This window comes from Metarhizium acridum, assembly GCF_019434415.1.
Source record: "Metarhizium acridum strain ARSEF 324 chromosome Unknown scaffold_276, whole genome shotgun sequence".
In the NCBI taxonomy this organism is placed as follows: domain Eukaryota; kingdom Fungi; phylum Ascomycota; class Sordariomycetes; order Hypocreales; family Clavicipitaceae; genus Metarhizium; species Metarhizium acridum.
In genome coordinates, this window is record NW_027094025.1 from 1,159,238 (window position 1) to 1,223,938 (window position 64,701).

The following is a 64,701-nucleotide window of genomic DNA, read 5'->3' on the forward strand; positions in this document are numbered from 1 at the left end:
TAGCAAAAAAGGGCAAAGTTCTATCGCTAGGTGTCAGGGCCAAGAGAGCAAACTTTTAAGTTGGGTATCGAGGGTGTTCGACCAGGGGCCGCTATTGCTCGACGATTTTGCTCCATAGCGCAGTGGTCAAGCCTGATAATCATCGTGACACCAGGCAGGTCGCTTGAACAGCATGACCGATCAATATTTTCGGCAATTAGTCAAAGAAGACAAGCTGGTTTCAGCGCCAGCGCCGAAGGGATGTGATGGATTTTGTCCCGGGAATCGTTGGAGAAAGGGGGATAAGGATGGTGGCTACTTGCTGATCCGGCCTGACGGGGCCGTATCAACTGCCTACTGGAATAGGTTACTTACATGTAGTTACACAAAATATTTAGCTTTGGGATGAGAAGTTTTTAGTACGACATTGTCGCCAATAGTTTTAGTCGCGGTTTACAGTATTTACGGCTCAAACTTCTCTACAGGTAAACCACGTGACATTAGTATTTGTTAACTATCTCCACTTAAACAAATATTCTGCCAAAAGTTTCTCGTTTGGAGTCTTCCTCGGGAACTTGTCTCTGCCTTGTCAACAATTCGCTTCATGCAAATCGCAGTCGATAATAGTAACCCGTGCCTTTATCCCGTCACGAACTCCTAACCCCCCCTGTCCCCTATATATCGGTTACTGAGCCCTATTACTCGCAAGCAGGTTGACCGTGTTAGCCGGGACGTTGGTAACTTTATTCTTGGTGGCAAGAGCCAAGATCCTGGCCCTTAGTTCCGCGGCCGTCTTAATATTCTCGGCAGTTATTAGGTACAACGCCAGCCCCGCAACGTGAGGAGCTGCGAGCGAAGTACCCGACTGTGTTACTGTAGCCGTGTCAGAGCCTATAGTAGTCGTCACAACATTAGCACCGGGAGCCAGGATATCAACGCTGGGACCGTAGTTGGAGAAGCTCGCATGGCCCCATTTTTCGTCGACGGCGCCAACCACTAAAGCGCTAGTAGAGTTCCCTTGATAAGGCGCGTCGGATTGTTCAACTACCACCCCTTGGTTGCCGGAAGCAATGACACACAGAATTCCCTGGTTAAACGCCGTCTCCATGATTCGGGCCATTGAAATTCCGGGACTCTCGGTCACGAAAGGATTAGAATCAGCAAATTTCTGAATCCCTACTTCTAGTTAGAGCGCAAAGAATACTAAGAGCGAGAAACAAAAATCTCGCCTACTTACCTCCCGAGTAGTTAATGACGGCCCGACCGACGCGGCCTTGCTTCTGGATATCCTGCACAGCCCAAGACATGGAGTCTAGCAAAGCTGATGCCGAGTTCTGACTCTGGACAGCAATAATATTTGCCTTCTTAGCCACACCGTAGGTGTTAGAGGCAATAAGACCGGCAACCATAGTTCCGTGGCCACTTCTATCGGCTACACCCTTGTTGGGGTTATTGTTGCTGTAGCCACTGTAGCCGATGGTAGCACGGCCGCCAAATTCCACATGGTTAGCGTTGACGCCTGAATCTAGAACGTATGCAAAAGTATCCTTGCCAGCGCTATCGTCATACTGATAGGGCTGGGGTCCTGGCGTTCGACTAGATATAGCGCTTAGAGCCCATGGAGGGTTCTGCTGCGTTGTCAACGCCATTGGGATTGTCTCTGCATCGCGTTCGACGCCTAATACCTATACGGAGGTCAGTTTCGTGGGATTTCATGTAAAAGATAGCAACTATCCATGCTGTATGTAGACTTACATCTGGGCTCTCCATGATTTTCCGAAGAGTCTCTTTATCAAATGACCCCAAGTACGCGTGGAAATCAGCGACGTCATATCGCTTCTCAATACCCGGTAAATCCAGGGCACGACGGCCCAGGCTAGCATCGTGGATGCCTCGGGCCCAGTTCATATGGGACTCGACGTCGCGAGAGGAAATACCACTCTTAAGAGTGATGATATATTTATCATTTTGAGCGTTGTCTCGCGCAGGAGCGGCAGCCACGCTTAAAGAGAGAGCGGCTATAATAGCAGTAGCAAAGGCTTTGACAATAGCCATAATAATGAGTTTGTGTTAAAAGAGTGCTTAAACTGTATCTGTCTGATGAATGAAAGTAGTGTATGCTGAGAGGAACTAAATGACGACGGGACATGGTGTTTATATGGCTGCCAGTTTGAACTTTGTCTAATGAATTCTCAACCTACATGTCTGCTCGAGTGCCGTCGGAAGATGGCCATTCAATTGCGTGCCCCAAATGCCGAAAGCCCAAGGTATACACAAGATCCAATCCTGGTCTTGGCCCACAACGGGATGAATATCATGTGTTTCACCAGAACGCTCTTGGTGTTCCTAATCATCTTAATAACTAGTGCCAGGCGAAGCTCGGAAAAGATGGGAAATAGAGCAGTCATTTCCCGTGTTACAGAGAAGGTTATTGAAGCGACAAGGGTATATAGGTGTTTTTGCATGCACATCAGTGTCACTGCGGCTATTGACATGGGACGACGGCTACGACTTGACTCTTATGATATTCTTTTGCTCCAACATCCTGCGCCGAGAGCATTATGATTCAGGCTCAATAATCAAAATCCTCAAGGCTATCGAAGTACAGCAAAAATGCGAACCAAAAATTGATACAATCAACTGAAACGAGGGGGGAGTTTTCTAATATTACAGCTCAAGTCACATGGTCGAGATTGAAATAAGCGCAATGAGAATGTATTCTACTGAGTTATATGCCTTGGCTTCCGGCCCTTTTTCTTGTAGCCGTTGCTTTCGTGCCTGTCTTGATAGCGTCAAGGGTAAGCCATGGGCTTACAAGGCAGACTTCCATCTTTTACCTATACTTGATGCCATGTGTGCTTGTCCGTTAGAAAAGATGGTATCATTTAAAACGGCGCTAGATAGTGGCAGTGAAAAACTGAAAACTCAAATATGCGTTGGGAACGAGAATGCATTGATCATTGCAAGCTGGGTGTGCCCATCCGCATGGAAGCTCGTGATAGCAACACTGTCTATGCGCGCCGCTGTCTTCCCATACAACCTCAACAGATTGTGTATTTATAAGCTACCTCTTTCCTAAAATGAAAAGGTTATAGATGAGGTGGATATCAGCAGCTTCCTGATTCGGCTAGACATGGCTTGTTTCGAGTCGTCCTGCAAAGGTTCTCACTAGTCAAGTGCCTCGGCCCTATGTGAACCAATGCTGTTCTGAGATGGTCATTTGAGGGATTACACACAGTCAGATATACCGGAAGAGATGGCCCCGCCTGCGGCCGAGCATATTGTCATGCGGATCGGCAGTGCTTTTTCCAAGCACTGTCTACGGTCTCGTACCCTGACGACCACTAGTTTTCCTCCTCTAATGCTCCAATGCTTGATGTGGCCGATCGGTAGTGCGACACTTGAAACCTCACTCTGACAGCGCAGGGATTCCGTCTGAAATGCTGTTGTAAGTGCGAAGGCAGTTTTATGCGGGTGGAGCCCCCAGAAGAGAATTGTTCTTTCTTCGCGGCATAAAATCACTAATTATGCGGCGCAAGATTTCCACTACATGAGATTTTATTTCCGCAGCACTAAACTATGTTGAGAACTGAGTTAGTTAACCATACATCTTTTCTCACAAGCATATGGTTGCGCTTCGCTGTGATGAATCACCAATTCGGCTAATGTGTCTGACGCATCGCGATGCGTGTACTCATGGTGTCTTGCGTGGTTAGTCACGGTTCCCTGGCCTAGGTACGGCCAAAATTTCCCTTTGTAATGGGGCAACAAGACCGTTGGGGAAACCCTACTCCCACTGACCGGAAATGTAGTTCCATTATCGTGTAACAAAGGCTCACGTTTTATGGACAGTGCAAATACTTGCCCATCAATCATGGCCTTATTGTGTTCATGGAAGTTCAGTAGATACTATCGCCAATGATGTCCCAAAGAGGCCCAAAACCCTTTTATGGAAGCAAATCTCTCATTGAAATATATTCCCCTGCGCAAAATTGTCGTGGGTATCTCGGCTTAGCGTCCAACCAACGTCCAAAAAATTATCCTCGCATAGTGCAAAGGCATGAAAAGTTATTGAATCAACATTCTTCAGCACTTACGGCTCTTCTCAGCTTTTTAAAGACTGTCTGTTTGAGAAATTGGAAAGATTTTGTACTTTGATGTAAGGACCTGTTCGGTGCGATTGATCCAATTCTCACCGCTCTTTTCGCCCCCCTTTCTCTCCCTTCAACATTTTCAGACACGCCATGCCGTTGGACTATTGCGGCAATTGATTTCTTTGAGCAGGCTTTTCGGAGATATGGTTGCTGGAGATGGGGAGGCTTCGGGAATAATACTAGAGCGAAGGGACTGAAGCTGGTTTATGAAGCCAAGCATAGAAAAAGCCTCAAAAACTTTATAACCATCATGCTAGGAATAGCGTACAATGGCGAATTGGCTTCCGATGGTGAATAGATGGCAGCAGCAACTGCTTCATCATGTCACTGTTGAGAAAGCTGAGGAATGGCAACATATGCAACATCATATTCAAGGGAAGACTTTGAGGAAAGTTGCTAAACAATTTCAGTATTTGAGGCGGGGAATATGAATAGATCAACGTATGGCGTCGTTGAAGTTACACATTTTCGTTGATCTCACCCTAACTCTGCTCTACGCCTTCTGCATGGCTCGGCCTTCCGTGGCCAAAAAAAGACTGCGCCGACCATGCCATAGAGTCCACGATTTCTGCTGGCCAGTAGTAGTTTGTTGGCATTGGGCCACTGGAGGCGAGAAAATGTTGCCCGTAATCACCAACATGTAGCAAAGCCGGCATTGCACTCAGGTAGGATGCCTGGTTCTGAAAGTCTGGTGAATGGCTGGATGCTTTTCCACCCTCCCTCGCAGTTTTAGGGTGCTGCCGCTGGCATCCTCTGTGAATAGTTAGCAAGTATATCGCGATGGCCAGGTTTCATACGTACTCCATCTCACGCCGATTTCTTGCAGGCCTTCATCATATCCCGGGCGATTCCAGCTCCCGCCGAGTTCTTGCTGACAGCATCGAAAAGCTTGGGACATGTTTCCCCGTCATCGGACAGCCCGACGGTTTCGAGCCCGGATGACAGTTCAAGTGTTTCCTCTGCAAACATGCTTGATACAAGCAAGATGGAGCTGGCGCAGACTAAACATGAATCAACTCAGGCAGAGCATTGACTGTAGTGTAGTTTTGTAGTTTTGTAGTTTTTATAGTTTCTAATATAAAAAATTATATTAAATCTAATAAAATACTTATAGAATTATAAGTTTTACGAATCACTAATATAAATCTAAAATTATAAGCTAATAATAAAAAAGTTAGTCCTTATATACTCTTATAAGCTTAAAACTTAAGAAACTATAAAATATAGTTTTTATAGTATTGTAAGGTGGTTGGGAAACCCCGCCCACCTGCAACGCGATTGACAACGTCACGTGGAACGGGGGCTTTGGGACCATATCCCCTGCATCTCGCACAACTAGAAAATAGGATAAGCTTTAGTTATTACAATACAGCTACCCCTACTTTGGCTACCTGACTTCCAGTCCCTCCTACAATCTTACAAGTATAGTATAGTATAATAAGTTTTTAGAAAACTATATAATCTAGTTTTTAAGCTTATAAAAAGCTAAAGGGACCCCCTTTTTTATATAAGCTAATTTATGTATTTATTATTATAATTTAGTATTTTATTGAAGCTTTTTTAAAAAATGAAAATGTGGTTTTCTTGTCAATGCTCTGAGATTCATCTGCCACCATGGAAAGTCATGAACCAGGTCTTCTTTGCTAGAGATGCCGTGGAGCAGCCGTGTCGTCTCGCGTGCTTCCATGATGCATGTTCTCTCGTTTACGCGTATCAGTGGCCAGTCCACTGGCTGATGGTTGCGCTAGGGTCGCCCAGGTGCATCAAGAGCGGGTGGCATAGGTACGGCCGGTAGATGAGCGCGCGAAGATGGTACTTTATGGGTAATGTATTCCGGTATGAGTAGTCAAATGATGAGGACTGGGCGAGTGTCTGGAAGCCGGTGAAGAGATGTAGGGACAGGCCTGTCTGCTGAATATATGCGACTGCTCAAACGTATGTCCCAGATCAAAGCGGAGAACTCTCGGGAGTGCTACTTTCCACTGCACCAGCTGTTCCGTCAAGGTCTTTCGTATTCAGCAGGTCCTCCGAGGCTAAATGGCTTCGCCGGGGGCAATACAAACCTCCGATAACGCGGCCAACGATTCCTGAGAAAGCAATTACTGCAAGAAAATAGTCACCTGCAGATGGACTATTGTCGGCTCTATCTTCGACAACATCGCCAGTCCAATCAATCTCGGCGTCACTAGCTCGGATTCATGCATTAGATATCGGGGTTACGGATATACCAGCATTTATCGCCTGCAGAGACCTCGCTTGCGGACTGGAACAAGCGATCGCTTCAGTCCCGGTGTCTCTGAGGGCCTACCGAACTTGCACCATGCGATACACCAACAAGAAAGACTACCCGACCATGTCATTTCCCTGCTTCCGTCTGGCCCGGAACAAGAGGCAGTCCTTTAAAAGAGCTCAAGAATCAAAACACAGCTTGACGACGCCATCTCCAGCACAAGGACAAAAATAATAGCACGTGCCGTGCCTAGCGACTCTCGCAGTAAATCACCATCTAGCCACGTCGATCGGTCTCCAGGCTATTTTGGCGAGGTCAGCGACATTCATTTTGTCAATTTCGTGAGACATTTTCTCCAAAAGCAAGACTGGAGAGCAAGGACAGAGGACGATTTTGAGAGCTATGACCAGGGCGAGAGTCTGGTGTCCTCTGACAAGGCCGCTTGGAAGACCATCTTGCTGCCGGTCTTGGGGGGGGGGACTCAACAATACATAATTGCGTACTTTACAACCATTCACATTGCCTTTCCTTTCATTCCCGAATCACAATTTATGCAAGATTATGAGACACTTGGAGACCAAGATAGCCCCTAGGCTTAGAATGGTAGAAGCAACGTCAGGACCGCTCTTTTATGTAGGCCATGTCTTCTCAAAAAGTTTCTTTTGGACCTAGTTCTGATTCTTGCAGACACCATATGAGCTATCAGATACTATGGAGCATTACCAGGCAAAGACGAAGCTGATGATGTGCGTCATGGGAAGTATTTCTTGTGCGCGTTGACCTTAGCGCCAACGTCTAACCTAGAACGCTCGCTTGCCCAGGTCTCACTTCTTTTAGAGCGATGTTTTTATCTCCTGGTCGTGTGCAGGACAGGAAGGTACGTCCCATCTTTTAGAAATTACTATACAAGGATACGTTAACAGTCACAGCTGCTGGACAATACTAGGACAAGCAGTGCGTGTAGCTCAAAGTATCGGGCTGCACGTAGAAAGTGAAGATATAGACCATACACAACACAATCATTCACTAGACATTGAAGAGCGACGCCGTGTCTGGTATTCTATTTATGTATTGGATAGACTTCTCTCACTTCAGCTCGGGCGACCTCCCGCGATCCACGATGATGGCCGGTGGTTGTCCGTCGCACTATGAGCAGATTTACCCTCGCGGCAGTGATGTCCCGTCCTAATTGAGACCATACCTTGGACTTCATGGACCTGCATCTCTGGCAGGCTTTGGCAACCCATTTCCGCCTGTATTCTGTGTCCATGTTTGAATTTGGCCTTATTGGTTTGCTTGACAGTTTTTGGGTTAAATAACACTCGGTCGATGGAGGCGTTTCGGTGGTTATTGATCAGGACTGGACAACTCATTTTGGCTGTGGTTCTACACGACAGTATATCCGCTTGTTCCGCTCTGCATGATGACATCAGAAAGTTGAGAGCCGAGCATCTAACCCCTGGCTGCGTACTACGATTGCTGGGGAAGATTGACAATTAATTCAAGCCAGCTAAAGCCATCTACGTGCCCCATGTTCCAGGGGTTATGGATCTCGGTACATTTGCCGACGAGGGTGGAGCACGTGACTCGCGCACACAACTCAGACGTGGTAGTCCGAAATCCTACAAAGACATCCATCTATTACACACACACACATATCTATATATAGTGTGTGTGCAAGTCTGTGCTAAAAAGAGCGAAGATTACGTTTTAAAGCGATCTGGTCTTTAACTAGGCCCGCGTTGTGAAAAATCCATAGATTTGCATAGAAACACGAACGTGTTTTATTTGAAAGCAAGCGGAACCATATTAAATTATAAAAAAAATGAAAAAAGGGGGACTCAATAGAGGGCATCTAAGTGTCGGAAAAGATTCGGCATAAGGAACGGCGGAAAGGTGAACATTCACCCGCTTTACTCTGCAATTGACACCATGTAGTCCGGTTAAGACGCTGGAGAGAAACGTCGTGAGCTATGCCGTGACTTGCTTTGTTTTTTGACAAACAATACAAGTCCAGAATGGCAATAAAAGGCCATAGATATTCAAGAAACCTCAAGCGGCCCCATTCCGTCTGGTTACACATCGTCTTGCGAGCGAGCGGACAACCTGTAATCGTGTGCTGAACTTGAACTGCAACCGCAAGTTTGATCGGGTAAAGACCGCAAAAGTAGGACAACCCCCTGAGTGTGAGCCTCATTATCGCTATCCCAGGCTTATTTCACCGAGAGTATTCCACTCAGCTCAAACAATATCAGACATCTGATCGACGGCATCATTGGTCATCCCAGAACTCCACGCCTAATCAGTCTTGCTTACGGTGGAATACGTCCTTGACCGTTCATGCTTGCAGGGAGCAAATATCGACAAAAGATTGAGTGGCACTCACATCACAACCTTTCTACCCGATCCAATTACAGTTAAATGCATGATAAGCCAAAATTCTTGTCCTTGTTGGCCAAGAAGAATGAATGACTTCCATCGTCGAAGATTAGGGGCCTACTGACTTTGGCTTATAGAGCTTGAAAGCAATCCAAGACTCTGACTTGTTTCACTCCCCCATGCTCGTAGACAGCGATTTTATAGCTGCAATAGCTGACGGTGCCGACCAGACAGATTCTACCTGTGCCTGTTTTGGTTTCACAGAGGCAATAAATGGACAATATCCTGTCAAGAACACAATCAATCCAGTCGCATTTTGAACAACTGATAGCCAACACATTGGTATTGGAGCTATTAGTGTGGACTGGACTCTCATTCGAGGTCTATGTCGATCTGCTTCTCGAAACATGATCAATGGAAAATCGATTGCGAAGCCGTTGAGCAATACAGGCGCTTGGAGTACACTACTGTTGAAGGGAAAATTCAAGTTAGACAACGCCAGACGGTCTATATGCAGGGGGCCCAACCAGGCTAAACTGAAGAAATTCTCGATGATCTAACTGTGATTGAGTTTGAGAATTGTGGGAAGACAAAAAAAATTACAATCATGGGGGCCAAAGATGAACCCTTGTTTCTTGAAAGAGACTCCGGGTCATGGGTCATAGAAAGGGAAAATAGGCATGGGTATGTAATTGGAGTTAAAATTAGTGGAGGCAGAGGAAAGTGTGAGGATTTGTCCTTCATGACTCCAATGGAGCCTCTGTTAAAGGATGTAGTCTCAATTTTGAATATCAGCGGTAGTCTGCCTTCATCTGTAATGTTTTCGGCCCTCTATGACCAAGAGAACTAGGTGGAAGCCGTGGAAGAATACTGTAGACAATCAACTGCTACACAACTTTGGATCGAACTACCTAAGCTTTAGACGAGAAATTGATGACCTTGACATAATTATAGTTAAATGTGACTGGTAAAAATAACCTTCCATATTAGCGCGAGACTATGTGATTGCCATGAAGCAATGGAGGAATTATACCAATCCTTAAACGTATGTTACGTGTTCTGTCGTGGCTGCCAAGGAGGTTACTTGGGAAAGACGCCCGGATCAAAACGGCCGCATACGAAATAATCGTCTTGATCCTCCCCTTCAGAGTCTCTTTCATCGAGATGTGGAGCATCATCCTCCGTTCATCTTGGCTTAACTATATCTCTATTGTCGTCTTACCAAAATGGCGGCGGGTATATAAAAAACAAACTGTTTCCATCTTAACGGGGAAAACACACTCTGGTTACCGGCGGAATTTCGTCCTACTTGCTCAACTGTATCAGAACCATTGCCGCTATTGAATTCAGCTCGGGGAGGGTTTTAGTGCCTCAGGATTTAGAGAAGTGGAATCTCGAGGCATATGCGACAGCACTTGGGTTTGCATTCTATCGAGGCCGCAAGGTTCCTCTGGACAGTCAAGTCGCAAGTTTTTGTGCCGATGGAGTCCAATTCGCTGCATCCGTGGCATCAATAACCCAGAGTACGACATCGGGTAACTGACTAGCTGGGGCATACTATCGAACTTGAAACATGTGGCGACGTAATTTGAACCATAAAGGCAGTGACGGACTATGAAAACATTAATCATGGCCTTCTCTCCTGTATAATGTTGTGATTTCGGCGTATTGTCGAATGCCCTCACGCTCTAGCTCTTCCACTTGTGGTAGCTCCAGTCCACACTAGCGATCGTCAGCATCGGCTCAACCGATTGCCATTTGCTCCATATCTTGTAGATGGGGTTTCCGATGAGAGTCTTCTTCCCAGATTCATCATCACCCAGGACGCTCAACGACTTAGCAGCAATTGTTGTCTGGTAACTGTTGGTGGCGAGAATAGGATTTTTTTAATTGCTCTGCACGTGACTGGTGACTCGACATGGATAGAGTGGAGTCGTTTTTGGTGGGGTTTGCGGCACGGGCCGTGTTCGACAGTTCCCTCTGTAGGTTTTCATCCTCACATCAATGGCCTCGCCAGCCTCAACCCAGAGTCTCCTCCCGTTGAATCTTTAGTAAGATAATCAAAGTCCATCGCCTTGAGACATGAAGCACGTCGAGCGCTTCAGACAAAAAGTCTTCAAGCGTTCTAGCTCACCCGCTAGCTCGGATTCGGAGGCATCCAGAAGCGCTCAGAAAGAAGATATAGCCAAGCCAAGCCAGCATCACGCAGAACATCAGCATCAATATGGCTTATTCGAATTGAAGACCGACGTGAAGACCGACGAGATCTGGCCAGAATCTTCGCACTTGGAGAGTTTCCTGGTCGATATAATAGCAGTTTATGGCCTTAATGGGGATGCGTACAAAACATGAACCCATCCGTCGACAGGAAAGCTGTGGCTTCGCGATTTTCTCCCGAGTTTCTTGCCAGGGTGCCGTGTATATACCTTTAGCTACCCCTCAAAACTCATGGATGTAGATATGCGTGCAAGGGTGCCGGAATTTAGACGGAAGTTCCTTGGCTCTTTAAGAGATCGCATAGAGGACTCCACAGAGGTAACTTCTATCTACGATATTACTCCTTATCGCATCTAACACACAGCCAGCGAACTCGCTCCATCATTTTCGTATGTCACAGCCTTGGAGGGCTTGTCTGCAAGCAGATTCGTATTTTTCCGTTCTCGTAATGCATGGTATTAACCCACTGGGGGGGTACTGAGATTAACAATAGGTGTGGTATTCCTAGCCACACCTCATAGAGGCAGTAAAACCGCCGACTTTGCCAATGTAGTCTTCACTATCGTGAACGCCTGCAAAGCCTCTACAACCATTGGGCTGCGGCCGAGAGCCGCCACAACGGAGCGTTTAGTATATCTCAGCTGCAACTCGAACGCGCTCCAGAATCTCCTCATCTCAGTTCGGCACCGTTTGCAAACCTTGTCGGTGGTTACCTTTTATGAGAACAGAGTGACGCCGCCTCTTTCTTCCTTGGTATGGAAATGACTTAGATTCAGTTGTTCTTCCGTTGTCTATCCCCTGTAACCTACGATGTTCTAACGGCTTGAACACAGACTGTGGACCGTTCATCTGCTGAGCTTGGCATAGCTAATGAGGACTCAATGCCTCTGTGGGAGGACCATCGAACAATTTGTCGCTTTGACTGTGACACGTCATTCAGCTACCTAGATGTGGTGAGGGCGCTCCGAAGGATTGTCCGCCAGTCACCACAGGTTAATCTGGCGCTCCGGCGTGCAAGTACTCATTCGTCTAATAGGAGTGAGTTATACAGCAATTAACAATGCCGCAACAATTCCCTAACAACTTTTAAGTCTTCAATGACGTGGAAGTAACCTGCGTCAATCTGCTCAACGATTTCAACCTAGCTCAATATGAGCAACAGCCTCCAAAGCCCGTGGCAGGCACTTGCCAATGGATACGCGACTATAATGCATTCGTGGCCTGGTTTGAAAAGGGTAGCAATGCTCTGCTTTGGTTAACCGGACACCCCGGCTGCGGTAAAACAACCCTTTCCTATTCTCTGGCCTAACACCTCGGAGAAATCGACGCACGATCACGGACCGTTCTCGTATAATTTTGTCAGAACAAGAACAAGCAAACAGTTGCAAGGGCGGTTCTTATGGGTCTTATCTTCCAATTTATTAGTCGCCATCGTTCCATGATTGATCACGTTCGAAAAGTCTACGATCTACAGGGTCGAAGCATGATCCAATCGTTTGCCCTGCTGTGGAGTTTATTCCTCAAGATACTTCAAGATCCGATATCTCGCTTTACATACATAATATTGGACGCCCTCGATGAGTGCGAGAAGAATTCCTGTCGTCAGTTGCTAGATTCAATCTCCGAAATGCTATCAAACTCTCTCTATTCAGTGTCATAGGGTGCCAGAGTTAAATTCCTTCTGACTAGCCGACCTTTCCTTCATGAATCCTACGCTACCACCAAACAAGTTTTACAGTCTCGAATATCGATCGACGACAGTTAACCTGGTTATGTGGACGATTTACGAAAATATATCCGGGAACGGGTCAATGAAATCTCTCAAAATCGATAGTTCTTAAACCATGTACGGCAATATTTGTACCAAAGTATGATGCTTAAAGTAGGTCAGACATCTCTATGGATTCAAGTTTTCTTAGCATCTCTTAAGACGAGCTTCCTCACCGCTAAGACTGAATTAGAGAAGATTATTGCTAGCATTCCGGAGGATCTCGCGAACACGTACAAGCGATACTTGACTAGTATACCCACTCACCACCTAAATGATGCCTCTCATCTCCTGAAGCTGCTACTAGCAAGCTCACGGCCCTTACATCTGGACGAACTCAATTTCGCATACACTTTAAAATCAACGCATTTTACCGTCAACGATGTAATACGAGATACTTAGAATGCGATGATACTGTCTAGGGAATCCTTAGGCCCTGGTTAGGGTCTCGGCGCTGCATGTTTCTCTGGTCCACCAGTCTGTAAAGGAGTGCATTCTAGAGCAAAGTGTCGATGAGCGCGACAGCCTTCCTCCTTTACGCGCGGTAAATGCGCAAACCTCCGCTCTTCGATTGGCTACTGCCTGTATACAATATTTGCTCCTTCATAACTTTCAAATCGACTTTTTGAGCCGCAGAGCTCGTTGACTGAGCTGTCATTGGATGCGTCACTGTGTCTTACCGAATCACCGATCGGCGATCTTACAGGCGATTTTTAGGACAACGAAGATCTCAACTTCAATTCTCATGTGCTTTATGACGAAACAGATGTCCGGTATTCCGATATTTGTAAAGCACTTAGTTCCAATTTCGTGTTTTACAGCTATGCGGCGTTATACTGGGCAAAGCACTTTGCCATTTGCGAGGCAGTTGCATCACCCGATCTGAAGAAAGGAGCGAGATCACTTCTAGAGGTGAATACTGCATGCTGCCGCAACTAGCTGGGCTTCTGCCAAACGCGGGCCGTGGGTTCGGTAGATGCCGATAGTTTTGAGAAGGATCCTGTTGTTTTAGCGTCACGGTTCAACTTAAACAGTGTTTTGAATGATTTACTAGGTGAACAGAAGGCTTCTCAAGCACAAGGACCGAAGTCTTTACTGGGCTGCCCGGCTGGGCCACGATAGGATTGTTGCGACTTTGCTTCGCGCCGGTGCAGATCCCAACTCCAAGGAGTTGGAGAGACAGACGGCACTGACAACTGCGTCTGAGCACGGCAACTTCGCATGTGTCGTCAAATTTTTGGCGGACCAACGGACCAACATCCACATGCTAGGGCGAGGGGAGAGGAGCGCTCTCTCGTTTGCTTGCGGCGGTGGTCATAACGATATCGTCAAGGAATTGCTGAAACGGCCTGATTGCAACGATGAATCATAATGAGCCAGATCATTCTGGTGAAACCCCTTTCTTTTGGGCAGTAGGAGGGGGGGATCGCTCTACAGTCTCGAGCCTTGCCAAGCGACGCAGCGTAAACATCAATCGCAGAGATAAACAAGGGCGCACAGCCATATCATGGGCTGCTGGGGATGGCATGGCCGACATGCTTGAGATGCTACTCAAATTACCTGGTATCGGAGCCAACATCCCGGAAAATAAGGAAAGATCCGCTCTCTCCTGGGCCTCAGGCAATGGTCGGATTAACACAGTTGAGATACTTCTAGAGAATAGTACGGTGAGCAGAGCAAGTATCGACAAGGACAAGAGAACAGCCATATCATGGGCTAGTGCCGCTGGGCACTGCGAAGTCGTTGTGAAACTTCTCGACTGCGGATGTCCCGGGGTGGATGCTGAAGACATAGATGGTTGGACACCCTTGGCGTGGGCTACACAGACCGGCGCGCCGGATACTGTCCAGGCTCTTATCGACAGCAAACAAGTACAAATCGATCGACAAGATCGTAGTGGGCGGACTGCATTGTCTTGGGCCGTCGGATACGGCCATGCGGACGTCGTCAATGTGCTTTTGCGGGCAGGAGCTGACCCCGATGCTAGCAGTACGATGGTAGTACTCCAATCTCCATCGCCAACCGGTTCGGTAGAAGTGATTTGGCTAAGGAACTGATGGCTCGTTGTAGAATGCCGAGAAGTACTGGATCCGACAATTAACACCAAAACTGCAGAATAACATATGCCCACGCAGCCCAAAAGGGATATAGCTGTCATAATTTCTGTTTCAAACCATAGTGGCTCGTGTGAAACGGCCAACCGGTTGATGTGGCAAGGGCTCTGTGAGGGCGTGGAGTCGATAGCTCAATTCATCTATTTGGTATTAAAGGTCCTTGATTTCCTCAAGTCCTTGAGGGACCAAAGTTTTATAGATACAAGAAGTCGGTGAGGACCTTTGCCCTAGGTCCCTTGATCGTGGCCCCCGTGTAACCGTGTGACACATGATCACCAGAATCATTTAATTCTTCTTTACTATTAATAATATAAGAAGCACTATAGGATCGAAGCATAATGACTACGAGCTTCTCTGATGCCGGCCTTTGGGTCAGCCTCGTTTCATCCAACTTTAGCCCCAGGAAGCGAGGGTAGATGGTATATTGGTCCACGTAAATCACACCAAGGCTCGCCTTGATCTCACACTCCAAAAGTGCTACCTTGACACGAATGCCAGTCATGCCGGTAATGAAATATATTCTCGCAGAATCATTTAAGAGAGGGTCGTTACACAGTCACACTATACTGTTGTTAAAACTCCAGTGCATTCAAGGGGTTCTATACCTGGTGCTCGCAGCCAAGTATCATTTCCAACGACATCGTAATGTTATGAGCACTATTTGAACTCCTCGCCAACCTCAACAGTCGCTCTTAAAACAGCGGTGCGCTATCCAAGCTGGTGCTGCGGCTAAATTGATTCTCGATGCTGCCTTCTATGACTTTGTGCCCATGCAACAGCGCTACCAGCTGAACTTGTTCCTTACCAATGTTCTTTGATAAGAGTCTATAACTTTAGATACTAATATTTAAGTTTCCTTGCTGCGGCTGAAATGTGTGCCTTGCATAAACTACCCAGTTCTTTTAGCCTCATGCAAGATGGATCTTTTGGCGCCCTCCTAAGCTAGATGTGCCTGAAGCTTACATGGCTCGTCAAGGCACCGGTCCAAATACAACGTAGTCAAGCAATACCAGCTTGGGGAGGATGTGGAAGTGACTTGTCAGACCCGCGGAGAGAGCATCTCAGGCGACAGTCTCTAGGATAAGACCTCTGACGGCTGCTACATAGCCTACTGGTACGTCAAGACCGGAACATCCAACATGGTTACTGGCGAGTGCAACGGCGGCGATCCTCCTCCTTCGGGCGGCTCGGGCAACCTCCCCGGCCTGAACGCGTCTCAAGACCGCCACGCTCAAGCTATCATTGCCCAAACCAAGAAACAGGGACTCGGAAAACAGGGCTGCAAGCCTGCCATTGCTACTGGTCTCACCGAGGTTCGTGCACCCTGCTCACTTTGGAGAGACTATGATAAGAAACTAACACGGGTCAGTCGAGCTTGCGCATCTTGGCTAATAACGGTGTCCCGGCGTCTCTGAAGTACCCGAACAACGGGATTGGCTCTGGCCACGACAGTGTTGGAATTTTCCAGCAGCGTGCCATGTATTACGAGGATATTTGTTGTGATATGGATGCCGCTTACTCCGCGAGCGAATTCTTCAAGAACATGACGGCTATTTGTGGCTGGAAAACTATGGATGCTGCTACTCTTTGCCAAAAAGTGCAGCGGTCGGCTGTTCCTACTGCTTATCGCAAGTATACTGCCCAGGCTGCTAAAATCTGCGCCGCGGGAGGGTTTTAACAAGCAAGGGGTGGATGAGGAGCCTATTGCATCTAGAATATGCGACATGTACGTAGAGGGTGCGTTTACGATAAAATCCCGATAATTGACAACTTGGGGACCATCATTCATCTGTAGTATATATTGTAGCTGACAATCACGTCGTTACATGGTGTCACTTATCCATTTCTTGTCTGGTTATTACCACCCGCTTCGGATTCAACTGCCCGAGGCGCACAGCAGCGCCGCAGCCTAAAAAAAGGATTGTAAGACGCAAACCAATGCACGCCGGGTCAATTCGCCCCCAAAAAAGTGTTCCAAGTTAGTAAAACGTATTTCACGTATAGATTCTAGCCAGTGTTTTTCGGAAGATGCTTATTACACCTCAAAAAACTACGTTAATATGTACCAGTTTCTGGAAATGTGGTCGCTCGAAAAAGAGTGGTTACAAATTTAACTCCTAACGCTATGCTTAGTACCATTCAATCGATGACTTTCCGGAGGCTTGGTAACAGCTTTAAGATGACGTTGTTTCCACCGCATGGCTTCACGCACTCCCGCCAGAACGACATGGAGCCGATGCAAATCACTTGAGAATAGACCCATATATCAGATTCTGATGAGGGTTAAATATGTATTAAATCCTCAAATACATGAGCTAGCTTCAAGAGACACTTCACCAAATGCTATAAACAGAGCATGCCCAGCCCAAGACAGAAGAACCTCTGCCGACAAGTTGGGTACAGTAGGAGCCGCCTACAGCATAGGGCGTTTATCTTCTGCATCATACGCGGCTGGAATAGACGGATCTAGAATATCGATCGTTAGGCTAGTCCAAATGAGGCGCCTCGCATCAGGCTGGTCCAGACCTTGATGGCAATGATCAACCGTGGCGCTTGAGATTCGCGCCTAGAGGCCTCGAATTGCAACGTCTCACAGGTACAGCCTCCAACGACCGCAGCATATGCTCATAGGCTCAGGACTCAGCGAGTGTCGCAAAGGTGTAACGCCCACTGTCAACAGTCTGCAAGCTCAATACGCCACAAAACGCTATATCACGATACTATGGAGGGAGCTACACCGACGCCACAGTAAGCCTGAACGCTCTATTATAGGTTTCAGATTATAAAAAGACGTCGAGCGTCTTGATACCCTCTTGATCGTCTGTGCAGCCATTGTAATTGCCTCAGCTCCTTGCTTCAGTGATTCAATAAATACGGCGGATCGAAATGGCGGCAGCCGAACGAAAGCCGGCGCCATTCGCCGAGCATCAGACCACCCAAAATGTTGATGTAGATGCTACCGCGGCCGTCATATCGAGGTGGTCCGACCTCCACGTATCACAACCAGCATCTGTCACCATACCGCGGTCAGAGCAAGATGTCATCTCTGCGATCCGTCTCGCAAAAAGCAACCACCTGACCGTTGTGGTTGGCGGCGGTAGTCACGCCACCTTTGTCCCAGTCGACTCGTCCACATTATACATGGACATGAAATTATTCCAGTCCATAGACATTGATAAAGATGCTAGCGTCGTGCGAGTCGGAGGTGGTGTTACGACCGGCCGGCTTCTCAAGTGTCTCACCGAGAATGGTCTCTACACACCCCTGAGCGACTCGAATTCCGTCGGCGTTGTCGGATCATTGTTGGGCGGAGGACACAATGCTCATGTGGGACTACGCGGATACATGGTCGACAACGCGGTATCCTTTCGGATGGTTACGGCCGATGAAGAGGTGATCAACGTCGACGCAGAATCTACAAGCGCAAAGGCAGCGCTATTCAATGTGCTGTGCGGCGCAGGGCAAGGGCATGGGGTTGTTGTATCGGCCACGATAAAGGTCTATCCCCTCGCAGATCTCCAGCTCACGAACAACAAGATCTGGACACGGGTCATGGTCTTCCCGCCTCCCGCGTTGGAGCACGCTGTCAAGGCTTACCTGGCATTGCTTCCCGTCCCCGGTCCCTTTTACACCCAGCTCGTCTTCCAACGGGCACCCCCTGGTGCGCCCATGGCCGGAAATCCTACCATTATTCTTTCCGCCAGGTATCTCGGTCCAGCGAGTGATGCCGAAAAAGCCGCTTCGGTCTTGTTCGCGTCGGCACTGATTGACGCCGCCGTTGGGGTAGACTCAAAGATGATCGATGCCACCAGTATGAATGACGCGCTAGAGCCTCTGAATGTTCATGGAGGGTTGAAATCTACATGTGGCGCGCGACTGACAAAGATCTATGCCAAAATGATTACCTCGACCTTTACGAAATGGCTCGCCGTTACCGATGAGCTGTCGGATGCCCACAGATCCCTGGTCTTCCTCCAGTCCTTTAATCCGGCCGTCTTGGAGGCCAACGGAAACTCGGACCCGGGGAAGCACATGTTCCTCGAGGCACGGGATCGCGGGTTTAATCTGGTTGTGGCGACTTGGTGCACCACGCAATCTTCCCATGAGAAGCTGGCGTCATATGCAGATGATGTGCTGCACTTGTGTCGCAGCGAGGATGGTGCGACACCGAGGACGATTCCGAATATAATGCGATACAAGGAGCCTTTGAAGGATCTCTTTACGGGCGAGAGAATCATGGAGCTTCATCACTTGAAAAAGTCATGGGACCCCATGGGTGTGTTTTGGAGTCCTTACGTCGGCGCGTATCGGCATCATCACGAAGAGATTGCTCCATGATTTGAATTGCAGCAGATGGTGAAGTGGCGCAAACTGCCTTTTTTCCCAGATCTCTTTGATGTATAACTTGTAGCTCGATAGTTGCCGTAGTTTATGTTAACCTGCAAGAATCGTTATTCTTAAGCAACCCTTATGGTGCAGCATGTTTTCACAACACAAATATCAATCGCCAAGCTTTCAGCAGAATCTTGGTATTTTAAATTCTACGAGATCTCCATGTTGCTGTCGATCCCCCACATACCATGATGCCGGTGTGACGGATGCCAAAACCAGCAACCCATTCCATCCGGCCAATTACAACAAAACTATACAAACGCCTCCATGAGCTATCAGCAGCCGACCTGAGTCCTCAGAGTTCGATAGCTCCGCATTTGGGATGAATCTTACACAAGCCTACTCTTGCTGAGGAGCTCATACCTCTCCAAAATGCTTCAATTCCCAAGTCCGTTCGCTGGGGAAAAGTCATCTTGGCACCCCGTTTCCTTGCGTTCATAGGAGACCCGTCCTGAATCAATGTCGAATCATCGTGATAACGTCTTAGGCGCAGGCAATACCGGCCGCCATGGATCAGACGAAGCCGCGTCTGGCGCTGGAGGAGTCGGCCGCAGAGGTCCAATAAGTGGCCTTGTGAGAGCTGTGGCCGGCGGCATGGGTTTCGCTTCCGAGAGCATTCACCACCACAAAGAAAAAAAGGACGAGAAGAAAAAGGCCGCGGCCGCAGCAGAAGGGGCGCAAAATGAGGTTGGCGAGAGCTCCCAAGCTGGCGATGGCATCACCTCGGGCTCGGCCGTCGCTGGCGGCGAGGGAAGCAAACAAGTATCCCAAGATGAACCCATTTCGTCCGACAGCGACGAAGATGCCCAAGAAGCCTCCCCTGAGTTGGATGAGGCGGCGTGGCAGCTTGATGATGCGCAGACCGAGCTCGAACCGCCACCCGACTATGCAACCGCTACCGAAGACGATGCAGACGACATGGCTCGTCGGTTTATTTCCAATCACCAAATACGAGCAAAGCCCCCATCCGAAAAAAATCGGCTGCCAGTGCCGGTCATTGTTCCCCAGCGGCGACCAGGCGAGCGTGCTCGCGGGTTCATCCACGCATACGCACCTGTGCTCGAGAACGCGGGCATTGACCAGCCCACGTTTATGGACTTTATCAAGCAATTGAACCTGGCAACAAGGCCGTCGCCGTGGATCCACGCCATTAATGTCGCCAGTGTTGCTGTGCAAAACGTCCCAGAGCCCATCACCATTGCCGTGGCCATCTCGGCGCAGATTGCGACCCAAGTCGGCCTCCAAGCACACAGTCGCTCCAAAACAAACGCCTTCCTGAACAAGATCAACGCCGAATTCTTCCGGCCGCTCGGCCTCATCGCTGTCATCCTGACTTGGAAGCCCAGCCGGTCCGGCGAAGTCGTCAGTCAGGCTAGATTCGATGCTGCACCGGAGCAGGCAGCGGACAGCGTATCTGGTCCCGGCCAAGGCACGACTGGCCGAATGGGTAAGAGAATGCAGGCTTCGAATGCGACGACGAATTTTGAGTGGCCTGAAACGGCGCCCCTGGTGTTCCCCGACTTGGATAAGATGGCTGGTACCGCCCAAGGGAGAAATGCAGTTGAAAAAGCGGCCAAGCAGCCGAACAGCGTGAAGCGCGGCATGCTCTTCGCCATGGAGTACATGGATAAACGGGGCCAGGCCCAGTTTGCAAAGGAAAATCCAGGTAGTGGACTGGCTAATTTAGGCGTCAAGCCCGAGTTCCATTCGCGTTACTCTGACCCGAATCATCCCGCGAGCAGCGGCAGCTTGATAGCCCTGCTCACCGGCGGTGCGGCGACAGGCAGGATCAGCGAGAGGAACATGGCCAGGCGTGAACGGCGAGCAGAAAGGCATGATCAGAGAACGGATAGGAGAAGCAAGAGGGGACCGACGATTCTGGGGACAGTTGGTCCTGGGGCGCTGATTCGAGGTGTCAAGAAGTTTATGCATGAGGTATGTTGCGGCATTGATTGACTGTCTAGATGCTTAGTATTCTGTAGTTACGCGTGCTAATCTTGACGTGTAGGATGTTTTGTACCTGATGATTGCTAATTTGCCTTCGACTGAGCAGCTAGCAGCAGCGCAGACCTTCTTGGGCAGTCTGCCGCCAACAATGCAACAAGAGGATAGGGTGGCATGAGTCACGGCCAGATAGAATATGGCGCGGAAGAAGCTAAAGATGCTATTTCCTAGTGTTCGTAGTATATGTTTTATATGGCTATAACGGATTTCTTGTTCCATCCTTTCGATTTAACATTTCTGGTGGTTACTTCTGTGGGTGCATTATGCCGAAGTGGTAAATTGGTAATGCTTTTCAAATACTTCTACAGGCCAATCTGTTGTCATGGGCCAAATATGCGTCTGCCGTAGTTGAATGACGCCGCAACGTCAATACTTCCGGCACGTACCAACCCAAGGCTATTGAGGGAACAGCGGAAGCGCACGATACAGCATTGAGCATATGCCAACAGCCGTCCAATACTATCCATCATCAGTCTCATAACTTTGAAGCGGGGATAGTTGGTTGGGATTCGTTCATTGACTCCAGTTAGCCTCGTTGCAGCTTGCAAACATCGCCATCGCCATGTAGCCGAGTGACTCAATGAGTCAAGTACGACTCCACGGGAGCCAACAGGTTACAAAAGGCCAGCATCTTTCTGTTTGGGACAAAACTCGCCCACGGCAGCAATTGACAGGTGTTGGGCCGTGGCAGCGGGGCGAAGGGCATGACAAGGCACGGAGCATTTGAGCTTGGCCAATAGTAAGGCACCTCGTACATTTACCAATCCATCTCTACGGAGTGATTTCTCGGCCCGCCTCATCTTTGCTTGTTTCAACTCTCCTCCCAAGACGAGCGGGCGCGGTCAAGCTTTGAAATGGTTCCAAAACGCGGGATGTCTCCCCCCAGCTCATCTTCGATGACCAGCCTCACGGCACGCGAGAGACTTTATGTTGTCGAACCGCTAGGACCGCACAGTCATACACTCATCCTCCTCCACGGGCTGGGCTCCAATGGCGAAAAGTTTGGCACAGAGCTGTTGGAAACCGGCCTCACGTCATCTGGCCACAAGCTCACAGACCTACTTCCCGGTGCCCGCTTCGTTTTTCCTACATCCAAGCGTCGTCGCTCTACGGCATTTGGTCGGTCGATGCTGACGCAGTGGTTCGACATTGCCCGCCTTGAAGATCCTTCGTACCGCAAAGAACGACAGCTAGACGGGCTGGCTGAATCTGCTCGCGAGATACTGGACATCATAGCGACGGAGCTCCAGAAGGTGCAGCCCCAAAACCTCATAATCGGAGGCCTGAGTCAGGGCTGCGCCATGTCGCTTGCCGTGCTGCTGTCATTGGAACACCCTATTGGTGGTTATATTGGTATGAGTGGCTATCTCACGTATCAAGATGAACTCGAGAGCGCTGTGCAGGATGACGTCGATAGCGACGACCCCTTCGCACGTCCCGGTGAGTCGCAGGACGCTACTGAGCAAGCTAGCCCCGTCAAGGCTCAGGTGGTCGAAAGAGATCTATTGGGGCTTCCCTTGTTGGACTGCCCCTCGCAAGAGAAGACGGCATGCCAGACTCCTGTTTTTCTTGGCCATGGGGTGGCGGATGACAAGGTACCGTGTGTGTTGGGAGAGGCTGCGGCACAGCTCATGCGAAATGCAGGCTATCAGGTTGAATGGAAATGCTACGAAAACCAAGGGCACTGGTACAAGATCCCCGATGAAATCGACGACATCTGCAGTTTCATCGCCTTGAGGGTCGGCTGGGAAATCGTCAAGCCAAGTGCTGTCACATGAGTCTGAGGGTGGGATTGAATCATGCCCAGAATATCTGAGTCATCAGTATTGCAATTCGCTCAACATCGACATGACTGTGAGCTCTTTGTGAAACGCCTCCAGAATCTTGTCCACGGCCTTGCTCCGGCTCCATGCACCCTCTGACCCAGGCCGCAATAAAGCGTTGCCGTATTCCCAAGAAGTGGAATAGTAACCCGACATCTCCCAGTTCAAGATGGCCGTGACCTTGTCCCCTTGGACCAGAATGTTGCGAGGGTCAAAGTCACTGTGCGCCAGAGCAATATCGTCGTCTTTCATGATGCTTAGCCAGACGCTGCATCGCCACCTGGCAAATCCACTCTTGCTGTCCTTCATTGCTTTCACCATCTCCTCGTTGAATTCTTGCTCGGTTTGGTAGAGCCCGTACCCTTCGGGACGTTCACAAAAGTACTGATCGTGTCGTTGCCTGCTGAGCCGTCAATGCACCCGATGAAATCGCCTTAAGGCAGCGAAGCTGAGCCATGTAGCCACGAAACTGGGAAATGACCGAGTCCTGTCCTGCTTGGGTAAAGTCTGCCCACGCTGCTTAAAGGTTTGGCCCTCTACATAATCTATAATATTGACGGCTTGTCCCGTCTCATCGTCACGGTAGGCATTGTTACACGGAAATGGCTGGTTACACAAGGGCTACGGTCACGAGACCAAGGGCAAAGTCCCTCACTGACTTCTTGTATTTATAGACACCTTTGGTCCCTCAAGGCCTTGAGGAAAACCAAGGACCTTTAATACCAAAGACTGTTATTAGATGAATTGAGCTATTAGCTCCAAGCCCTCCTTGAGCCCTTGTCACAGGCATTTCGAACTCCTGGAACGAAAATCGATATATTGGCACGGATGAACTTCATCCTCTCGGCTTCTGCCATGCGAGTGTATATCTTGATGACTGTCTTTGAACGATCCTGTACACTGGCGAGAATGCTAACTTGGTGCCCTTGGCAAGTTGCTCCGAAGTAACTGTGCGCGCCATTTCCAAGAGGCTGCAGCTGGTGTTTTGTACGCAAATCAAGCCAAAGCTTGATTGACAGTTTAGAATATTGTGACTCAGCACCTTCCAGAATGGACGGCAGGTAAGTAAATACGATTCAGGTTTTCATGTATTAAATACTTTGTGAATACAATCTTATCCTATTGAAACAAATTGTACTGTGACGAAAAGGTCCTGACAATGCAGCATTACTCTAGAGTAGTGAAATATGCAACTACGCGCTTTGCTTCTTCAATTGGCCTTCAAGCTACTACGATACCATAATTGCATAGGACTTGAAAGCTATTCTGTAACAAATAAGTCTAGATGGTCTTAGCTTGCTTCTACTATCAGTTAGAATACCGAGGCCATTATGTATCTAAACTGTCCCATCTACCTACCTACCTAGGTAGTCAGACAGTTACATAGCAGGTCAATATTATAGACGGGTCTGGTCTGGTAGGTGAGACTTAAGAGTATGCGCGTTAAGTTGTAGGGAGTTTCGGTTGTCCCACAGGCACGTAGGAGCCCACATGCACCAGCTCAAGCAGTTGAGCCAGTGGAGGGGTCTGGTCTAATTAATTCAGCCTGGCGACATTGTGCAGCCTCAATGTTTGCTTTCTCCTATGGCAAGGGCTTGTGGTGGCATCGGACCCAGTACCAGACCGGTACAACGCAGTGTACAGTCGACGTTGTTTTCGGAATATTTGATTCGTGTCATCAGGATCTTGAATCAATATCCATGTCCTTATCTGGCAGTTTGCGCTGAGTGAAGGACTTCTAGGCAAACCGAAGCAGCAGGTCGGAGCGAGCACGTTAACTGACTTGTACACCAGCAGCTACAAAAGGTAACGCATGCGAGTTTGAGTTACATGATCATGGTCGAAGACAAAGGATTTGGACTCATATTGAAAGAGCTTTATCGAGAATTTGATGTCGTCCGGCTACACCACGGGGAGCTTTATGGAACCCCTACCTTCTATGTACGGCAGCAAAACTTTTCCCAGCACCTCAAAGATCCAGGCTTTCCATATTTGCCCATACGTGGCGCATTAAATAAACCCATTAAAAATCCCAAACCAATGAACGAGTAGGCTGTCGTAGTTGGCTTTTCTCATCAATTTCCCGGTACATGTTGTGGTGAAGTAAAGTATTGAACGCCATCCTATGAAAACACCTGAGGTTATGTAGTGAGATTCACATGTTCAGGCAGGCTTCTAGGCATAGACAGTTGGAGAGGTTACAGGTTACAGGTCTTGCCGGGAGGGTTGCCTAGAACAATAGGAACCCACCGCCTTATTCTGAAAGGGAAATAAAACAAGTACAGTCAATTTACCAAGCCACAGCCGCTACCTTACTTCTAGTTCAAAAACCTAGCTATTATCTTGTTTCCCCTACATATTCAGCGGCCAAAGTGAAAAACGGGACGCCCCAAGTCCCCTGGCGAAATTGATAAATGGATAACACTCTTGGAATCTCGCCATTCTTCTCCCATCTTAGCGGCCAGTCGGTGTGCTATAATCATGTGCCAAAGTCAACATGGTATTTTAACCTCGGCCTCTCGTTTACCACCAGTCGCTGGATCGTGTTGCATTTTCACAAAGATACGAACGCCAGTCGGGGCCCTCATTGGTTTCACAGAAAGTAGCAATCTCCTTTGCAACTTCATCGCTTATATCGGTCCAACCTTCTCCGGCGCCGGTCTCCTCCTGGTGTTTGGCCAGTAGAGTGATATCGAAACAGTGCCCTGCCCATATTCCTCTGACGATATTCTCCGGATCCACGCTACTGACAGGCCTAGACGACCAGCAGATGCGTAACAGGACGACGTGGCCAAAGCCGAAAAACTTAATTTCGGGGCCGTGAATAAATTCCGGCTTTAGGGCAATGGCCTCTGCACGTACAAACTGCTTTGTGGTGAGGTTTCGGAGAACCCACGGTTGGTCTCGGGGCAAAAAGTGGTCGCACTGGATATATGCGGGCACGCCCAAATATGTCAGTGCAGCATTCTCGGAAGCTTTTAACTTGTAGGATAACAATCGATACTGGATTGTTTTGAGTCCTATGTCGATCCTTCCTTGTATCGCGGAAACACCAGGTGTCGTGAAGTCAAAGAGATTGGATGGTGTCATGGTAATATAGTCTTGCTCGTACTCGTCATAGACCTCGATTTCCTCTTTGCTGAGGGCTTCTATTTCTGCGTCCGAGAATAGTCCGGGCGGGTAGTCATTTGGTTCGGTATCATGTCCCACATAGACAATCTTTTGACCGGCCCATGGTGCAAAATGCGAACAAAAACCGGACAGCAGCTGTTCCCGAGCGATATCGCAGAGGTGCCGATTCACCAATCCGAGTCTGAGCACATCTACAAATTTCTCGATATGAGAGAATATAAGTTGATGGATTTCGGTAGGGAGGCTAGAAAATGTGGCTGATTGAGAATTCGGTCCGTGGCTTCCAGATGTTGTCTTGATCTTCTTCCGAAGTGGTGGAGGGCTCTTTGACATTTCGGCATTCGCTTTCCGCTTGACTGCTACGGTCACCTGAAGCTCACTGCACTCATTTTGTTCAGGTGAACGGCTGCTCTGCGACGCAGTCTGGGAAGCAATTCGGTCTGGGTTCACGGCAAACTTGGGCCGAACGGGGACGGCGAGTAGCTTAACCAGTCTCTCGGCAGTGCCGTCGTAAATCATCTCTCCGAGCTTCCCTCCAAATTCCTCGCTCAGTCTGGCATGAGGCGCCAGAAGTCTAAAGGACTGTCCCATGGTCGAAGTGTTAGTTGTGGCGACTTGGCTGACGAACAAACAATGCGTGCGTGGTACGAAGATGATGGCAAATTGTGAAAACAAGTATGAGTTTTGAAAACGCAGCTCCACCTTCCGCATGGCTGAAATCACTTTTTACGCGTTCGAGTGTCTGGTTTGTTAGGTAGTAGCAGAGTGGCACGTGATGTCTATGGCAATGCACGGTTCGAACAAAATTGTTGGCACATCTCTCCTACATATTTACGTAATTTGTCATCCAGTTAGTCATTGAGCGGAGCCTTTTTTTAGTAGGCTCGACGAGCCGGGCCTTTGATCTAAGAAGTGCGATCTAGCTTGTAAAGATCAAATTGGAAGCCAGCACCAAATCTGTCATTTTCAATCGATTGAAACGTCACGGCGACTGATACATGGGCACCCGGGTGCCCAAATAGACTAGCGCACCCAGGTGCCCAAATTATGTCAGCACTCCTCTAGCGCTGGGACAGACCCGCAAGACCCGGCTGGAAGATCATTTCAACTAGTTACTCTCTCCAGTTTAATCTACAACTTGACAACAATGCAATCCTCCGTCGCGCTATTCGCTGAGTGCAAAGCTTGTTGCTCATTACTGTCTACCTCTATTCTCTTCCATATTTCTTTCATTCCTCTTCTCTTGTTAGCCAAAGGATGATCACCCATCTCCCGAGCGACCTGGGCTTCAATCCGCTCATCTTCCTGGTTGCTCCAGTCTAGATACGCCATCATTTCCTCTTTCGTCCATTCTCTGGACCCTGTCGCAGTGACGCGATGCTTCGACATTTGTTTGTAGTCCAAGCACCACTCGTAACTCCGCTTGTCGTATCTTTGTGGGAGCCCCATCGCTTTGCGATATTGCTGGTTGGTCTTGATGCTGCCAGCAGGTTGCGCAGCGTACCACGCATTTCTAGCAGCTACATATCTCTCATAAATGGCACCCGGGGAATCGTACCGCGGCTCTTCCAAGGTGACACCAGACAAAGACTGGACTTGCTCAACCGTTGGCCCTTCAACGGTCAACATTGGCGGACTGCCGGGCGCGTTGTTTGATGTGGCAAGCGACCCCAAGTCAGTCGACGTATTAAATCTCATGAGAGGAGATGAACGGATGGGTGGCATGCGTGCTGCAAAGGAAGAGGGTTGATCAATCTCTGCCAAGGCATCCGCCACTGCATTTGAACATTGCGACTGCTGGGTCGTTGGCACGATTTCCGGGGGGGCCTTAGAGACACCCGCAGGAGCCATTTCCGCCGTGGCACCTGAAAATGTGACTGAACTTCGAGCTTCCGGCAGAGGTACTACCGGCGACCCCTTGAACTTCAGCGGACAGGACCTCGAGGTCATAATGTGGCCTACCACGTGGCATGCGCTGCAAGTGGGAGCCTTTCTGTTACCCTGGATTCTCTCGAAACCGGATGGTTCGCGTCTTGTGCTCGTTAAGGGTTGAGTCCTATTTAGTTGGTTTGCAGCCCGGCGAGGTTCCAGAACAGGTTTTGGCAGTGCCACCCCTCGCTTTAAGTGCCAATGTGGGTGAAAATGCTCTAACAGAAGACCCTGAGCTTCTTCTTCCAGCTTCTCGAGGGTGTGGGAGCACGGCAACCCATGTGACGAAGTGAAAGTCTGACTACATAGAATCTGACGTGGCTCTTGTAGACATAACTGCCGTTGCCCCTGGACTTTGCGCAAAGCATCATGCGAAACCCTACCTCGTACTGCTTCGAACATGAGCCCGGATACATCTAGAGGTGTGCGTAACTGTTGCGAAGCTCGAATATGTTTAAGTTCCTTGAGTTGGTTTGCGATGGCATGCTTCATGGCTTGCCAAACGTCGAAAAGGTCCAAATTCGATTTCTTAATGTGTGCTTTCATCAGTGAATGGATACCCTCGGCCCTGGGAACGTTCCATTAGCGTCTTGTCAATTGCATATAGTATAAGCCACCTGCCTCGAGGTGGCCACATTGCCGAAATGCAAGTGCATATCCACCCATGCTTTAATGATCATCTCTTTGTACGGCTCGAGCCAATACATCTTGATATACCCTACACACTCTGGATATTTTTCGCCATACTTCAGTTCAAACTTGGCCAGGCGCTCGTCAAATATCTTTTCACTTGGTGAAGCAACAATCGAGTGCCAGGAGGTGTAGAATTCTTCCCATGTGTCATTTTCTGCCCGCTCTGAGGTTTCGTTTTCTTTCTGCACAAAAAAGGGCCGGCAGCGCTGGAGGACCGCTTTGTTGACATGCCAGAGGCAGAGGAGCGCTTTGGTCGTTGGAAACCAATGTGCAGCAGCGTTCATTGCAGCTAGGCATCGATCAGTCAAGACAACTGACGGAAGTTCACGCTGGTAAAGTGACCTGAGATGTTGTAACGCCCAAGAGTAATCCTCTTCCGATTCACCGGATAGAAATGCAAATGCGATACAGAACGACCGCTGGCTAGAATCTACTCCGACCATGTCGAGTAGCGGCATACCGTGTTTATTCGTCTTGTAGGTACAATCCAGCAATAATACGTCCGGGTTGCATTGTAAATACGCCACAGAGTCAGGATGGGCAAAGAAGATAGCCGTCAGTCGATTGTCTACATCCAAGCGGACGCGACACCAAAAGCCCTCGTTATCTAATTGGTCGACTAGGGCTTGAATGCTGCTCTGGCCTTCGCGAAGATCTCTCCTGGTTGCCGCAATCCGGTTGTATATATCCCGCTGAGTTGCAAGTGTTTCTGAGTGGTTATGGAGGTAGGTCCTTATTTCTCGAGGGGCAGTTCCAGACTTCACGAGTTTGGAGACGATCGCCGCATCTTTTCCCACAAGCTTGCGGTGGGCAGGGTGTGCAGAAGGATCATCGCTGGGCGCGTGATTATGTTTAGCACATTCGATGTCTGGTCGATGGCTCAAGACCCATGTACTACCATCTAGCGATTGCTTGGCTAGAACTGAAAACTTGCAGCCAGTTCTTCGGCTCGAAGTGCGTCGCACTCGATCAGTAGAAGGGCTTGGAGGAGGTTTATTCCTATCACAAGCGAATATTACTCTGACTCTGCCATTTGGTGTCTTGAGGGATTTCCCTGTTGTAAATGCGTACCCTCGAGGTTTCGCCCAAGAATTGATAGCATCAAGTAAGGACTCGCGTGATTCATATGTGCCTTCGGGTGGAAGAACGTCGTCAGGGAATGCTGCCTGATCCATGTTTCATCAATCTGATTGGCGCTGCAATGTGCAGTGGCTGCAGGAACATGCTGGGGCACAGGTTCTGTCCCAGCGCTAGAGGAGTGCTGACATAATTTGGGCACCTGGGTGCGCTAGTCTATTTGGGCACCCGGGTGCCCATGTATCAGTCGCCAAACGTCACTGGTGTTATTTGCAATGTTCAATTGAACATAGAGGGCCCCAAATTCACAGATAGACAAATTCAATCAACGACTAGTCCACGTTCGATGCGGCCCACAGCTGCCAATCGTGACATCATTACGCGTCGCATTCCCAAAAATGAGATGGTTCTAAGCTTAAATAGCATAGTAAGCACACGGTCTCGTGTATGAGTGGGTTCAAGGTTGCTTTAAGTTAGCTACTATTCTCTAGTACATATTCTACTACCAGCCAAAAAGGCGATTAGAGCCACATTACAACCACTAGTATTCGGCTAAATGAACAAGGTAAATGACTACGTTAATAGAAGCCAGTCTTCATCTTCAATTCCAAGTTCTTCTATTACGCAATAGTGTACGCAAGAAAAGAGTCATCATCTTCTATATAGTAACTACGTTATTTCCATGGCTAATATAGGGCAATTAGTCGCAAATTATGGTGGCTCCTTTTCTTTGTTGGGAATTTAGCTCGCGTATGCGCCGTCATAGCCGCCAATCACCCTCAAGTCCAGACTCGTTGCTACAAGAGTCTTGCTCCTTGTCTGTCTCGAACTAACAATGTATTAGAGAGCCTGTTCTCGTCGTCGGGTTGAGGCGCGAGAATCCGGCTGGTCGAGATCGAAGGATGTCGCGTCTTGAATCTTCCATAATATTTCAAACATTTCCGGGCACTCCGTCTTGTCTCCACTTGCTTCCTCAATAGCATGGGTGCGGATTTTTTCTGTACCTTCAGTTACGGAGAAGCACTACGCTCCTCACCCAATGATAAAGATCCCATAGTTCCTCTGCGTCAGGGCCTCAATTTGTGAGTAATTACAACACAACGAGACTAAAGGCCCACATATGAACCTTGATGAGCAATTGTCTTACGGCCATCGCAATATCGCGGCACGGACCGACATCGGAACCTGACGATAGTTACAAAAGGGCTTAAGGCCCAAAGGCCTTAGACCACAATGCTCACCGCTGCTTTGTATAAATAAGGGCCCTTTGGCCCAAGAGCCTTAAGAAAACCCAAGAACCTTTGATATTAAGGATTATTTCAGTTGGATTGGATTAGTCCCGCAAGCCGTTGTCCCAGTAATCCCAAAGTCATGCATATGCTGTAAAGCACTCGAGAGATAGGTAATAGTTTTAAGCCAGTCGCTGGTGTTCAAGACTTAGAAACACCCCGGAGATTTAACTAGATGTATTCAACAGTCATCCAAAGCAGCAACGTCACGACTTCCTGCTAGTCTAGCGCGGGCTTCAGAGCCCCTCTGCTTCTGTGTTGTCACCGCATCACGCATTGTTATCCGTGACGGCGTATGTATTCCCCGTGGCATTGATCGAGCCGCAGCTCTGTAGGGTATGCTAGGCTTTGTGGGTAGAAATTTTGAAGTCGCGCAATGGTTTTCCTTATGAATGCCTCCTCAGAAAGGTCTATAATATACGTCTGTTCTCCTATCTCTACTCATTTCCATGCCCAACTAGAATTGGCAGGGCCGTACGTAGGTCTGTCATTCTAACTTTGTGGATAGCGAGTACTAGAGTCTTGACTGGGCTGCGCAAAACCCAATTCCTTAGGTACGTAAAGAGCGCACCTTGACTAGGTCCTTGGTAACTGTTTTAGGTAGTAGAGGCCTTGTTGCGCTACCAGACCCTGTCGGTCCCAGTCCAAACCCTTCAAGTTGCTGGATATAGACTCCGTTATGTACATTACGGTAGAGGTGAAAGCTGCCATAAAGTCCATCTGTCTCAATCCCCAATACCCTATGTCATTCTATTGTGAGCTAGAACCTTAAATAAACAGACGTCGAGATAGCTTTTCTTTACGGTAAGATAGACAAAGAAGTTCCTATCTAGCAGCCTGAAAGATAGGGTACCGACAGGATCTGGACAAGCTATCAAGGGAACTCGCCATCCCAAAAGTTTAAAATGGTAGACCTAGGGCCCAGTCAATTTTACTTGGGCATAGAAATCACTACGGACAAGTCTTACTTAACGCAGTAATCCTATCCCAATTTTTAATTAAAAAGTTGGGTCCGCTGGTGTGGGCGAGAGTGGTGTTTTCCTGCATGTGTCGTCGAATCCGTTCTTATCGTTGGCGCTGGATTGCCTCCTTTTCTCTTCAGATAGCCTCGCGCATTTCATTCTCTACCCATGCAGCGCTTTGCCGAAGGGCCTCAGCCTTAACTTGCTAGTGGTTCCTGTCTTAAATTAAATCTCGGGGTTGCGTGGTGCCGAGTTGTTAGAATACCACTTTCCTACATACACATCAAGTAGAATAACTTATTTAGGAGCATGTGCACCTTAACCGTATTACTAGTTCTATCGACCCTTTAGAACTTCCCTTTGGGGTCGTCCTCCCTTAAATGTCTTTGGGGCGCTCTTCATTTGTTAATACTGGGTCGGCTTGCCGACGGCTCGAACTCCTAACACCAGCCTCTATTTAGGGCGTGGCACGATGCAACGACTTACTTACTGCTCTGAATATCGGAGTGATATTAGTGTTTCGGCATCATCTTTTCCTGGCAGTTAATTGAGGTCTCTGACTTTAGAAGAATTGTTTAATTTAGACCATCTTAATGAGTATTATGACCGACTAGGCTATAAATAAGTTACTATAGCTTTAATAAAAGCGATCGTTTATAACTCAATTATGCACCTCTTCTAGCACATACGACCACAGCCGCCAGTAGAGCTCACGATCCCGTCTGATCTCGTACGATAACCTGGCGAGCGCCGGATTAGTAGTTGGGTCGGTGACGACCAGCGAACACCTGGTGTTGTATGTTTTTTACCCACTTTTAGTTCCACTTTTTTTTAGTTCTCTTTAAGTAGAGATAGCGTTTTAACCTACAAGTGTATACTTATTAAATCTAAAAATACTACGCCACCCCTTGCACGTTAGAGCTGTGGGTGCAAGGGGTACGATCATCCGAAGGCTGGGAGTCCTTGGGCCAAGCAACTATTAAGCCATTACATTTAGCTAGCTATCTAGTTATGCAGAGCCGTGGTCTGACCTATATGGATTCCGTGTAAGGACCTGTCGTCTTCTATGCCGCTCATCCCTCATCTTCATCTTCATACCCTCTGGTGGAGACTCGTAAAACAGGTGACCACGATCAAAGGGCGCATCCAGCATCAAGCCCTGGAGCGTTTTTACGCGAGAGACAGCTACGTAGCTTAAACCAGTCTGAAAGTCCCGACAGGAGAGATCTGTCACGATGACATCTTCAGTGATGCTCTGCGACTTGTGAACCGTAATGGCGTAGCATACGATCAGGGGAAACTGCGTGCGAGTGCAGAGAGTGCTTCCGATGAGGAAGTCCCTGTCTACTGGGAGAATCGGGACAATCTTTCTGCCATCAGCGGTGGTCAGGAACACAGGTCCACTGTACTTGTCAAACTCCATCATGATAACACAGGGAGGGTCTTGGACTGGGTCAGCCCCCGGTGCCCAGCCGATATCGTAAACGGTACCGCGAGCGCCGTTGCAGAGACCAACTGGCTGCCAAAGGTTAGATGTCAGCATCAGACGGGCGCCAATGCATATAGGGATCTGCTTCGCAAGGTTGCCCGCCTTGTCATCAGGCGCCGCAGCCGCGCCAAGGCCGACATTCTTAGCCTTGACCTGAATGACTGGCCGGCCGAGGCGGTCGAGGTGGTAGTGGTTATATTCGTTCACCCTATCTTTCGTGGCGTATACTCGCAAGGCGTTGGCGAACCTGGCGACCTCCAGATCATCTAGCTTCGCCTGTACTCGACCGGAAAGGAGTTTCCAGGACTCGACTGACAGTTGGAGGAGCCGCAATTCCTCGAGAGCTGTGCGAAACGCCTTCTGATCGTCGCCCCGTTGCCGTTGGACAACCTTCAAGAAGACTGATTTATCGAAGCGTCTATATGCGTTCCTGCCTTTGATCTCCACTCCCTGCACCTCTTTATCGTAATAGAGCGGCTTCTGTAGCACGGGTGGAAGCTGGAAGAAGTCGCCAACCAGAAGGATGTTAAGACTACCAAAGAACTCCTCATTCCTACTCGGGAACGCCTCGCGCAGGCGGTCATCGATCCAAGAAAGCTGTCGCAGTCCCAGCATGCTCTTCTCATCGATGATCAGGTAGTTGATGTCCTTCAGCTTCTTCTGGAGCTGGGCCATGTCAGTGGGCGAGAGGGGCTTGAAGTCCTTGTTGATTGGAAGGTGTAACAGGGAGTGCAAAGTAGTGCCCGATATCTGATTTCCCGCGACGCCAGTGGGCGCGGCACGCCAAACAGGTGTCCCTCTCCCGGCAGCAGCGGCTTGGAGGTGCGCGGAGAGCAAATTAATGAGGTATGACTTCCCGGTACCACCTCCACCATCCACATGGAGCAGCAACTGAGAGGGTTCCTGATTCAGGAAGTGGTCCATCACGGTATCGTATACTAAGCGCTGATCCCGGTTTAGGGAATCTCGAGCTTCCAAGGGCTGATGATCCACATCAAGGTCAAGGCGGTTTGCCGCCTTGCGTTGCTTCCAGTAGTCGCCCTTGAGAATACCGTCATCAGTATACCGTCCAACGTGAGGGGTCCAATCATAATTGATGTCGATGTCTCGGCGGCCGAGCATGTCGATATCCTCTTCCTCCAGCGGGCGGTCGGGAAGCATGCGGGCGAGTTCATGCCAGTCTTCATCCACAATGGGCTCTTCATGGACCTCAAGCTCAAATTCGTCGTCCTCAGCCCTCAATTCATTTGTATCTGGCTCCCCATAATGATCGTCCGCATGGGTGTCACGGTGCTGCTCTCTGCAAAACCTGTACGCAGCCGCGAAGGAATCGAACCGCTGCCCGCCCACGGTGAGCAACTCCTCTGGAGAGCGATGCGGATGAGCCATCATCAATTTAACACGGCAGAAGTCACCAAACTGGGGAGATGCCTCCACGGACCTGTATCGAGGAAAGTAAGACAGGACTCTCTTCTTCGCGTTGGCAGCGAGTCTCCTCCACGTCTTGAGATTATACGATTGCAGGTACTCGAGGTAAGTTGCATCCTCGTGCTGGTCATTTCTCTCGAGATACCTCCTGTAGCTGCCGACGGTCTCGTTGACATCTTCATCCACGCGATGCGAACGTGCATGTTGCTCCAAAGGACGGCAGTCGACAGAGACCACCATCCGCGTGCCTTCCTGCAGAGGAATGTTAAGGAGAAGATGGGAAATCTCCTGCGCCGAGTAATCTCTCTCGGCAATCAGCTTATTCATCAGGCGAGAGGAGAAGGATAATAGCGGCTGAAGGTGTGCCGTGTGCGGCAAAACCTGGTCTGCAAGCTTACAGTAAGGCTCAGTCTTCTTCTCAGATTTGCTGCAATACTTGGCAGCGTACGTAATAACCGCCTGTAGGCTGGTGCAAGGAGATATGTCGATATTGGCTAGCCAGCCTAGTATAATGGCGGGATTGAAGTGATTCATGAGGTTGTCATTCCGCGCCGCCTCGAAGACATAGTACGACTTGCCTTCCTTCCTGATCACTGCGGCCAGCTCCCGCAAGGCACGAGGAAAGTCAAAACGACACTCCCGCTCTGGATTGGCCGCATTGGCCGCCTCGATATCTGCAGCAGCGCCTTCCATATCCCTCGCCAGATCAACGGTTCTCTTCCTTACGCGTAAGCAGTATGTGGTATTGCATCTGTGGCGCTGGCAGCGGTTGACGATTTGTGAGAGACGCAGGAATGTCAGTTCTGTACTCAGTGGATCTACGCTCAGGGGGTTACCCTCACCCTGGGGCATAGTCCTAGTCGGCTCAGGATTAATGGCAGTGATGTGGAATCCCCACGTGCGTGCAAAAACATCACGAGCGGCTTCATCCACCATGTCGACTCTTGGGCAATTCTCCATCCAGTACAGGCCATGGTTGTGCGGACTGCCACGCCCTTGCCATTCATACCGATCCCAGTAATCCGTAATGTTGAACTTCTTGCTTAACACGATATCTCGAAAGAAACAGTATCGGCGGTAGAAATGGAAAGCAGCAATGTGAGGATTCTGACGCAAAAGTTGGCGCGAGAGACCCATCCTCTCGGACTCGGACGCAGCCAGCCATTCATCATATCGGGGCATGTGCTGGTAGAGACTCCGCCAGTGTAAATCTGCCGGGCTGAATGTGATGAATGCACCAGGACATCCAAGGTTGTAGGCATAGGCCTCGAGGTCCTGCCTCTTCCTGTTCCAGAAGGGGCGCGTGCCGCGAATAGGTACCGCATGTCTTGTGATTGAGTTGATTAGCACCTGCGCCTCAGGGTCCTCGCTGTGCTCCAGTGCCTGAACAAGCTGCTCCCGTGTGAGCGGTTCATGACTACCATCGTGTTGCTTCACGAAGAATTTGGACCGTGCACGGGCCTGTGACCGCATCAGAGTATTGAAGGCGACGAAGCGGAAGGTCGGGTGGCGTGCAAAACGCCCGTCATGCCAGCGCATCGCGTGCTCGATGTAGTCCTTGTAGTCGATTGACCGTAGCCGAGGCTCAACAAAGTCGGCTCTCCCGTCAGGAAAGAGGCAGGGAAAAGCTAAGGAGAGTAGGGCATGAGAGCGATTGAACTCATTAATGGGTGTGCGCCGTATATTCGGAAGCTGCAGCTCGTGCTGCACCTGCTCCTGGAAGCTTGTGGAAAGCCTTGGTTCAGCTTCTGGTTCTCCGGCAAGAATAGACCGCAGAGCATCGAGCTCCGTGTCCTTGGCCAAAAGGTCCGGCACCGCAGCCTCGTCCTCCAGGTCCGGTTCTGCCTCCTCATCTTCCTCGGGTCCAACTTCGGCAGCCTCCACCTGGCTCTGGGGGATGTCGTCCAGGACATTGCCATCTTGAGGCAATTGACTCAGCCGCTCTTCGTCGATGACGATGCATCGATAGCCAGGATGATGGCGCCGGAGGTAGTTAAGCCATATGGCAACTGGCTGGCGGCGTACACGGAACTGGCGGGTGAATTGCCGGCTAAGGTTTGCATGGGACGACGTATTGGAAGGACGGAGTAATACAGTGTTCAACTCCCGCGGCAAAAGCGGGAGTTGGTTGTACACCAAGCCAACCTCGCGGAGAAAGTGAACAACATGTCCCCGATATTTGTACTGCTGGCCCCGCACAAGCATAATATTCACGTGGACGTGAACACGGCCTATTAAAGACTCTTCAGTAGGTGTAAGCTGAGGCAATTGAGTCGGTACGGAGCCAAAATCCAACTGGTTGTCCACAGAGAAGAAGTACGGCTCTTCAGGGCCGCGTTTATCATCCTTTCGACAGCAACGCGCACAAATGCCATCAGAATCGATCTTCATCTGGAACCAACGCTCTTGACATCGACCACAAAATTGCATTTGGTCATTGTCCAGCTTTGTCCAGAACTCACGGAGGATTGCTTTATCACGACAGGTCAAGGCGCAAGCGTCCAGGTCCCCATTCCACACCGGATCTTGTGCGTGAAATACGGCCGATTCTTCAGGTGGAATCATCACTGGACTCCGGTACCGTCGTGGCGGCCCCGACGATCGAGTTTGCCTTTGAGATTTTTTTGGCCGCCCTCCTGTACCAGGGGCAGGACCACGGCGAGCACGGCGACGAGGCCCTGACTTTCTGGAAGGCTGCCGCGAGCAATAGCGAAGAGGGCTTTCGTCCAAGGCATTGCTATTATCGTTCCCGTCTTCGTCCCCTAGATCGGAATCAGACTCTACCCCTAGGTGTTCGAGGTACTTCCGTGGTCGAGCAGGTGAAAGCAGCAAGTTGAAATAGTCCTCGACGTCAACATCAGATTCAGAGAACTGTCCCCTGTCATCCGCTTCCTTGGTCATTCCATCCCCATCTGGGAGCTCATTTGCCTGTAGTCGATCTTGACTCCCAGCTACGTTCCGTGGTTAGCTTGAACAAACTGCCGGGACCACAGCACAAGGATACCTTCTCCAGGACCATCAGAACCTTCAAAGACGCCGAGTTGAGAGATTGTGGGAGTTAGTGACACAGCCTCCCCTGCACGGCGTCGTGAACGATGGTCGCGCCGAATAGTGGCCTGCTTGGCCCTGGCGCCGGCCTTGGAGGCATCATCTTGCGAGTCCTTCCCGCCCTTGTGGAACCTAACAGCCAGGTAAGAGTAGTCCACACCAGTCGTGCTGCTTCGGACAGTAGATGGATCAGAATGTGAGGCGACAGGATCGGTCGAGGGCGGCACAGGCGGTGAGGGAGCTAGAGCCCGGAAGAGCCGCGAGCTCGCTTGGGTTGGTGGGATCGGCGTCCCCAGCACTATCTGCGGCTGGCTGCCTGGCTCTCCGAACAAACTCCTAGCTGTATGTTGTTGCCGTAGCTTCTCTGGCGATGTAGGTTGGGTTCCAGATCTCTGGTTAGGAGGCGATAGGCCAGCGTCTCTGTCGGTTCTTTTCGGGGCAGATCTCTCAGCTGAGGTAGGACGGACAGCCAGCTTTCTCAATGCAAGGACGGCACCTTTGGACCTGGCACGCTTGATCAGGTTAGGGAGGCATATATAGTATATCAATGGTGTCAGTTACCTCGGAATTGCGGTGGTCCCGGCATTCCAGACAGGTTGTAGTTGGATTGGCAGATTTCCTCCTGCTAACGAAATTACTTGGTGATTTTGTTCGGTCGCAAGACGGGCAATGGACTGCCAATTCAGATCTAGGACTAATATTACCCCTAGAATCATAATCCATACCCAACCATGCGGTACATCTGTTTCAATAATGGAAGAAAGGCTGCTGGCCAAGCAAACGAACAGATCGCTGGGCAAATTTAGCGATTGTAAACGATTGTAAACGATTGTAAACGATTGTAAACAGAGAAGTAAACAAAGAAGCACCGACAGACGGTGGCTGTCCTTTACCCACTTTTCTAGAGCCACCAACCAATCCAGCCTTCTTTCGCGATTTCCCATACAAAATTTGGACCAATAGAAACTTATTTGTCAAGCCTGCACCAAACCCTCATTATTCGGAAAACTTATGGATTAATGTAGAGTCAGCCTTCGGCTGAATAAGTGTATAGTATAATTTATAAATAACTAGCACCTTAATAGCGAATATTTTTACTCTTTACCTTTAATTTTATTAATTTATTAAAGCTTAAAAACGTAATAAATAATATTACTTAAGTAGAATTTAATTAAACTTATAACTTTACTTTTTTAAAAGCTATACTCTATTAATAAAGGCCTAATATATTATAATTATAAACGAATAATAGTATTTTATTAGCCTAAACGCGATATATATATATACTAGTAACTTTATACGTAGTATTATAATTTAATTACTTTTTAATTCTTATAACTTACTTCTTAAAGCTAATAAGATTCTTAAATAAGTAATAAATTAATTTAAATAAAGTAATTAAATGCTTTTAAAATACTTATAATTTTAATTACACGTATTATAAGCTATAGTTTATTATAAGTGTAAATAAGTAATTAAATAACTTAAATAATTTAATTATATAATATAAGCTTATATAAAATTAATTAAATAACTTAATAAAATATTAATATAAGATCTTATAAACTTATTATAAAGGTAAAACTTATTAAATTAAAGACTTAAGCGTATACTTATTCTCTTATATTAATAATATAATTATAATTAAATATATTATTTAACTTTCTTTAACTTATAAGTATAAATATTATTATATAAATTCTCTTTAAATAAGTAAAGCCTATTACTTTTATAAGTTAATAATAAGTAATAATAATTAAGTAAATCTATTATATAATCTCTTAATTTATAAATTAATTATTTAATGTTATAGGCTCGAGCTAACAGCTCGGGCCTAGGCCGAACCCGTTGCGGAGGCAGCTTAAACCTAACCCGGATAATCTATGGGCTAGGTAGGGATATAAAGGGGGGTAAGAAGGGGGAAACCTTTCTTTCTCTTTCTCTTTCTTCTTAAGTTTATTCTTACTTTTTAAAGACGTATACTTATAATAGTATAGTATAATTAGTTCTTAATAAAGAATAAACTTTACTATAAATAACCTTAATAAAGTAATATCTAGTATAGGATAAAACCTACTTACACCTAGCGCCTTTACGTTAGGTAAAAGCACCCTATTTAACTTTATAGCGCTATAAGAGATTATAAATACCTAGGTTAAAAGACTCTATTAACTCTCTGAATAATACCACGACCTATAAAACTAGGTAGTATAAGCTACACCCGCTATAAGAACACCTACTAATAATAATACTCTAATAAAACGAAAACTAATTTTAACGGGAACCCCTTTTAATAGTAATAAGAACGTGTTTAAGGCTTAAAAGAAGCTTATAGTATATAAGCTAGTTAAAGACGTATAATTTATTAGCGGCCCTTATAATTAATAGGTTTTTATTTACTAGAACCTCTTTAATAAAGTTAAAAGCTACGTAGCCTTATTTTTTAAACTAGGTGAGGTAAAGAGCTATAATTTATTCTAGTTCTTAGAATACCTATCGTTTATATATTTAGACCCTTATTAAGAGAAAATCGCACTTATTAAGCTAGACTAAATATAGTAGCGCTAAAATAAGTTATTCGTAGACTTCTTCGTTTAATTTAAGAATAAGCTCGCGCTTACTAGAGAAATACTATAGGCTAGTTTTATAAAGCTTATAAAACTATAATAAGCTTTAAATAAGCGTATATAGAAAGGAATTATAGGTAAGGAAATATTACGCTTTAAGTATAACGTAATAGTAGCTTAGCTTTATAGCGTAGCTATTAATATTAAATCCTTATAGTTAAAGGAGAAGTTCTAGAATAAGTAAAATAAAAAGGTTACCTTTAAAATAAAATAACTAATAAACGAAGATACGCTAATAATAAACGTAATAAAAATAAGGTTTTAGGCCGAACCTAAAAAGGGCGCGGGTTAAGACTACCTTAAGGGCGATTAAAAGAAGAGGGCTTATTAGGTTTTAAAGGAGGTAATTAATTAATAAAAGAAGGAAAGAAAGTGTATTCGTTACGAATTAATAGAGCATTATATAGCTAAATATACCCTTTTACCCGCGTAATAGCTATAAACGTTTAGTATAAGAGGCGTTATAATAGAAGATATAACTAATAGCTTAAATAAGAATAGTAAGTAATTAAAAAATAATACGCTCTTATAATAAGTCTCTTAATAAAGGCGCTATAGCGTAGTAATAGTTATAGAATAGGGAGTATTTTATTTAAAAAATAAGAGTTAAAGGAAATTAAGTTAAGAATAGATATATTACCTCTCTTAATTCTCGCGTTAATTAACTTCTTAAAGTTTATAAACGCTTAAGTAAATATAAGCTATAATTATTACGTGGTAATAAGCGAAAAGTTTATATAACGTATAGGCCTTAAGTAGGTTCTACTAGGGTAATAGTAATAAATACGCATAGTAGTAAAGATTAAGTAGCGCGAAGTAGTATAATAGAAGTTACACTCTATAATCTTTTACTTAGTATAGTTTATAATAAATATAAATAGCTAGAAATCCCTAATAGTAGCTTATATAATACTAGGCTTTACCTAAGATATAATATTAGGGATACCTTAAATAATATGCTATAATATATACGTGTAATTAGCTAAGAGAGAGCTTATAATAGGCGCTATAAGCGACCTAGTAATTAAGTGATCTAGTAATTAAGTGATATAAAACCTTATAATAATAATGCTAGGGTTAATATTCGCGGGACTTATTTAATAGGCCTAAAGAAAGAAGAAGAAGTGTTACCTTATAGCTATAAGCTTACGTAAAATAATAACGGTCTTATATGTATAAAAAGCTAAGGTAAATTAGAAGTAGGGATAGGCGCTATAGCTTCTTAATAAGCTATAGAATTTCTAGGATTTATTTAACTAAGAAAAAGCAAATAAACTTCCCCTATATTAAGAGTAATTAAACTATTATATATAATTAAAGAAGCGTTTAAACGAATTTAACCTTAAGTTACTATAAGCGTTACTCTATAATATACTATATAAATACCTACTAGAGATTAAAAAATAAGTTATAGACTTAATAAATAAGAGCTAGATTTACGCGAGTTCCTTACTAATAGCGGCCTTAGTTTTACTTATAAAGAAGCCTAGTAGAGACTAGTAATTTTATGTTAATTATTATGCCTTAAATAAAGTTATAAAGTAAAACTATTACTTACTCCTATTAATTAAGGAAATACTATAGTCTCTTTTTAAGGCTAGGTAGTTTATAAAGCTAAACGTACGTTTAGCATTTTATAGGCTTTAAGTTACCCTAAAGAAAAAGTATTTAATAGCGTTTTAAATTAGGTTTAAGCTATTTAAGTAGCTAGTATACCCGTTTAAGTTAGTAGGCGCCCTTATAACGTTCTAATATTACATTAATAGCGCCTTAGGAAAAATACTAGGGGATTTTATAATAGCCTATTTAAATAATATCCTAATTTACTTAAGCGGCTTATAAAAAGATTATATACGAAAAGTACGCGAGGTATTAATAAGACTCCACGTAATAAAGCTATACTTAAATATTAAGAACTACGCTTTTTACGTGTAAAAGGTAAAATATCTTAGGTTTATTATTCGCGCGAGTAAAGAGATCTATCCTAACCTAAAGAAGATAAAGGTAATATATAGCTAAGAACCCTTTACGCGTTAAAAGGGGGTTTAAGGATTTTTAGGGTTTATAAACTTTTATTAGGACTTTATATTAAATTTCTTATCCCTTATAAGCTTACTCTTAAAGTTACTTAAAAAAGGCGTTTAGTTTAAGTAATTTAAGAAGTGTAATACCGCCTTTAAGTCTTTAAAAAAAGCGTTTATATTATACCTAGTTTTAAAGTAATAAGATTCCACGAAGAAAACGGTTATAAAGATAAACTACTTAATTAATACTCTTAAAGAATACCTATTATAATTTAATAATAGAGTCCTTTACCTAATAGTATACCACTTTATAAGGCTTATAGCTTTAAAAAGGAATTATACTATTTATAATAAGAAACTCTTAGCTATTATCTCTTACTTAAAAGCCTAGTTAATAGAACTTTAAAGCGTTACGTAACTATTTACTATTCTTATAAATTATAAAAACCTAAAATACTTTATCTTATTAAAGAAAATATTAAAGAGATAAGCGTATTAAGTAAAGACACTTTTCTTATTTAACTTTTACCTTTATTATAAACTTAGAATATAAACGTAACGCCTTAACGTACTCTTTTAAAGAGACTAAAATTAAAATACCTTTTTATTACGCTTTAATAGTATTATTTAGCTAATAAATATATTACTTATATTACTAGGTAACCTAGCCTTAACCGCTAATAATAAAGAAAAAGCTAGTAGAACCACTAATCCCCTACTAGAAATAAAGATATTTAGTAACTATTACCTTTAAAGCTTATAAGACTAAGATTAGCGTAAGAATGAGGTAATAGTATATTAAATTAAAGCTATTTAAGAGAATACTTAAAGGTTTCTTAAAAAGGTAAATATACGGGAATAAATCACGAATTACACTCTCTTTATATACGAAACGCTACTATTTTAGGGCCGTACTTAAGCCTTAAAGTAGAAGCTACTTATAATAACACTTATATAACGCGTGTACGACTCCTTAATAGTAGGTTACCCTAGAAAAAACGGTACCTTTAAGTTACTTTAATAGGACTATTACTAGAAAGGGATATTTTAAGACGTCGCGCGGTTTATACGTAACTACTATTATTATAAGGGATATAAGAGTAAGTAGCTCTAGTAAGAACTCTTATAATTAATCCTAATTACGAATAAATACTAGTTATAAATCTTAATTAACTTTATAATAAACCTTCTTACTTATAAGAAGGGGAACGCTAAATACTTAATAGTTATTATAGATTAATTGTTTAAGTACGTGTAGTTAAAGGCTATAATATTAATAGGGCTAAGGTATACGCGAAACGTTTTAAGTAATATTAGTAGCGGTTTTATAGATTCCTAAAATAGATTATTATAAACCGCGAGTTAAATTAGCTTAATAAATTCTAAATAACGCTTTATAAACTTATAGGGATAACCTAGCTTCTCTTTATAGTATATTACCTATAAATAAATAGTAGTATAAAACGCGTAAACTAAGAGGTATAAGTAGTTCTTTAAGTTATAATCTCGTTTAAGTAATTCGACTAGATAAAATATCTTATAGCTTACTAGTTAGCCTTAAATAACTAGGACTTAACTGTAATTAAAATAAGCTTAAATAAAGCCTTACACGAATTTAATATAGCTATAATTTAGGAGCTACCTTACATATAAAAATTAAAGACCTTAGTAAAGGGGAGAGTAATAGTATTTATTAACTACTTATAAGAAGAAATAAACCTAGCCTAAGCTATAATCGTGTTTGCCTAGTAATATACTTAAAACTTAATAAGTAAATAATAGCGCCTAATAAAGAAGTTTAAGATTAAAGATAGTATTTAGCTAAACCTATAAAATATTAAAATAAATTAGTTAAGTTAGAAGCTAAATTAAGTTATAATAAAATATAAGGTTATAAATATACTAACGCTACTTATAATAAGGCTAGACGTTCTAGGTAGTATTTACCTAGTATTTCACGTTAATCTCCTAAAACGTATAGCCTATAACCTGCTTTTATTTTAAGAGCTATAAGACTTTAAGCTAGGCCTTAAGTTAACGTAAATAGATAATAAGGTAAGTAATTAACTAATAAAAGAATTTAAGGTAAAGAAAATCCTTATAGTAAAGAACGTATTAAGAAGAGGTAAGAAACGAAAAGCCTACGTAAAATAAGTAAATTATATATAATTAACCTAAGAGCTACTAGAAAATATACGGGAGATAGTAGTATTAAAGCGTTTTAAAAACTAATAGGGGAACGTAAAGCAGAATAATAGCCTTATACTACCTTCGCGTTACGCTTAAACCGCTATAACTGTGGTAGTACCTATATAAAAAAAAAAAAAAGAAAGAGCCTATAATAAATTAAGATAAAGGTAACGGAAACGGTAATATAGCTTAAAAGCCTTAAATTATATGAGTAAAGGGACTATAAGGGGCTAGTGAATTTTTTTGGATTAATTAACTATAAATACTATAATTAAAGAACATAAAAAAAAAAAAAAACACCTTATCTAATAGGTAATTAACGCGACTAAAAGAGCTAACGTGCAACTAGCTTAAATATAAGACGTTCACGTAAAGTAGCGTTTAAATCACTAAAAACTAATAGTAATAAAGGGAAATAATTCTTATTAGCTAAGATATAAGATAAAATAAACTGCTAGTAAGGAGTAATAGAGACTCCTATTAGAGTAAAAAGGAGTAGTATTAAGGGGAAGCTATTAAAGTCTCCAACCTTAAATTAAGCGAACGGGAAGAGGCCTAAATTAAATAAATTAATGGGATTAATACACTTAATAGGTAAGTAAACCTTTAATAGGAGGCGCGTAAACTAAAACTAAGTTAGGGGCTTAAAGTAGTATTAATAGAAGTAAAACCGCTAGTATTAATACTATTAGCACGTAAAGAGAAACCTTAATAAGATTACGTGCTATAGGTATAGGGGCTAGTCTTATAAGAGGAAAGGCTATAAGATAAAGCTAGGTTAAAGGTATTTTAGGAATAACTAAGAGCCTTTCTCTTACGCTTATTCTTACTTTTATCTACTAACGGGAAATTATTAAAATACTAGTTTTAATTAGTATTAAACGCTTCCCCCTTAAAGGGACGTTATAGCTCTAAGATAAGCGTAATTAGCTACTTAGTTATAGGAGGTAAGGGTATATTTAAGCGAGAGGTAAAGGTAGCTAGCTACTAAGTTATAAAAGGTAAGGGCGTAATTAGGCGGGAAATAGGGGCGGTTAATAGTATAATAGGACTAATAGAAGGAAGATTCTTAATTAAAATAAGCTTATTAGAATTATTAAGGGACTATTTAAGAAGCTAGTAGTAAGTAGTAAGGTTAAGGAGAATAAAAGAAAATCCTAATAGAGTAGTATTAAGGGCGTAAATAAAACGCTAATTATAGCTAGTAGGGGATAGGCTAATAGATTTAATTACCCTTTTAAGACGAGCTATTTACGCGGCACGTTCTTTATAGTTAGTACGCTAATTATTAATAAGCTAGTTAAGGGCCTAAGTAATACTAGCTTAATTATAGTAAAAATCCGCGATTATTACTTAATAGCTAGGATCCTAGTAAATAATAGCGCCTTTATAATAGATAATAGGCGTAAGAGACGTGCTAAGAATAATAGCTTATTAGGCTATAAATAGCGAGTCTTAGTTAAACTTAATAGGAGAGTTAATTATTTAAATTAAATTAAGATTAATACGAGTATAGGTAAGTATAAACCGAAATTTTTTCGTTATAAAGAAAAACTTACGCGAGAACTTAGCTTAAAAAGCCTTAACGTTAACGCTCTTCTTAATAGTCTTAATAGTAATATGGTTATTATAAGTAGTAATACGCTTAACCTTCTTTTACTAATAGTAAAGCTTAGAATTTACTACGTAAATATATAACTTTTAGTTATATTATTAGCGAGTATTATAGTAGGGTTAGTAGGCCGTATTAGGACTAGGGGCGTATTTGTAATAACTAGTATTTAAAAGTTAGTTTTAATACTACATATAAGAGTTAATAAGCTTCTTACCGTTAAAAATATTATCTTTATTAAAGTTACCTTTTATAATAAAGTCGCCTAAATAGCGCTTAAAGCGTAGGGTAAGAGAGGGTAAGAGAGTGCTAGTAGTATTAGCTATATTATTATCTTTCTTTTTTTTTAAATTAACGCGAGAGTAAAGGGATTAGTTTAAAAGCTTAACGAATAAATTCCATAGAGAAACGCGTGTAATAAGGTTTAAAATCGTTCTAAGAAAGGGGCAGGAATAAAGGGTTATAAAGAATAAGAAGAAGGTATTATAGAAGATTTATTTTATACCTAGCTTACCTCGCTCTTATAAAGGAATAAAAACAAATAAATATAGGGGGTAAGGAGGGGGCATAACGCGCCTTATATAGCCGTTAGCCGAGCATTAAAAGGGCCTAGATAAGTAAGGGGGTATATTATAGGCTTAAGCTAGTAGCTTAGGCCTAGGTTAAACCTATTATAAAGGCAGCTTAAACCTAACTTAAATAATTTACGGGCTAGGTAGAGATATAAAGGGGGGTAAGAAGGGGGAAACCTTTCTTTCTCTTTCTCTTTCTTCTTAAGTTTATTCTTACTTTCTAAAGACGCATACTTGTAGTAGTATAGTATGGCTAGTCCTTAACATTTAATTATAATTTTAACTCTTTTATCTCTTTACTTAACTTTAAAGTCTTTAATATTATTAGCTTAATTTTCTCTTCTTTTTTCTTTATAATATTAAAACGTTCTAATCTCTTAAAAGCTTTTATAAAGTAGTATTTTATAGATTTAATAATTATCTCTTAAAATAATTAATGAGTTTAATAATATTATATTAAAACTCTTTTTATATTAATTCTTTTAAAATTAAGTTTATAAAGCTTATACTTATAAGTAATTTATTATATATTAATTATTCTTATATATACTCTTATAAAAGATTTATTATTTTATATATAATCTTTTAAGTTAAAGAGAGGTAATAATATCTTACTTAAATTATAAGAGCTTTACTTTAATTAAAGGTTATTATATTTAAAATTACCTCTTAAATATTTTCTTTATAATTAAAGTATTTATTTTTTATAGCTAATAATATAATATTAATTTTTACTTTTTTCTTAATTTTCTTAGTTTCTTTAAGGTCTTTTAAGTAATTAAAGAGTTATTTAATAATTAAAAGCTAATTTAATATTATTATTTTCTCTTTCTTAATAAAACTCTTATAAGATAATAATAAAGAAAAAGATAAACTAATATTAAATAATAATAGTTAATTTATTAGTTTTCTTAATATTAATCTTAAAGGCTTTAAAGTTATAAAACCTTAAATATCTTTCTTTTTATTATTACTCTTTTAATTAAAGTTATTAAAACTTTACTATTAAAATATCTTCTTTAAATTTAATATAATAATATTCTTTTTAACCTTTCTTAAGGCTTTTAAGAGATTAATAACTTTCTTATTTATTTAATCTCTTATAACCTTAAAGTATTTAATAATTATATTAATTTTATACTTAATAATTAATTATTATAAATTATTATAAGTAATTAAGTATTCTCTTAGAATTTTAAGCTATATTCTTTTTATATTATATTATATTTTAAATATAATTATATTTTTATTAATTATAATTTATTTAATTAATCTTAAATAATTATATTCTTATTAATTAATATAAATGTTTTTTAAAATAAAGCTTTTAATTAATATAATAGTATTTTTCTTTATTATAAGTATATATAATTTACCTTTACTTTTATAAAGACTTTAACCTAAAAATCTAAGGTAATATTATAGGCTTAAGCTAGTAGCTTAAGCCTAAGCTAAACCTAATGTAAAGGTAGCTTAAACTTAACTTAAATAATCTATAAGTTAACTAAGAATATAAAGGGGGGGAAGAAGAGAGAAACCTTTCTTTCTCTTTCTCTTTCTTTTTAAGTTTATTCTTACTTTTTAAAGATATATACTTATAATAATATAATATAATTAATTTATAATAAAGAATAAACTTTATTATAAATAACCTTAATAAAGTAATATTTAATATAAAATAAAACTTACTTATACCTAGTACTTTTATACTAGGTAAAAGTACTTTATTTAACTTTATAGCGCTATAAAAGATTATAAATACTTAAGTTAAAAGACTCTATTAACTCTTTAAATAATACTATAACTTATAAAATTAAGTAGTATAAGTTATACCTATTATAAAGACACTTATTAATAATAATACCCTAATAAAATAAAAACTAATTTTAATAAAAATCTCTTTTAATAGTAATAAGAACGTATTTAAAGCTTAAAAGAAGCTTATAATATATAAGTTAATTAAAGACGTATAATTTATTAATAGCTCTTATAATTAATAGGTTTTTATTTACTAGAATCTCTTTAATAAAGTTAAGAGCTATATAATCTTATTTTTTAAATTAAATAAGATAAAGAGCTATAATTTATTTTAATTCTTAAAATACCTATTATTTATATATTTAAACTCTTATTAAAAGAAAATTATACTTATTAAGTTAAATTAAATATAATAATATTAAAATAAGTTATTTATAAACTTTTTTATTTAATTTAAGAATAAGCTTACGCTTATTAAAGAGATATTATAAGCTAGTTTTATAAAGCTTATAAAACTATAATAAGCCTTAAATAAGCGTATATAAAAAGAAATTATAGGTAAAAAAATATTACGCTTTAAGTATAATATAATAATAGCTTAGCTTTATAATATAGCTATTAATATTAAATTCCTATAATTAAAAGAGAAGTTTTAAAATAAGTAAAATAAAAAAGTTACCTTTAAAATAAAATAACTAATAAATAAAGATACGTTAATAATAAATATAATAAAAATAAAGTTTTAAGTTAAATCTAAGAAGAGTATAGGTTAAAATTACCTTAAAAGTAATTAAAAGAAAAGAGCTTATTAGGTTTTAAAGAAGATAATTAATTAATAAAAGAAGAATAAAAAGTGTATTTATTACAAATTAATAGGGTATTATATAGTTAAATATACTCTCTTACTTACGTAATAGCTATAAACATTTAGCGTAAAAAGTGTTATAATAAGAGATATAATTAATAGCTTAAATAAGAATAATAAGTAATTAAAAAATAATATACCCTTATAATAAGTCTTTTAATAAAAGTATTATAATATAATAATAATTATAAAATAAAAAGTATTTTATTTAGAAAATAAGAGTTAAAGGAAATTAAGTTAAAAATAAATATATTATCTCTTTTAATTCTTATATTAATTAACTTCTTAAAGTTTATAAACGCTTAAGTAAATATAAGCTATAATTATTATATAATAATAAGCGAAAAGTTTATATAATATATAAGCTTTAAGTAAATTCTATTAAAGTAATAGTAATAAATACGTATAATAGTAAAAATTAAGTAACGTAAAGTAATATAATAAAAGTTATACTTTATAATCTCTTATTTAATATAATTTATAATAAATATAAATAACTAGAAATCTCTAGTAATAGCTTATATAATACTAGGTTTTACTTAAAATATAATACTAGGGATACCTTAGATAATATATTATAATATATACGTGTAATTAGTTAAAAGAGAGCTTATAATAAGCGTTATAAGCGACCTAATAATTAAGGGATTTAATAATTAAGTAATATAAAATCCTATAATAATAGTATTAAAGTTAATATTTATAAAACTTATTTAATAAGCTTAAAAAAAGAAAGAGAAGTATTACCTTATAGTTATAAGCTTACGTAAAATAATAATAGTCTTACGTATATAAAAAGCTAAGGTAAATTAAAAGTAAAAATAAGCGTTATAGCTTTTTAATAAGTTATAGAATTTTAAGAACCTATTTAACTAAAAAAAAGCGAATAAACTTCTCTTATATTAAAGGTAATTAAACTATTATATATAATTAAAAAAGCGTTTAAATAAATTTAACCTTAAGTTATTATAAGCGTTACTTTATAATATATTACGTAAATATCTATTAAAGATTAAAAAATAAGTTATAAACCTAATAAATAAAAGCTAAATTTACGTGAGTTTCTTACTAGTAATAGCTTTAATTTTACTTATTAAAAAGCCTAATAAAAGCTAATAATTTTATATTAATTATTGTATTTTAAATAAAGTTATAAAGTAAAACTATTATTTACTTTTATTAATTAAGAAAATACTATAATCTCTTTTTAAGGCTAGGTAATTTATAAAGCTAAATATACGTTTAGTATTTTATAAGCTTTAAGTTACTTTAAGAAAAGAGTATTTAATAGTATTTTAAACTAGATTTAAGCTATTTAAATAACTAGTATACTTATTTAAGCTAATAGGTGCTTTTATAACGTTTTAATGTTATATTAATAATATTTTAAGAGAAATACTAGGGAATTTTATAATAGCTTATTTAAATAATATTTTAATTTACTTAAGTAACTTATAAAAAGATTATATATAAAAAGTACGTAAGATATTAATAAAACTTTATATAATAAAGCTATACTTAAATATTAAGAAATACGCTTTTTGCGTATAAAAGGTAAAATATCTTAGGTTTATTATTTACGTGGGTAAAGAAATTTATTTTAACTTAAAGAAAATAAAGGTAATATATAATTAGAAACCTCTTATATATTAAAGGGAAGTCTAAGAATTTCTAGAGTTTATAAACTTTTATTAGAACTTTATATTAAGTTTCTTATCTCTTATAAGCTTACTCTTAAAATTATTAAAAAAAGGCGTTTAATTTAAGTAATTAAAGAAGTATAATATTACTTTTAAGTCTTTAAAAAAAGCGTTTATATTATACCTAGTTTTAAAGTAATAGAATTTTATAAAGAAAATAATTATAAAGGTAAATTACTTAATTAATACTCTTAAAAGATATTTATTATAATTTAATAATTAAGTTCTTTACTTAATAATATATTACTTTATAAGGCTTATAGCTTTAAAAAGAAATTATATTATTTATAATAAGAAACTTTTAGCTATTATCTTTTACTTAAAAGTTTAATTAATAAAACTTTAAAGTATTATATAATTATTTATTATTCTTATAAACTATAAAAACCTAAAATACTTTACCTTATTAAAGGAAATATTAAAGAAATAAGCGTATTAAGTAAAGATACTTTCTTTATTTAACTTTTACCTTTATTATAAACTTAAAATATAAGTATAACGCTTTAATATACTCTTTTAAAGGGATTAAAATTAAAATACCTTTTTATTATACTTTAATAATATTATTTAGCTAATAAATATATTACTTATATTATTAGGTAATTTAACTTTAACCGCTAATAATAAAGAAAAGGCTAAGGGAATTATTAATCCCTTATTAAAAATAAAAATATTTAATAATTATTACCTTTAAAGCTTATAAAATTAAGGTTAATATAAGAATAAGGTAATAGAATATTAAATTAAAGCTATTTAAAAGAATACTTAAAGGTTTCTTAAAAAGGTAAATATATAAGAATAAATTATAAATTATACCCTTTTTATATATAAAATACTATTATTTTAAGGCTATACTTAAGCCTTAAAGTAAAAGCTACTTATAATAATACTTATATAACGCGTATATAACTTCTTAATAGTAGATTATCTTAGAAAAAATAATACCTTTAAGTTACTTTAATAAAACTATTATTAAAAAAAGATATTTTAAAACGTTACGTAATTTATACGTAATTACTACTATTATAAGAGATATAAGAGTAAATAGCTTTAATAAAGACTTTTATAGCTAATTTTAATTATAAATAAGTATTAATTATAAATCTTAATTAACTTTATAATAGACCTTTTTACCTATAAGAAAAGGGATATTAAATACCTAATAGTTATTATAAATTAATTATTTAAATACGTGTAATTAAAGGCTATAATATTAATAGAGATTAAGGTATATATAAAACGTTTTAAGTAATACTAGTAGTAGTTTTATAGCTTCTTAAAATAAATTATTATAAATTATAAGTTAAATTAACTTAATAAATTCTAAATAATACTTTATAAACTTATAAAAATAACTTAGCTTCTCTTTATAATATATTACTTATAAATAAATAATAATATAAAACGTGTAAATTAAAAGATATAAGTAATTCTTTAAGTTATAATCTTATTTAAGTAATTAAACTAAATAAAATATCTTATAGCTTATTAATTAATTTTAAATAACTAAGACTTAACTATAATTAAAATAAGCTTAAATAAAGCCTTACATAAATTTAATATAATTATAATTTAAAAGTTATTTTATATATAAAAATTAAAGATTTTAATAAAAAGAGAAGTAATAGTATTTATTAATTACTTATAAAAAGAAATAAATTTAGCTTAAGTTATAATTATATTTACTTAATAATATACTTAAAACTTAATAAGTAAATAATAGCACTTAATAAAGAAGTTTAAGATTAAGAATAATATTTAATTAAACCTATAAAATATTAAAATAAATTAATTAAGTAGAAAGTTAAATTAAGTTATAATAAAATATAAGGTTATAAATTTATTAATATTACTTATAATAAAGCTAAACGTTTTAAGTAATATTTACTTAATATTTTACGTTAATCTTTTAAAACGTATAACTTATAACTTACTTTTATTTTAAGAGTTATAAGACTTTAAATTAAGCTTTAAGTTAACGTAAATAAATAATAAAATAAGTAATTAACTAATAAAGAAATTTAAGGTAAAGGAAATTCTTATAGTAAAGAACGTATTAAAAAGAGGTAAGAAATAAAAAGCTTACGTAAAATAAGTAAATTATATATAATTAACTTAAAAGCTATTAGAAAATATATAAGAGATAATAATATTAAAGTATTTTAAAAACTAATAGAGAAACGTAAGATAAAATAATAGCTTTATATTACCTTTATACCACGTTTAACTTACTATAATTATAGTAGCACTTATATAAAAAAAAAAAAAAAGAGTAATAAAAGCTTATAATAGGTTAAAATAAAGGTAATAGAAATAGTAATATAATTTAAGAGCTTTAAATTATATAAGTAAAGGGGCTATAAGAGGCTAGTAAATTTTTTTAAATTAACTAGCTATAAATATTAATTAAAGGAAATAAAAAAAAAAACTACTTTATTTAATAGATAATTAGCGTAATTAAAAGAGATAACGCGTAGCTAATTTAAATATAAGATACTTACGTAAAGTAGCGTTTAAATTATAATAAACTGATAATATTAATAAAGAGTAATTCTTATTAGCTAAGAGATAAGATAAAGTAAGCTATTAATAAAAAGTAATAGAGACTCTTATTAAAGTAAATAAGGGTAATATTAAAGGGAAACTATTAGAGTTCTTAGCCTTAAATTAAGTGGATAAAGAAAAGCTTAAAATAAAATAGGTTAATAAAATTAATACACTTAATAAGTAAGTAAACCTTTAATAAGAGACGCGTAAACTAAAACTTAATTAAAGGCTTAAAGTAGCGTTAATAGAAGTAAAACTATTAATATTAATATTACTAGCACGTAATAAAAAGTCTTAATAGAATAATATACTATAAGTATAAAGGCTAATTTTATAAGAGAAAAGGCTATTAAATAAAGCTTAATTAAAGGTATTTTAAGAATAATTATAAGCCTTTCTTTTACGCTTATTCTTACCTTTATTTATTAATAGAAAATTATTAGAATATTAGTTTTAATTAATATTAAACCTCTCTCTTTTAAAGAGATATTATAATTCTAAGATAAACGTAATTAATTATTTAATTATAAAAGGTAAAGGTATATTTAAGTAAGAAGTAAAAGTAACTAGCTATTAAGTTATAAAAGGTAAGAGTGTAATAGAGTAAAAAATAAGAGTAATTAATAATATAACGAAATTAATAGAAGAGAGATTTTTAGAATTATTAAGAGACTATTTAAGAGGCTAATAATAAGTAATAAGGTTAAGAAGAATAAAAGAAAATTCTAATTAAGTAGTATTAAAAGCGCGAGTAAAATACTAATTATAGCTAATAAGGGATAAATTAATAGATTTAATTACCCTTTTAAAATAAGCTATTTATATAGTATATTCTTTATAGTTAAAACGTTAATTATTAATAAGTTAATTAAAAGCTTAAGTAATACTAGCTTAATTATAATAAAAATTCGCGATTATTACTTAATAGCTAGAATTCTAGTAAATAATAGCGCTTTTATAATAAATAATAAGTATAAGAGATATATTAAGAATAATAGCTTATTAGGTTATAAATAGGGAATTTTAATTAAACTTAATAGAGAAGTTAATTATTTAAATTAAATTAAAATTAACGTAAGTATAAGTAAGTATAAACTAGACTTTTTTTATTATAAAGAAGAACTTACGTAAGAACTTAGCTTAAAAAGCCTTAACGTTAATACTCTTTTTAATAGCTTTAATAATAATATAATTATTATAAGTAGTAATACGCTTAACTTTCTTTTACTAATAGTAAAACTTAAAATTCGCCGCGTACATATATAACTTTTAGTTACACTATTAGTAGGTATTATAATAAGATTAATATACTATACTAGAATTAGGGGTATATTTATAATAGTTAATATTTAAAAGCTAATTTTAATATTACATATAAGGGTTAATAAGCTTTTTATTATTAGAAATATTATTTTTATTAGAGTTACCTTTTATAATAAAGTTACTTAAATAGCGCTTAAAGTATAAGATAAAAAAGAGTAAGAGAGCGTTAATAATACTAGTTATATTATTATTTTCTTCTCTTAGCTTAACGTAAGAATAAAGGGATTAATTTAAAAGCTTAATAGATAAATACTATAAGAAAACGCATGTAATAAGGTTTCAAATTATTCTAAGAAAGGGGTAAGAATAAGGGTTATAAAGAATAAGAAGAAAATACTATAAAAGATTTACTTTATACTTAGCTTACTTTACCTTATAAAGAAATAAAAACAAATAAATATAAGGGTAAGAAGAGAGTATAATACGCTTTATACAGCTATTAGTCGAATATTAAGAGGGCTTAGGTAAGTAAAGGGGTATATTATAGGCTTAAGTTAATAGCTTAAGCTTAAGTTAAACTTAATATAAAGGTAGCTTAAACTTAACTTAAATAATTTATAGGTTAGGTAAAGATATAAAGAGAGGAAAGAAGAGGGAAATCTTTCTTTCTCTTTCTCTTTTTTCTTAAGTTTATTCTTACTTTCTAAAGACGTATACTTATAGTAGTATAGTATAGCTAGTCTATAACAGGTAATTATCTTTCTTTCTTATTACTTTAAGATATACTTTAAGCTTATTTATAATTATATCTTATAGAATTTATAAGACTTTATTTACTCTTTTATTATTTATAATATAGCTTTTCTTTAATAAATATAATTAATCTTTTAAATATAATTTATAATTACTTTTAATTAAGGTTTTCTCTTTAAGTATTATTATTTTTTAGGTATAAATATTCTATAATTTAGCTTATTTTTTAATTATTTTATTTAAGTAATAGCTTATAAGTTCTTTAAAGTGATTAATTAAGAATATTAAATATATATAATTATATTTTTAATTTTTTATTTAAAGTATATATAATATTAAAATATCATTAAACTTATAAGAGTAATTTAATAGTTAAAGTACTTATTATTATCCCTTAATAAACTACTTAAAATATTAATTTTTATCTTTTATAAAAGAGTTAAATACGTATAATATTTTACGCTTATAATTAAATATAAAGTATATTTAATAGCTTAAAAAGTATATAAATCTAGTAAAGAATTATATTTTCTTTTAATATATATAAATATCTTATAAATTATATTAAACGTTATATATAATATTTATTAAAGTATTATTAAGTCTTTTAATCTTATTATTAATTAATTTATATAGTTTTTACTTGATAAGTTACTTAACTTATATAATAAATAAGTATAATATAACGTTAAGAATCTTTTTAATTTCTTTTCTTATAATATAACCTATTATTATTAATTTAAATTAATTTAATTAATAATTTAACTCTTTTTTAATATAGCTTTTAATTATAAATTTATAAATTTTTTATTAAGTAATTATTCTATAACTCTTTAAATATTATTATAAATATAAGTAATAATTTTTTATAATACTTATTAAGAATTTTTAAGTTCTTATAAACTTTACGCTTATAATTCTATTACTTTTAAGGTTAATATAATAATAATTAAAAGAGATAAAAATTAATAAAATTTTACTTAATAAGTAATTTCTCTCTTTTTATATAAAACTTATTAATATATATAAAGTAAATTCTTTTATATATAATAATAATTACGTTTTTAATCTTTAAAAATAAGTATACTTAATTCTTTTTTAATTTAATAATATTAGCTTATACTTATATTTAGAGCATTAATAAAAAAACTACACTACATGTAGTTTTTTAGTGTAGTTTTTAGTGTAGTGTAGTTTTTATAGTTTTAGTGTAGTTTAACTATACTATAATTATATTTATAGTGTAATATGTAATTATAAAGGGAAATTTTAATTATAAATATAACGTTAATTATAAGACTTATAAGGTTATAATTATTATACTTAAATAAAGCTAATTTAGTTCTTTATAATACACTAGTTCTTATACGTATAGCTTATAAATCAAGCGAGTTATAATAGGTGAAATCTTAGCTAAAAATTAAGATTTACTTTTTTAAAATAAGAGATTAAAAGCTTAATATCTCGCTTAATATTTACATTTTAAGGTTAATTTTTAAAGATTTAAAAGCACGTGATTTTTAGCTTTATTTTAATATATAATATGCTTATATAAGCTTTTTTTAGTAAAACTTTTTTTATAATAAAATTTAAAAATAAAAAAGTTAAGTAAGAAATATAAAATCTATTATAATATAGGAAATAATATACATAAAGAGAAAGTATAAAATATTATTTTATATGAAAGATTTTAAGGTATTTAAACATATTATTTATAACTTTAATATATTTCTTATAACTTTAATATTTAATATTTTATATTTAAGTTATAGGGTAATACTATAAATATTATTATTTTATAAGATATTTATATGTAAATAATAGAAATTTTTAAATTTATTATATTTAGCATATTTTACTTATAATAATAATATAAAATAATACTTGCTTACTTAATATAATTCCCTTATAATTCCCTTTTATTTATTTATTTAAGTACCCTAGAGCTATTATAAGCTATTCTAGTACTTTTACATGTAGTTCAAGTGGAAAAACCCTTTATATAGGAAGAAAAGCCCCCTTACTTTTATTCTAGGTTATCCCCACTTTACTATAACCTATAATTATTTAAGCGTATTCTAAATTATATAGGTTAAAGGTACCTACTAGGCTAGCTATTCTAATAGTAGTTTATTAGAGCGTATATAGTAAAGGTTTAAGCTAAGTTTAAGTTAGCCTTAGTGCGCTAGTTAGGTAGCTATCCTAGTATTTAGGTATTTAAGGCTATCACGTAGTTGTCTCTAGGTGTCGTGTTATGCTATAATTCCCTTTTATTTTATTTTTATTTTATTTTTATTAGTTTTTTAATCCCTGTTTTTAGCTTATCTAAGCTAGCTAGTCCCTGCTTACTAATACTAATATTAGTAAGTAAATTTAAGTCTATTTTAGCTTACTAATTATATTAGCTAATAATAGCTTATAAATTAATTAATACTATATATTACACTAATTTTTAAAATGTAATATAGTATAGTAAAACTACACTATACTATACTACACTAAAATTCACTAAAAACTATAAAACTACACTACTTCTAATACTCTGCTTATATTTAAGTAATTATAATTAAATACTTTATAAGTTTAATTTCTTTAAAGATACCTTTTTTAATTAAAAATACTTAAAGAGCTTAAATACTTTATATAGGGAAAAACCACATATAAGATAAAGGGTTATAACTTGTAATAGATAGTTACAATATTAATTAAAATACCTTAAGATACTAGTAAATATAATAGCTATAAGGGCTAAGAAGGTTAAGGTTCTATTTTTCTAGGAAGGCTTTAAAAAGCTAGTCATATAATTGTGTAGCACGTGACATGTCACGTGATACGGCACGTGACTAGAGGCCACGTTGCTAGCTAAATCGAGCTGTAATATACGGTTAAATTCCTTACCATAATATACGGCTAAATTCCTCTATATAATACTTAATTTAATTAATACTTAAATATCTTCTTATAAGATTTCTTATATTTTATAAGTAAAACTTAAATAATAAGTAAGCTAAAAGATTTAATCTTTAATAGCTTAAATCTAATATTATATATAATAATAACGGAAAAGCTTTATAATACTTTTAATAAAAATAATATTAAGAGTTATAAAGCTTTAAGAAGAAAAGATATAAAGGTTATATAATATTAAAGAGAAGAAAAGATATTAATATATATAAAAGATAAGAAAATTAAATATTTAAGAGATATAAAAAGTACTTTTTTATACTTATAATATATAATATTATAGCTTTAAGTACTTTATTTAAACTTTATAATAAATTATTATATAATTTTTTACTTAATATTACTTACTTATTAATTTCTCTCTTTTATAACTCTTTTCTTTTAATATCTCTCTTTTTTATTTCTTAATTATTTAATTATAAATAATTAAGTTTATTATATTTATAAGAATCTTTTTAACGTTATTTTAATTATCTTAAAGATAATTCTTAAAAATAAATTTATATCTTTTATTATTATTAAAATCTAATAAGATTATAATAATAAGCTTTAAGTTAATTCTCTTATTATTTATTAAATACTTTATTTTCTTTATTTAATTAAGGTTTCTTTTAAGTACTTATTAATTTTTTTAGCTTAAATATACCTTTTACTTTTAAATTTATAGTAAATATAATCTTAAATAAGATAAGACTTTTATATATACTAAGATAACTATTTATATAAAGCCTTTAAAGAGTACTCTTTTAAATAAAGCTAATTATTAAAGTAAAATAAAGCTCTTTAATTATTTTTATTAATTTATTCTTAATAAGCTTAAAGATAATAATCTCTTATATTAAAAAACACTTTATTATTAGCCTTATAATATAATTCTTATTTTTATTAAAATAGCTTATTTTAATAATTAATTTCTTTTAATTATAATCAATTACTTTAAGTATATTTATACTTTACTTATTTTATTATATAAGAGATTAAATTATATTTTATACTTTAATTACTTTAACTTTTTTAAGAAAATTATTATTATATTTAAAGAATATATTATAACTTCTTTTTATAATTATATATTCTTTAAAATATATATATAATCTTATTCTTTAATAAAATTATATATATATATATAAGAAAATAAGAACTTATCTTTACCTTAAAAATATATAGACTTTAATTTATTTATATATTATATTAAATATTATTTATATTCTATTAATTTTAAGTATATTATTTATAAGACTTATTCAAGTATTATTTAATTATAATAAAGAGAGTAAAAAGTTACTTATTTAATATAAATTTAATATTATATATATTATATTTTAAGTAATAGAATTAATTATATAAAAAGTATTAAATATAATTAATAAAATATAATTAAAAACTTACTTACTTATAATAAAAATATTAAAATTTTTTAAACTATTTAATTCTAGTAATTAAAAGACGTTAAAAAGGCGAGAGAATATATAAATAAAAAACCGCTATTTACCTAGTATTAAAGCGTTAAATAGAGTTAAATATAATTAAACGCTATATATACCACGTTAAATATAAGAAATATATAATAAAACGCTAGCTTTATTTAATTTCAGTAAGTTAAACACGTTAAAATAAGTGTTAAATAGTAACTAAATAGCTGTAATATAAGCTAAGATAAACTTAATAATAGTTAAATATATTAAAGATAAGTTAAATTACTTAGCTTTTAATAGTTAAAATAAATTTAAAATATATAAAAAAGGGTTTATATTAATTAATTTATAAGCGGTTAATATTATTATATAAACTATAAATAATAAGGTAAACTTATTCTTAAATTTAAGACTTTATAAAAGTAAAGTTAAACTATTAAATATATTTTATAGTTTTATATATATAAATATATAGCTTAAATATTATAATTATAAATTTAATATTATTAAAATCTTAATTAATAACTTAAATAAGAAGATTAAAAAGATAAGAATTTATAATAAAAGAAATAATATAATAATATAAAAAAAGGTATTAAAGAAAAGGGAAAAGAGAGCTATTTACGTGTCTTTAACCTTTAATAAAGAATTTAATACCTATAATAAATTCTATAAGCTATTAAAGAAAGAACTTAAAGAAGAGTTTATTTCTTTATATTTATTTCTTTATTTATTAAGAAAGAGAAGAAAATACTAGCTTTAATAGTTAAAAAAGTATACTAGAAATAAAGTAGTAAATAAAGGTAATAATAAAAAAGTTATAAAAGGTATAAGTAATTAATCTTTAAGTAAATACTATATATAAAAGAAAAGCTAATAAAGTATAATTAAAAGATAATATTTTATTAAATAAATTAACCTTAAAAGGTAATTATAATTAAAAAATTAAAAAATAAAAATAAGTTAAAGATTAAGTTAAAAAAGATAATAAATACTTAAAATATATTATAAGAAGATTCTTTAAATAATTAAGAGAATTTAAAGTAAGCTAAGAAATATTTAATTAAGTGCTTAAAAAGGTTAAGAATTTCTTATAATTAAAGAAAGCTTATATTTTTAAGATTATTCTTAAAAACTATAAACTAGCTCTTATATAAGACTTATTTTATTATAATAAAGTAAATTCTATTATTATACTCTCTTAAGTTATTAAGGTAATTAAATATAAAGTATAAAGGGTAAGATTGATTTTTATATTACTAGAATTTTAAGTTAAATTAATTAAATTATTAAAGAGAAAAATAAAGTATAAGTATTTAAAAGAAAGCTATAAGTTATATTAAAACCCTTACTTTTTAATAAGAAAAAAGAATAAAGAAGTGCGCCTTATTCTCTTAATAATTAATTAAAATAAGATTATAATATAAGATACTTATATCTTATTAAAAGTAAATAAATTTAATAAAAGATTTAATATATTTAAGATTCTCTTTATTATAAACTTACTTTTAAGCTATAATTAGGTAACTCTTATAAAAGTAAGTAAAAATATAATTATAATCTTTACGTTAATAGATTTATTATAATTATATACGTTATTATAAGAAGCTATAAACTTAATAGCTTAATTTCTAAGAATTATAAGAAGAATTTTATATAATCTTATATTAAATATATACGCCTCTTTTATAGATAATATAATAGTAAGAGAACTTATAATTACCTATAATAATAAAAAGATACTATTAAAAGTAAGAAAATTTATATTAGAACATTTAGTTAATATTAATAAAGTACTTATAAACTTTAAGCTAATAGATTATATTATATTAATATTAAAATTAAAGTTCTATTATTAAATAGCTTTTATAATAGAATTTATTTATAAAACGTATAAATAAAAGCCTATTAAAGTAAGAATACTTAAAATTTTAAAATAAAAGACGTATAAAGATTAAAAGAATATAAGGTTCTTTTAAGAGTTAATAAACTATTATAAGATATAAATTAAAGAATACGCTTAAATAATAAGCTTAATTATTAAACTATTAAGAAAGAATATAAAATAAAAATAAGGTAAAACTTAATAAATAATAATAGAAACCTTAAAAGATATAATAATAAAAGCTCTTATTCTTATAATACTTAATCTTTTAAAGAATTATAAAGAGATTATATTAATAGTTAATATTAATAGTATAAAATAAAAATACGCTTTATTATAAATTATTAAAGGAAAACGCTACCTAATAAAGTATAAAAGTAAAACGTAAATAAAACCTAAAAAGAAGTATAATATTATAAAATAAAAGTATAAAGCTATTATTTATACTTTAAGAAGGCTTAAAATATATTTATATAATATTTACTTTATTTTAAAGATTAACTCTTAAGTTTTAATTTATTAAATTAATAGAGTAATTAATAATATATTAAGCTTATTAATTACTAGATAAATTAATTATATTTTATTATTTAATTTTATAATTAAATATATCCTTAAAGCTACTAATAAAATCGCGAATAAACTCTTAAGAAAAGGGCTTAGCCTATTAAATTAAATAAATTAAAAAGTTAAAGAAAATATAAAGAATTTTATTAACTTTTATTTAAATGTATTAGCATTTAAGTTAAAAAAGTATAAAGATTACTTATTAAAGTACCTTTAAATTATAAAATTTCTTTTAACCTTAAAAAGATTAATTAATCTTAAGAATAATAAAAATAAGAAGCTAAAAATAAGAGCTAAGTAATTCTTTATAGAAAATAGCTAGCTTTAAAAGAGATAAATTAAAATAATAAAAGAACTAATATTAGTAATTAATAAATTAAACTATTAATAATTAATAATTAAAAAGACCTATAAAATTATAAGCTATAAAGGTATTAAAGTAATTTATTAAGTAATTAAGTAATAGTATTAATAGTAAATAATATAGAATATAATTAAAGAAATAATAGTATATTATAAGACTTACTAGTAATTTACACTATAATAACTATAAGAGATATTAATACTAATAGCCCTTAAAAACCTTATAAGTAAAATATATATTAACACTTAATACCTATTATTTAATTATAGTTTTAGTTATTTACTTAAAGCTAAGTATAACTTTATTAGCTAAATTAAAGTAAAACTAATTTATAAAGTAAATGTATTAATAATAAAAAAGTTTTTAAATAAAATACTTATTAAATTTAAAGTTTATAGATATATTATTTATAATAATAGCTTAAAAATACGAGATAATTTAAGAAAAGCTCTTAAGAATATTAAGGCTTATGAAATTTAAATATTTAAATATAACCTAAAAGCTAATATAATTATAAAAGCTAGGTATTAATCTTTAGCTTTAATTATATTTAAAATAGAAGAATTAGCTAGAAAATAACACTAATATTTAATAAGAGTATTATTAGTAAATAAGATAATTATTTAAGTATTTTATAAGAAATCTACGTTTTATCTTATTTATAAATAAAAGCTTATATTACCTTTAAAAGTTAAGTTTTTTACTTAAAGGTTAATTAAATAAAATAAAATAAAATTAAAAGAAAATCTCTTTAAAGTAAGAGTATACTTATTATAATAGAAAGTAAAAGATATTATAAAAGCTAGGAAAGAGGTATATAAGTTTAAAAGAAAACTAGCTAAATAAATTAATTACTTATAAGCTAAATTAATTAAAAGAGATAAAGATTAATTAAATTTAAGTAATCTTATTCTTATTTATAACGTTTATAAAAGTATTAATATATTTATAACTAAAAAACTTACTATAAGATAAAATAATTTATTTAAAATTATTAGCTATATTATTATTTTAAGAGCTTATTAAATTAAAACGCTAAATAAGGTTATGTTAAATAAAATAATCTTAAATAATTATTTAAAGAAGTTTACGCTTAATAAGAATAATTAATAGTTTTTTATAATAAATAATTAGCTATTAAGAGAATAAAAAGAGATAAACTTAAATATTATAAAAAGTAATAAGAAGATTAAAAGACTTTACTTAAGTTAACTTACTGATAATATAAGTAATTAAATAATTAAGATTAAAGATAAGGTTAACTTAATTAAGAATTAAGTAAAGAAGCTTAAAGATAAAAAAATAAAGGTTATACTTTCACTTAAATAATATTTATAATAATACCTTAAGATTAAATTACCTTTTATTATAGCTAAGAAAAGAGATAAGTTTATCTTAATAAATATATTAATTAATTAAAACTAAAAATACTTATTTCTAAAGATAAAACTATTATTCTTAATTGTTTTATCTTAAAAAGAAAGCTAT

At 37.6% G+C, this 64,701-nt stretch overlaps 8 protein-coding genes across 8 annotated transcripts; 5 read left to right on the forward strand and 3 right to left on the reverse strand.

The window, feature by feature from the left end:
* Positions 1 to 664: 664 nt before the first annotated feature.
* J3458_013373 (uncharacterized protein) lies at positions 665 to 2,034 on the reverse strand (the record flags this gene model as incomplete). Its single annotated transcript, XM_007816825.2, has 3 exons — positions 665 to 1,155; positions 1,217 to 1,664; positions 1,735 to 2,034. 3 exons carry the CDS (start codon positions 2,032 to 2,034, stop codon positions 665 to 667), a joined length of 1,239 nt encoding a protein of 412 aa, XP_007815016.1.
* Positions 2,035 to 14,088: 12,054 nt separating this feature from the next.
* Positions 14,089 to 14,784, forward strand: J3458_013374 (uncharacterized protein; the record flags this gene model as incomplete). Its single annotated transcript, XM_007816827.2, has 1 exon — positions 14,089 to 14,784. The coding sequence occupies one exon, from the start codon at positions 14,089 to 14,091 to the stop codon at positions 14,782 to 14,784; it is 696 nt and encodes a 231-aa protein (XP_007815018.2).
* Positions 14,785 to 15,980: 1,196 nt separating this feature from the next.
* On the forward strand, positions 15,981 to 16,519 carry J3458_013375 (uncharacterized protein; the record flags this gene model as incomplete). Its single annotated transcript, XM_007816828.2, has 2 exons — positions 15,981 to 16,154; positions 16,211 to 16,519. 2 exons carry the CDS (start codon positions 15,981 to 15,983, stop codon positions 16,517 to 16,519), a joined length of 483 nt encoding a protein of 160 aa, XP_007815019.1.
* Positions 16,520 to 17,133: 614 nt separating this feature from the next.
* J3458_013376 (uncharacterized protein) lies at positions 17,134 to 20,044 on the forward strand. The gene has a single exon (XM_066120408.1). The coding sequence runs from the start codon at positions 17,728 to 17,730 to the stop codon at positions 19,177 to 19,179; it is 1,452 nt and encodes a 483-aa protein (XP_065974695.1). The 5' UTR covers positions 17,134 to 17,727; the 3' UTR covers positions 19,180 to 20,044.
* On the forward strand, positions 19,693 to 21,355 carry J3458_013377 (uncharacterized protein; the record flags this gene model as incomplete). Its single annotated transcript, XM_007816829.2, has 2 exons — positions 19,693 to 21,168; positions 21,242 to 21,355. The coding sequence occupies 2 exons, from the start codon at positions 19,693 to 19,695 to the stop codon at positions 21,353 to 21,355; spliced, it is 1,590 nt and encodes a 529-aa protein (XP_007815020.2).
* Positions 21,356 to 22,054: 699 nt separating this feature from the next.
* J3458_013378 (uncharacterized protein) lies at positions 22,055 to 23,239 on the forward strand. Its single transcript, XM_007816830.2, has one exon. The coding sequence runs from the start codon at positions 22,092 to 22,094 to the stop codon at positions 23,013 to 23,015; it is 924 nt and encodes a 307-aa protein (XP_007815021.2). The 5' UTR covers positions 22,055 to 22,091; the 3' UTR covers positions 23,016 to 23,239.
* Positions 23,058 to 23,312, reverse strand: J3458_013379 (uncharacterized protein; the record flags this gene model as incomplete). Its single annotated transcript, XM_066120409.1, has 1 exon — positions 23,058 to 23,312. The coding sequence occupies one exon, from the start codon at positions 23,310 to 23,312 to the stop codon at positions 23,058 to 23,060; it is 255 nt and encodes an 84-aa protein (XP_065974696.1).
* A 2,031-nt stretch (positions 23,313 to 25,343) lies between these two features.
* On the reverse strand, positions 25,344 to 26,847 carry J3458_013380 (uncharacterized protein). The gene has a single exon (XM_007816831.2). The coding sequence runs from the start codon at positions 26,781 to 26,783 to the stop codon at positions 25,584 to 25,586; it is 1,200 nt and encodes a 399-aa protein (XP_007815022.2). The 5' UTR covers positions 26,784 to 26,847; the 3' UTR covers positions 25,344 to 25,583.
* Positions 26,848 to 64,701: the final 37,854 nt, after the last annotated feature.

Coding starts and splice junctions, on each gene's coding strand:
- J3458_013376 (XM_066120408.1), top strand. CDS start 17,728: ATGGCGGCAGCCGAACGAAAGCCGGCGCCATTCGCCGAGCATCAGACC.
- J3458_013378 (XM_007816830.2), top strand. CDS start 22,092: ATGGTTCCAAAACGCGGGATGTCTCCCCCCAGCTCATCTTCGATGACC.
- J3458_013380 (XM_007816831.2), bottom strand. CDS start 26,783: ATGGGACAGTCCTTTAGACTTCTGGCGCCTCATGCCAGACTGAGCGAG.